At 44.9% G+C, this 70,646-nt stretch overlaps 4 protein-coding genes across 10 annotated transcripts; all 4 read right to left on the reverse strand.

Moving 5' to 3' along the window:
* Positions 1-8,163: 8,163 nt before the first annotated feature.
* On the reverse strand, positions 8,164-14,080 carry LOC139580832 (interleukin-2 receptor subunit beta-like). 3 transcript variants are annotated; one of them, XM_071409909.1, is made up of 10 exons: positions 13,498-14,080; positions 12,393-12,478; positions 12,039-12,159; positions 11,824-11,908; positions 11,432-11,525; positions 11,014-11,150; positions 10,531-10,708; positions 10,172-10,274; positions 9,827-9,899; positions 8,164-9,203 (listed from the first exon to the last, which is right to left on the reverse strand). In XM_071409909.1, exons 2-10 carry the CDS (start codon positions 12,460-12,462, stop codon positions 8,505-8,507), a joined length of 1,560 nt encoding a protein of 519 aa, XP_071266010.1. In that variant the 5' UTR covers positions 12,463-12,478; positions 13,498-14,080; the 3' UTR covers positions 8,164-8,504. The 3 variants fall into 3 exon arrangements, with proteins under 3 accessions (XP_071266010.1, XP_071265998.1, XP_071266003.1); XM_071409897.1 differs by having other exon boundaries at positions 12,393-12,474; positions 13,498-14,078; XM_071409902.1 differs by having other exon boundaries at positions 13,484-14,078.
* A 14,533-nt stretch (positions 14,081-28,613) lies between these two features.
* On the reverse strand, positions 28,614-30,704 carry LOC139568098 (ciliary microtubule inner protein 4). Of its 3 annotated transcripts, none has more exons than XM_071389803.1 (5): positions 30,609-30,704; positions 29,802-29,857; positions 29,522-29,654; positions 29,251-29,361; positions 28,614-28,975 (listed from the first exon to the last, which is right to left on the reverse strand). In XM_071389803.1, exons 2-5 carry the CDS (start codon positions 29,847-29,849, stop codon positions 28,896-28,898), a joined length of 372 nt encoding a protein of 123 aa, XP_071245904.1. In that variant the 5' UTR covers positions 29,850-29,857; positions 30,609-30,704; the 3' UTR covers positions 28,614-28,895. The 3 variants fall into 3 exon arrangements, with proteins under 3 accessions (XP_071245904.1, XP_071245913.1, XP_071245897.1); XM_071389812.1 differs by having other exon boundaries at positions 29,802-29,883; positions 30,609-30,663; XM_071389796.1 differs by lacking the exon at positions 30,609-30,704 and adding an exon at positions 30,382-30,495 and having other exon boundaries at positions 29,802-29,883.
* A 1,536-nt stretch (positions 30,705-32,240) lies between these two features.
* LOC139580851 (SUMO-conjugating enzyme UBC9-like) lies at positions 32,241-37,772 on the reverse strand. 3 transcript variants are annotated; one of them, XM_071409930.1, is made up of 7 exons: positions 37,664-37,772; positions 35,256-35,341; positions 35,072-35,155; positions 34,765-34,837; positions 33,581-33,690; positions 33,268-33,347; positions 32,241-33,068 (listed from the first exon to the last, which is right to left on the reverse strand). In XM_071409930.1, the coding sequence occupies exons 2-7, from the start codon at positions 35,319-35,321 to the stop codon at positions 33,005-33,007; spliced, it is 477 nt and encodes a 158-aa protein (XP_071266031.1). In that variant the 5' UTR covers positions 35,322-35,341; positions 37,664-37,772; the 3' UTR covers positions 32,241-33,004. The 3 variants fall into 3 exon arrangements, with proteins under 3 accessions (XP_071266031.1, XP_071266022.1, XP_071266041.1); XM_071409921.1 differs by lacking the exon at positions 37,664-37,772 and adding an exon at positions 37,216-37,561; XM_071409940.1 differs by lacking the exon at positions 37,664-37,772 and adding an exon at positions 37,216-37,517 and having other exon boundaries at positions 33,499-33,690.
* Positions 37,773-53,477: 15,705 nt separating this feature from the next.
* Positions 53,478-55,328, reverse strand: LOC139580866 (3-mercaptopyruvate sulfurtransferase-like). The gene is made up of 2 exons (XM_071409951.1): positions 54,637-55,328; positions 53,478-54,430 (listed from the first exon to the last, which is right to left on the reverse strand). The coding sequence occupies exons 1-2, from the start codon at positions 55,223-55,225 to the stop codon at positions 54,129-54,131; spliced, it is 891 nt and encodes a 296-aa protein (XP_071266052.1). The 5' UTR covers positions 55,226-55,328; the 3' UTR covers positions 53,478-54,128.
* Positions 55,329-70,646: the final 15,318 nt, after the last annotated feature.

Raw genomic sequence — 70,646 nt, forward strand, 5'->3', positions numbered from 1 at the left:
AACAAGTGCATTGACGACATCGTCCCCACAGTGACCGTACGTACATACCCCAACCAGAAACCACGGATTACAGGTAGCATCCGCACTGAGCTAAAGGCTAGAGCTGCCGCTTTCAAGGAGCGGGACTCAAACCCGGAAGCTTATAGGAAATCCCGTTATGCCTTCCGACGAACCATCAAACAGAGCATCAATACAAGCATCAATACAAGACAGAGATTGAGTCTTACTACACCGGCTCTGACGCTAGTCAGATGTGGCAGGGCCTACAAACCATTACAGACTACAAAGAAAAGCACAGCTGAGAGTTGCCCAGTGACACGAGCCTACCGGACGAGCTAAACTACTTCTATGCTCGCTTTGAGGCAAATAACACTGAAACATGCATGAGAGCACCAGCTGTACCGGAAGACTGTATGATCACGCTCTCCGCAGCCGATGTGAGTAAGACCTTTAGACAGGTCAACATTCACAAGGCCTCAGGGCCAAACAGATTACCAGGACGTGTACTGCAAGTATGAGCTGACCAACTAGCAAATGTCTTCACTAACATTTTCAACTTCTCTCTGTCCGAGTCTGTAATACCAACATGTTTTAAGCAGACCACCATAGTGCTTGTGCCCAAGAACACTAAGTTAACCTGCCTAAATGACTACCGACCCGTAGCACTCACGTCTGTAGCCATGAAGTGCTTTGAAAGGCTGGTCATGGCTCACATCAACACCATCATCCCTAAAAACCCAAGACCCGCTCCAATATGCATACCGCCCCAACAGATCCACAGATGATGCAGTCTCTATTGCACTCCACACTGCTCTTTCCCACCTGGACAAAAGGAACACCTATGTGAGAATGCTATTCATTGATTACAGCTCAGCGTTCAACACCATAGTGCCCTCAAAGCTCGTCAATAAGCTAAGGACCCTTGGATTAAACACCTCCCTCTGCAACTGGATCCTGGACTTCCTGACGGGCCGCCCCCAGGTGGTAAGGGTATGTAACAACACATCCGCCACACTTATCCTCAACACAGGGGCCCCTCAGGGGTGCGTGCTCAGCCCCCTCCTGTACTCCCTGTTCACTCATGACTGCATGGCCAGGCACGACTCCAACACCATCATTAAATTTGCTGGTGACACAACAATGGTAGGCCTGATCACCGACAACAATGAGACAGCCTATAGGGAGGAGGTCAGAGACCTGGCCGTGTGGTGCCAGGACAACAACCTCTCCCTCAACGTGATCAAGACAAAGGAGATGATTGTGGACTACAGGAAAAAGAGGACCGAGCACGCCCCCATTCTCATCGATGGGGCTGCGTTGGAGCAGGTTGAGGGCTTCCAGTTCCTTGGTGTCCCCATCAACAACAAACTAACATGGTCCAAGCACACCATGACAGTCGTGAAGTGGGCACGACAAAACCTACTCCCCCTCAGGAGACTGAATAGATTTGGCATGGGTCCTCAGATCCTCAAAAGGTTCTACAGCTGCACCATCGAGAGCATCCTGACTGGTTGCATCACTGCCTGGTATTGCAACTGCTCGGCCTCCGACCGCAAGGCACTACAGAGGGTAGTGCGAGCGGCCCAGTACATCACTGGGGCCAAGCTTCCTGCCATCCAGGATCTCTATACCAGGCGGTGTCAGAGGAAGGCCCTAAAAATTGTCAAAGACACCAGCCATCTTGGTCATAGACTGTTCTCTCTGCTACCACACGGCAAGCGGTCCCAGAGCACCAAGTCTAGGTCCAAGAGGCTTCTAAACAGCTTCTACTCCCAAGCCATAAGACTCCTGAACATCTGGTCAAATGTCTACAAAGACTATTCACATTGCCCCCCCTCCCCTCTCCACACCACTGCCACTCTCTGTTGTCATCTATGTATAGTCACTTTAATTAACTCTACCTACATGTACATACTACCTACACTAACCGGTGCACCCGCACATTGACTCTGTACCTTTAATTACTTGTTACTTTTATCTCTTATGCTTATCCATATTTTTTGAAACTGCACTGTCAGCTCGTAAGTATTTCACTGTAAGGTCTACACCTGTTGTATTCGGCGCATGTAACTAATACAATTTGATTTGATTTGGCAATGACTTATAACAAGTAAAACAACTTTTTCAAAAGACCCAAAGTCAGCGGTGGGAACGTGGTGTCACAGTTAAATGTCAGACCACATACTAATACACAAACTCACACACACCTGACAGGACATGTTTACACACACAAATGCACAAACGGACCTAATTTCACACCCCAGCTTTCATAAGCCACAACTACCCTTAGATCTGTTACACAAATACACTCTGAAATCAGAACACCTCCCCCACACAACTCACAGGCCCACGCATGCACACACAAACATACACACACCTACAGTTGAAGTCGGAAGTTTACATACACTTAGGTTGGAGTCGTTTAACCTGTTTGGGCTGCAGGGGCAGTATTGAGTAGCCTGGATAAAAGGTGCCCATTTCAAACGGCCTCGTACTCAATTCTTGCTCGTACAATATGCATATTATTATTACTATCGGATAGAAAACACTCTCTAGTTTCTAAAACCGTTTGAATTATATCTGTGAGTAAAACAGAACTCATTTGGCAGCAAACTTCCTGACCAGGAAGTGGAAAGTCTGAAAACGATGCTCTGTTCTAGGGCCTGCCTATAAATGGGCATGATACGTATTAGTATACATGCACGTCATACACCTTCCACTAGATGTCAAGAGGCAGTGAGAGAAGAAATGGAGTGTTTATCTTGGTCTGAGGTGGAATAAATGCTCTTGGCATGACGTGTCACCCATTTCCTGTTTTCTGGAACGCGCGAGAAGGGACCTGGTATTGCCTTCTGGAAAGCTGTCGTTATAGACGGCTACTATCTCCGGCTTTGATTTTATTTGATAAATGTGACAATATCATCGTAAAGTATGTTTTTTCAATATAGTTTTATTAGATTATTGAAATTTATTCGGGACGTTAGGCATGTTGCGTTGTGTGCCTTTGTTCAGGAAGGAGAGCTTCGCGCCACTTGGCTAGTGTGCTTGCTAATTCAAGAGGGAAAAAGGACGTTCTAAAACCAAACAACGATTGTTCTGGACAAAGGACCCCTTGTATAACATTCTGATGGAAGCTCATCAAAAGTAGGACCCATTTTATGATGCTATTTCATATATCTGTCGAACATGTTGTACTAGTAGTTTGCCCCCAGATTTTGGGCACTCTCTCGCTATAACTAAGCTGGATGTCGTAATGAAGTTATTTTTAGAATTCTAACACTGCGATTGCATTAAGAACTAGTGTATCTATCATTTCCTATACAACATGTATTTTTTAGTAACGTTTATGTATAGTTATTTGGTCAGAATATGTGAGTGGCAGAAAAATATCCGGACGTTGTGGGAAAAAGATGCTACGTTAGCACAATGTATAACCACTGATTTCAGCTCTAAATATGCACATTTTCGAACAAAACATAAGTGTATGTATAACCTGATGTTATAGGACTGTCATCTGATGAAGCTTATCAAGGTTAGTCAAAAAATATATATATTTTGCTGGTTTGTTACGATCGCTAACTTTCGCTGCTGGTAAATGGCTTGTGTTTCTGGCTATTGTGGTAAGCTAATATAATGCTATATTGTGTTTTCGCTGTAAAACACTTAAAAAATCTGAAATATTGGCTGGAATCACAAGATGCCTGTCTTTCATTTGCTGTACACCATGTATTTTTTCAGAAATGTTTTATGATGAGTATTTAGGTATTTGACGTTGGTGTCTGTAATTACTCTGGCTGCTTCGGTGCTATTTCTGACGGTAGCTGTGATGGTAGCTGCAATGTAAAACTGATTTATAGCTCAAATATGCAAATTTTTCGAACAAAACATAGATTTATTGAATAACATGTTATAAGACTGTCATCTGATGAAGTTGTTTCTTGGTTAGTTTGGTTGGTTCTTGGTTAGTTAGGTTGCTTTTGTGCATGCTACCTGTGCTGTGAAAAATGTCTGTCCTTTTTTGTATTTGGTGGTGAGCTAACATAAATATACATGGTGTTTTCGCTGTAAAACATTTTAAAAATCGGACATGTTGGCTGGATTCACAAGATGTTTATCTTTCAAATGCTGTATTGGACTTGTTAATGTGTGAAAGTAAAATATTTCTCAAAAATATATTTTGAATTTCGCGCCCTGCACTTGAGCTGGCTGTTGTCATAAGTGTACCGACGTCGGGCTTGCAGCCCACAGAAGTTAAACTCGTTTTTCAACCACTCCACCAATTTCTTGTTAACAAACTATAGTTTTGGCAAGTCGGTTTAGGACATCTACATTGTGCATGACACAACTCATTTTTCAAACAATTGTTTACACACAGATTATTTCACTTATAGTTCACTGTATCACAATTCAAGTGGGTCAGAAGTTTACATCCACTAAGTTGACAGTGCCTTTAAACAGCTTGGACAGTTCCAGAAAATGATGTCATGGCTTTAGAAGCTTCTGATAGGCTAATTGACATAATTTGAGTCAATTGGAGGTGTACCTGTGGATGTATTTCAAGGCCTACCTTTAAACTCAGCGCCTCTTTGCTTGACATCATGGGAAAATCTAAAGAAATCAGCCAAGACCTCAGAAAAATTATTGTAGACCTCCACGAGTCTGGTTCATCCTTGGGAGCAATTTCCAAACGCCTTAAGGTACCACGTTCATCTGTACAAACAATAGTATGCAAGTATAAACACCATGGGACCACGCAGCTGTCATACTACTCAGGAAGGAGATGTGTTCTGTCTCCTAGAGATGAACGTACTTTGGTGCAAAAAGTGCAAATCAATCCCAGAACAACAGCAAAGGACCTTGTGAAGATGCTGGAGGAAACAGGTACAAAATGATCTATATCCACAGTAAAACAGTATATCAACATAACCTGAAAGGCCGCTCAGCAAAGAAGAAGCCACTGCTCCAAAACCGCCATAAAAAAGACAGACTACAGTTTGCAACTGCACATGGGGACAAAGATCATACTTTCTGGAGAAATGTCCTCTAGTCTGATGAAACAAAAATAGAAACGTTTGGCCATAATGACCATTGTTATGTTTGGAGGAAATGTTTGCAGCATCATGTTGTGGGGGTGCTTTGCTGCAGGAGGGATAGGTGCACTTCACAAAATAGATGGTCTTGAGGAAGGAAAATTCTGTGGATATATTGAAGCAAGACATCAGTCAGGAAGTTTAAGCTTGGTTGCAAATTGGTCTTCCAAATGAACAATGACCCCAAGCATATTTCCAAAGTTGTGGCAAAATGGCTTAAGGACAACAAAGTCAAGATATTGGAGTGGCCATCACAAAGCCCTGATCTCAATCCTATAGAAAATTTGTGGGCAGAACTGAAAAACCTTGTGCGAGCAAGGAGGCCTACAAACCTGACTCAGTTACACCAGCTCTGTCAGGAGGAATAGGCCGAAATTCACCCAACTTACTGTGGGAAGCTTGTGGAAGGCTAACCGAAACGTTTGACCCAAGTTAAACAATTTAAAGGCAATGCTACCAAATACTAATTGAGTGTATGTAAACTTCTGACCCAGTGGGAATGTGATGAAAGAAATTAAAGCTGAAATAAATAATTTCACATTCTTAAAATAAAGTGGTGATCCTAACTGACCTAAGACAGTGCATTTTTGCTAGGATTAAATGTCAGGAATTGTGAAAAACTGAGTTTAAATGTATTTTGCTAAGGTGTATGTAAACTTCTGACTTTAACTGTACATACACACCAGTGGAGGCTCCTCCGAAGAGGAAGGGGAGGACCATCCTCAGTGAATTTCATTTTTTTAAATGGTAAAACAGTTCAAAAGCTTTTTTTTGGTTGATAAAACTATACTAAATATATTCACGTCACCAAATAATTTATTAAAACACACTGTTGCAATGAAGGTCTACAATAGCCTCAACAGCACTCTGTAGGGTAGCACCATGGTGTAGACGGAGGACTGCTAGTTTCCGTCCTCATCTGGGTAACGATAGCTAACACAGTTCCGTACAGGTTTTGCGTACCGCAGCATTCAAACGAGGCTGCGATGAAAACTAATGGGACTGTAGCGACTGTGTTGGCATCAAAATCTGGGGTGTAAACTACTTTTCTATTCCAGCTTTAATTGACATGGTAATAGAGCAAATGTATTTGAGAAAAGTTGAAAAAACTGACCCTTCTAACGCCGCACAATACATTGTGACGTATCGTACGGCAAGCATTATGCAACACATTGTGTGCCGTACAGCGTCTTTCCACCAGGGGTAGAGGTTCTCTCGCAGATTAAAAACAAGAAAGTGAAAGGGACAGGGAAAGGGGGATACCTAGTCAATTGTACAACTGAATGCATATATTTTTCGCATCATCTCTGCTAGCCATCATGACTCTCAAAAGCCGCGAGACAGCCGCTGTTTACTTGTGAAGATAACTTTAGCGCCGCCCTAAAAACCCTATTAAAAAAATAATGACACATTATATAAACTCTTTATATTGTTCTATAGAAATTTCAGAGGTGATAAATTGGAGTGCAGTTTCCCCACACAACATTTCTCCCCCCTTTCACTACTACTCAGTAGCTTTCGCTTTCCCCACCACAATTTTTCAAAAGACCGGGTGGAGCTCCATTGCCTTCTTCAATCATGCAGAGACGGGCAGCATGAAGGTCGCGTCATTGGTTTTGCTGGAAAGCGGAGAAATTGTGCTTTACAATGGTATTCATATTACATTTGACATGGAAGTATACATTTTTTGGGGCGCTAAAATATGGTCACGTGTACGGAACACTGTCAAGTGCGGAAGTTTGTTAGTTATCATTACATTGACTTCAATACAAAACCTAGGAGGCTCATGGTCCTCAACCCCTTCCATAGCCTTCACAGTAATTATGACAACTTCCAGAGGATGTCCTCCAACCTATCAGAGCTCTTGCAGCATGAACTGAGATGTTGTCCACCCAATCAAAGAATCAGAGGAAGAATTGAGTACTGAAAGCATAAGCTACAGGTAGCTAGCACTGCAGTGCATAAAGTGTGGTGAGTAGTTGACTCAAAGAGAGAGAAAGACAATAGTTGAACAGTTTTGAACAAATTAATTTCTTCCAAAATGAAGGAGAAGCAAGAGAAAGAGAGAGATTGTCATTGTTTTTCCAGTTTCACTTACTTAGCTAGCAAATGCAGCTAGCTAGTTTACACCCTGCTCAAACAGAGGGATTCTAGCTATGACTATTCAACACAACATTGGAACACTTCCAATTCAAGGTAAGCTTTTGGTTTTACAAATTTATTGCCACCGGGGCAAGTTCTAAACTGCTTACTGACTGAACACTAACGTTACTGCATGACTGTAGCGGGTTTACTAACGCGTTTGAAGGTTCTATTAGCTATGTTGACTATAACGTTACTTTAGCTAATATGGTGACAATGATGTAGGCTGTGTGTAGCGGGTATGATATCGTTTGTCTTGGAAAGTTTTTTTCACATGGTCACATGCAGCTGATGTGTTGTACATTGAAGTCTAAAAGTGAAGGGAAAAGGTGAGAGGAGGAGAGTGCATAGATGCAAGAAGGAATACAACGTGGCTGCTATGAAAGTGAACTGTGTTTACACGTGATCAAGGGTGTATTCATTCCACCGATTCTGTTAAAATGTTTCTTAAACGGAACAGAGATAAAAAATACCCAAATTTGTACATTCGAAACTCTCAATGACTACACCCTAGATCAGCTAGATGCAGGCAAGAGTGTGCAAGATGGGATTGAATGTGTCACTGTCTGTCATCTTTAATTTTTCTCTCGACCTGTGTGCACCTACGTTGTAAACTTTCATTCATAGGCTAGGCTGTAACAACCTCATGATGGGTATAGAGAAATGTTGAGTATCATATAGTAGCATAAACCTATCGATGTTACATTGAACTGGGTGAAATGAATATGAATGACAGTCATCCAATATGCTGTAATAGAAATATGGCCATGCTCATAAAAAAATGTAAATGGTCCTCCCTCATCTTAAACAGAACCGACCGCACACGCACGCACGCACGCAAACACACACACATACATACACGGACACACACAGCAGGACCACTTGCCCACTCCTCGCCACTATCTAAGGCCACAAACACAGGAAGTTTAAGGCTGACCCACTTCTCTTCTGTCAGACGTTTTATTCAGGTCTTCATACAAACAAGCTGTCAGTGAACACATTTAAAGACAAAAACAACTAGCAGCACTAACTATCCGAGATAAAGTAACAATGCATTGGCAAACCAGCTGCCTCAATAGTAGTACAAGTAATATACAACATTTATATAAAATATGAATAAGCTACATATTTAGAAACTCTACAATACTTTCCATGTAAAAAATCATTGGTTGGCACTTTGTACCTGCATTATCTGAGCCTTGTGTCATAGCTTGCACGAAGAATAAATTCAACAGCTTAACTAAAATGCAAATTGAGTGAAAAATGGATTGTTCAAATAGACTTGTTGCTGTAGGTATTCTGCAGCTCTTTAATGGTCAAATAGCCATTACAACTGGGTTCCACTGTCATTGAGGAGGATCTGCCTAGAGCAGCCTCTACTGGCCAGGCATTGTAACTGCCGCTAGACGCCATGGCTGAGTTTGACTCAGGATTATGTTGGGGGAGACTCAGGGGATGGTGAGGGCCTGGAGGGATCCGAGCAGGCAGGGAGACTGGTAAGACAAGAGGGGCAACTGGAACCACATTCCTCTCCTTCTTATCCTTCTTTCCTTCCTCTTCCACCTGGTCCTCCCCCTCTACGCTCTCCATGCCGAAACCAGAGTCTGGGCTCAGGGGCTGGCTCTGCAGCCGACCGAGACGCTCCAGGCGCTCGTAGGAGGAGGATGTGGTGGAGAGAGTGCTGTGGTCCCCCTGGTAGGTGAAGTAGACGGGGCAAGACTCGATGAAGAGGCTGCTGGGGTATTTGGGGTAGAAGTAGCCGATGTTGGAGAAGCAGGAGGACTGGCCGCTGCTGTTCCAGCCATCAGAGGGAGTGTTGGGGTCAGAGTGTAGGAGAAAGGCCGCGGTGGTGGAGCTGGTGGAGTCGGTGACGTCCCAGACTTCTGTTCCAGACACCTCCACGGGAGAGATGTCCTCGCAGGGCTGGGCGGTGATGAAGGACTCTGGAGCAAACAAGGGGCTCAGCCATTTCTGCATGGGGAGGGCCAGAGACACACGTCAGTATACGCAGCTCTGTACAGTGTCACAGTTATTGGTGAAATTGAAAGATATGCTTATACTTAGGCAAAATGACAAAGGATAAATATGTTACTGCATCTACACTGGCACGTATCAAGTTTTGAAAGTTGCTGCAAGATCAGTGTGTGCTTGTTCGTAAGTCTAAAAGGAGTGTATGTGTGAGTTTATTGGTGTGTTAATGTGTGCATGTGGTAGAGAGAGCGCGTCTATGTCTGCATCTAACTGTTAATGCAAGGAATTCAAACCAACAGAGAAACAACACCAAGGGGCCTTTGCTCATGACTAATGTTTCGCTTGGGTTTTTTACTGTGGCTGGACACTATCCTTTCACTGGCAACTAAAAGAGACTGTTCCCAACTGTAAGCATCAAATGTAAGTAAGTAGTAAGTCAAGTTAAATAAGGACATAAATGCGGATATATCCACTCAACCAGGTTCCAGAATATTATATTAGGCCGTCCACTAGGTTTTCATATCAAGAAAACATTCACGCTAGTGAATAAAGCCACATACACAGAATTTTATTGGTTCAAGAGGTTTCAAGTTTAGCAGGAAGTTGGAGTATTTTCCAGGTACCTGAATGTTTCCACCGTGGACAGAGTTAAGTGGCTGGAAGTACTTGGCGGGGTCAGGCACATACTGGTGTTTCCTATAGTGCACCAAAACAACATGGATTTTAATAAGCCATCTTGGGTCTGTCCCAGAATTAACTTGACACTACATACCCAAACAGACCTAAGGCCCTGAATGCAAAATCTGCTTCATATTGGATTATGTAACCAATGATAAAATCAAGCCCCCGTCATCAACACGGCACAAGACCAAATTAATTCACTGAGCCAAAGGTTGTAGGTCTCACTCCTGATCTGACCCAACAATACATACATGTACGCATATAATCCACCTTTACGCATTACTCACCTATTGTTTGTATGAGTTTTGTAGAAGACCAGCAACATGACAACGATGAGAGTGAAAAACGCACCACTCAACACCAGCCACAAAGTCAGGTCCGGGGACTTCACTGAAACACCAGAGAACGGGAGCACGGTTGGAATATAGGTCTCAGAAATTAATCTGGATGCATTTAATGCAATTAACATAGGTCGTTGACACAATTTTTGAGACCAGCAAATTTGTTTTTTTCCTGTATGGGCCGCATGAACTTCACTATGCACCGACTGTCAGTTTCTCTGGATAGGATAGAGAGTCTTCTGCATGACTGAACATATAGTAGATGTAAGGTTTTAGTTTGTGGCATGGCATGGCATCAAACGTACCAAAGGTTGGTGAGACCTCGTCCTCTGATGTCCAGGAAGCAGTGGGGCTCCACTCACTCCAGTGGCTAGAGGCGGGATGGGTCGGCTTGACTCTCAGCCTGATGTGATGAATCCCACTCTCCTTCACATCCAGCTCTATCCACGGTTCCTGCTTTAGTCTGGTCAAACTCTGGGCCTCCTGACAGAGACAGGTAAACAAAAATAATCATAATCACTACAAAGCTACAAGACTCTCAAACTATTTAGGCTGAAATCCTGATGTGAGATGGGTGTGTGTAACTCAAATGTACACACATCATGCTTTGATGTCTATGGAAGCGAAGAATCCGCCAAAAATCACAGCTAAATACTCAGGCACCGGTATTATGCATGACTACCCACTAATTAGATTCACTATAACTCATTCAGCAGGAATACTGCGTGTTCAGCCAATACCACACACTTTCACATCCACCCACACAATGGTTTGTCTGTCTCACTCACCCCCCATAGCTGATCTTCCCTCTTCATCTTCACCTGGAACTCATAATTAGAGATCTTCCTAGACAGCGGACTACCAGTACTCCAGGTGGCATTAGTCCCATTGATGATGACCGGACTACCAGGAGGATGCATCTTAACTGTAAGGAAACAGAGGGAGATGTCACAGTCATCTATTACCATGAAGTGGAGGCGGTTTGGTGAATTACAGTCAGGTGATGGGTAATCTTGTCTGAGACCTGTCATTTAGCAGATGCTTTCCAAAGCAACGTTTACATAGATAGTGGATTCAGTATTGAATATGTACCCATGCAAGAATCAAACTCTCAAATGAACCAGTGAAGAAGAACGACTATTTAGTGAGAGGCTACTCTCGCAGGTACAATAGACAAAAGAGAACACTGAAAAGGTGGACACTCACTGTGGTTGATAGGTTTGTATCTTATGAGGTTTACCACCTCAGACCCGTCACACTCCACCTTAATGCTGGGGAGGTGCTCGGATGAACTGAAATACTGTAGAGAAACACAGTCAGAAAGCAGATTACATGTTTATTAAAGTAACAACTCCTTGCATCTGTTCTACATTCGTGTAAAAATTCTCATTTTCACAAGCAGTTTTCTTAAAAATATACTTCACATTATATATTTAGTTTACTTTGAATAATAAAACAGGAATCGATAGATTTATAGAAAACAATGAAATTGATATGTACAATAACATATATGTACAATAACATATATGTACAATAACATATATATGGAGAATTACATACTGTATATAGTTCTGATTCTGATATCAGGAAAAACTTACCTGGCCCTCAAAGACAATACTGCAGCCTCTGAAAGAATGACCTTGCACCGGCCTATCCAAGCGTTTGAGATTGCAACTACTATTGCTATACAAAACAAAATAAATGAAAAGTAAAACTCTCAATATTACACAGGGATGCATTTATACCTCAAAACACAATGCCGTCATTTTCTGTAATGCAGTAATAATAAAGACAGACAAAAAATATTCCTTACAAAAGATTGCTCTTAAAGTTTTCTTTTGTACCGAGGAGCTGGCAGGCCACGTCTGGATCTACTGCCGAGCTGTTCCACACACAGGTGATGTTGTTGATGTAGTCATTCACACAAAACAGTCCTTGGAGGGAAAGACAGCAAAGGCAAACCAAAAATATTATTACTGTATAGTAACACATCATTTTAAAATCCACAAACTCACCAACTTCACAAATCTGACTTATATTTTGCGCGGGGGGGGGGGGGTCAATTCAATCAATAAATTGTGTTTCTCCACAAGGTGCAAGTACTGTTTTTTTCCCACAGATCTTATCTGAATGAGTAGGCTGAGAGTAACATGAAGTCACTAGTTACCTTGGAGATTGTGAGTGAAGCCTGGTGGGACAGAGAGCAGGAACAGCAGGTGAAGCATGGACCACATCATTACCACCACTGTCTAACTGGAAAACAAAAGATGGCATAGATTAAGAAACTGTCACTTACAGAGTCTTGGCAATTACCACCACTGCTTAAATGTAAAACAAAGATGATGAAAACTAAAGATGAAGAGGCTGTTATAACGGAGCATTGGAACACCAGAAACATTTAGACAGTACAAAACCTGAGTAACAGTTGCATAGAACAGCAGAAAATACATGACACCGATAAGGGACGTCCTGACTTGATTGTATTCAACATTAAAATCTTTCCGTCACAGGCCCAATACCATTATTACCCACTGTCATCCCCTTTGACAGCAGTACATGAAGAGTTTAAGTAGGCACTTAAAGGCAGCAGCGGAAACTCCTCTTGAATTGATATCTGTACAGAATATACATTCATCCAGAGACTGCTGACTACTGCATGACCTAATGTTGAACTCTCAATGAGAAAACTTTTTGTACCCTTGTCTCCCCTGAATAGGCTGATGTTCAAGTTTGTTTGCACCAATAGACTGCTAAAAAACTAGACAGTCTAAACACTAACACTTGAGGGCTTGTTAGACAGACTCACCAGGTTGGCCTAGATGTAAAAAAACATGTATAAAACAGCAGAATATATATATATATATATACATACACTATTGATGTATTGTCACACGCCAGATAGGTGCAGTGAAATGTGTTGTTTTACAGGGTCAGCCATAGTAATACCAAGCAAATTAGGGTTAAGTGCCTTGCTTAATGACACATCAACAGATTTTTCACCTTGTTGGCTTGGGTAATCAAATTAGCAACCTTCTTGGTGGCTCAACACTCTAACCGCTAGGCTACCTGCCACCCTAAGGATTAGTTTTAAATTACTACATTACGATGATGCGGCTGACACCTAGATGATAACAAGAATGATACAGGGATACTCAATGATACGTTTTTTATTTTTTTTTATTTTAATCAAATTGAAATCTAAGTTGAATCTTACAAAGAGTAAGTGCTCATGCACATGCAAACAAATTGGTACTCTACCTCGTCAGACTTACCCTCTTAGTCAGGGTCGAAGTGTCAGCACAGTCCTCATTCTGTTCTCCTAATTTCTTTGCTCTGTTTTTACTATTTGACTTTTGCAGATGCTCTCTCCTCTCTGTCTCCTTAGTCTCAGGTAGGTCTCTGTCTGTCTGTCTCTCTCTCCCTTTGTGACTGTCTCTCTCTGTGCCTCTAGCTCTCTCTCACTCTGTCTCTATCGTTCTCTCCTGCTCCCTACCGCTATCACTATTGCTCTCTCTCTTTTTCTCTCTCTCTTTCTCTCTCCCTCTCGATTGAAGTGCCCAATGACATTTCATGGTGACACACGTAACCACAACCTCTCGCTAAGGCTGACATTTGCCTGTGTCTTGCAGGAAGCCACACAAAACCCTGAAGATAAAAAAAAACAACTTATAATTACCATTCTCTACAACAGTGTTTATCAACCCTGGTCCTGGGGACCCAAAGGGGTGCCCATTTTTGTTTTTGCCCTAGCCCCCACACACCTGATTCAAATGAAAGGCTTGATGATGAGTTCATTAGTTCAATTAAGTGCATTAGTGCTTGGTCCAAAACAAAAATGTGGTAGCCCTTCCTAGGACCAGGATTGAGAAACACTTCTCTACAACACATACTCTACAAGCAAAGCCATTAGGCCCCTCAGCCCCTTTATGTGTTAAGGTAAAAATACTGAATACACCGCATCCTGTTTCAGTCGAGCACCAGTAAAGTAGGCTAGAACAGAGACGTACGTTCACACTGAAATGTCAGGTGGTTTCACACATTGCAGCACCAGATTGGCAGAGTAACGCCTCGATCACACCGACAGCGGCATTGCATTTTGGTACAACAGAAGCACATGAATTTACAATGGACCGCTACATTTGCCTTGTAACATTGCGTTGGAGAGGCAGTTGCAGTGCGTTCTGTGTGGTGCATACGTTGGATTGGATTTATCGAACGTATGCGTCAAACTGTATGCGTAGATGGCTTGACAGAAATGGTAGCAGAAGGTTAATATTGAACTTTTGTTGCACACATATCCAGATGATGCTGTGTCCCAATTTGCGCACTGTCGATGTGATCAAGGCGTAAGGTGAATACCCTACAATTAGACACGTGTTAAAATATACAAAGGTTTTCCAATATACTGTAGATCCCTCATGAAAGCAAGTCAGGGCACAAAAAGGTTTCAAGCTAGTAGTAAATGGATAGTGGAGTCAAAAGATCCTTGTGAAAGTCAATAAAATGCAGAAGTAGAAATGGCAATAGAAAGATGAACTGAGTTAGTATGACAATGCAAAGGTCATCGGACATCTCATTTTGTAGCCATAGACAGACAGGCTTTTTCCTCATAGATGGGAGTATTTTTTGTCTGTGGTGTCATGCAGCATGATACCCATTTCCTCCATTGTTGGATTTCTATCACATACTTACATATTATGTGACATACAAAACAACATAAGCAATAGGTAGATAGCTATTTTATGTCACACGGCTACATGAAATGCTTTGTATCAATCAATGTAGTGGAATGAATTTGTACTGAAAATGACAATCCTCCTTTAATCATAGAAACCGATGGAAACCTCTACTTGTTACAACATTACAAAATGCATGCTGTAGTAGATGCTTAGCACACTGAGATGAGCAGGTCCTGTGAAGTGTATCTGCACATCAGCATTCAACAAACAAAGTGAAGTTCAGGCTTATGTCGCAACAACTGCCTGTTTGTTCACAGAACGCGAGTGAATGCGTTGGTTTGGCCATGATGGCACTTTGACACCCCCAGATATATGGGTTCTGGCTGAGTACTTTTCACTCTGCAACATAGGTAAAGGGAGGCTTGCAGAAGAGAGGCGGGGGTGGTGTAGGTGACACACACTACGCTTGTTGAAAGGTCAGAGTCCGCTTTGTGGCAGGAAGTTGGCGCTAGGCCTCAATGTTATGTGTAATTTGTGTACAGAGGCAATAAGAAAAACAATCTCCATCTGTAGACCACAGGGGGGGTGGGGGGGACGGGGACTGTGGTGTACGATGGGAGGAGGTGAGAACAACGTTTTGTAAAGAGAATGTGTACTAATCATATCACAACACCTCTGTAGTTTGCTAACTATAGGCCTTTTTGAGGTCTTGCTCGAAAAGTTGGGTGTTAAGGTGCAACATGTTCTTTTTCAGACTGTTGTCCGCCCGATAAAATGAAGCACCACATGCAAACTATTATTACCTCATGAACACGATGGTGTTCTCCGTTTTGCTCTAGGGTGCCCACAAGACTCGTCAGAAGATAGCCCGATACCAGTTTAAAAATATGATGGAAGAATATATGGAAGTAGTTTAGCGCCCCCCAAAAAAGGTTAAATTGTCACGCCCTGACCGTAGAGAGCTTTTTATGTCTCTATTTTGGTTTGGTCAGGGTGTGATTTAGGTGGGCATTCTATGTTCATTTTCTATGTTTTGTATTTCTTTGTGTTTGGCCGGGTGTGGTTCTGTTAGGTGAGAATTATCGGTTAATTGAATGTTTAGAATATTCCGCCCTGAAACATATAATTGTATGGAAGTGATTAGAATGTATAACATCATAATCAATAAATGTGTAGTCTAGTCAGAATTAGGGTAAAGACAATATGTCTTTATGGTATTATAAACACAGACTGTCTGAGCTTGGTGCCGACCTGACTAGAGATTTGGGAGAAGAACAGGGAGTGTGTCTCAAGGACAAGGTCACTAATCTCTGGCGGCTGGGTAGCAGGACATGTGTGTGCGTCTGTTTGTCTGTTTGTATGCATGTGTGTGTGTGTGTGTGCGTATGGTTGTGTGAATGTGTGGGCGTGAGAAGTCAGTATAAAATGAATTGTTTTGTATTCCTGACTTTAGAACGTTCTCTGAATAAACTGTACTAACCTTTTGTATAAGCCGAGTCTTTGACTAATTATTATTATACCCATGGTCTTACAAACCTCGGAAATTGGTCAGAGCTATTGATTGATTGTTATTATCATTCAGATTGGAAATTCTCTTATCAGGTTCTCAATCAGAGGCAGTTGTCTATCGTTGTCTCTGATTGAGAATCATACTTAGGTCAAATCAAATCAAATCAAATTTTATTTCTCACATACACATGGTTATCAGATGTTAATGCGAGTGTAGCGAAATGCTTGTGCTTCTAGTTCCGACAATGCAGTAATAACCAACAAGTAATCTAACCTAACAATTCCACAACTACTACCTTATACACACAAGTGTAAAGGGATAAAGAATATGTACATAAAGATATATGAATGAGTGATGGTACAGAACGGCATAGGCAAGATGCAGTAGATGGTATAGAGTACAGTATATACATATGAGATGAGCAATGTAGGGTATATAAACATAAAGTGGCATAGTTTAAAGTGGCTAGTGATACATGTATTACATAAAGATGGCAAGATGCAGTAGATGATATAGAGTACAGTATATACATATACATATGAGATGAGTAATGTAGGGTATGTAAACATTATATTAAGTGGCATTGTTTAAAGTGGCTAGTGATACATTTTTACATAATTTCCATCAATTCCCATTATTAAAGTGGCTGGAGTTGAGTCAGTATGTTGGCAGCGGCCACTAAATGTTAGTGGTGGCTGTTTAACAGTCTGATGGCCTTGAGAAAGAAGCTGTTTTTCAGTCTCTCGGTCCCTGCTTTGATGCACCTGTACTGGCCTCGCCTTCTAGATGATAGCGGGGTGAACAGGCAGTGGCTCGGGTGGTTGTTGTCCTTGATGATCTTTATGGCCTTCCTGTGACATCGGGTGGTGTAGGTGTCCTGGAGGACAGGTAGTTTGCCCCCGGTGATGCGTTGTGCAGACCTCACTACCCTCTGGAGAGCCTTACGGTTGTGGGCGGAGCAGTTGCCGTACCAGGCGGTGATACAACCCGACAGGATGCTCTCGATTGTGCATCTGTAGAAGTTTGTGAGTGCTTTTGGTGACAAGCCGAATTTCTTCAGCCTCCTGAGGTTGAAGAGGCGCTGCTGCACCTTCTTCACAACGCTGTCTGTGTGGGTGGACCAATTAAGTTTGTCCGTGATGTGTACACCGAGGAACTTAAAACGTTCCACCTTCTCCACTACTGTCCCGTCGATGTGGATAGGGGGGTGCTCCCTCTGTTGTTTCCTGAAGTCCACAATCATCTCCTTTGTTTTGTTGACGTTGAGTGTGAGGTTATTTTCCTGACACCACACTCCGAGGGCCCTCACTTCCTCCCTGTAGGCCGTCTCGTCGTTGTTGGTAATCAAGCCTACCACTGTAGTGTCGTCCGCAAACTTGATGATTGAGTTGGAGGCGTGCATGGCCACGCAGTCGTGGGTGAACAGGGAGTACAGGAGAGGGCTCAGAACGCCCTTGTGGGGCCCCAGTGTTGAGGATCAGCGGGGTGGAGATGTTGTTACCTACCCTCACCACCTGGGGGCGGCCCGTCAGGAAGTCCAGGACCCAGTTGCACAGGGCGGGGTCGAGACCCAGGGTCTCGAGCTTGATGACGAGTTTGGAGGGTACTATGGTGTTAAATGCTGAGCTGTAGTCGATGAACAGCATTCTCACATAGGTATTCCTCTTGTCCAGATGGGTTAGGGCAGTGTGCAGTGTGGTTGCGATTGCGTCGTCTGTGTACCTATTGGGTCGGTAAGCAAATTGGGGTGGGTCTATGGTGTCAGGTAGGGTGGAGGTGATATGGTCCTTAATTTAACTAGTCTCTCAAAGCACTTCATGATGACGGAAGTGAGTGCTACGGGGTGGTAGTCGTTTAGCTCAGTTACCTTAGCTTTCTTGGGAACAGGAACAATGGTGGCCCTCTTGAAGCATGTGGGAACAGCAGACTGGGATAAGGATTGATTGAATATGTCCTTAAACACACCAGCCAGCTGGTCTGCGCATGCTCTGAGGACGCGGCTGGGAATGCCGTCTGGGCCTGCAGCCTTGCGAGGGTTAACACGTTTAAATGTTTTACTCACCTCGGCTGCAGTGAAGGAGAGCCCGCAGGTTTTGGTAGCGGGCCGTGTCAGTGGCACTGTATTGTCCTCAAAGCGAGCAAAAAAGTTATTTAGTCTGTCTGGGAGCAATACATCCTGGTCCGTGACGGGGCTGGTTTTCTTTTTGTAATCCGTGATTGACTGTAGATCCTGCCACATACCTCTTGTGTCTGAGCTGTTGAATTGCGACTCTACTTTGTCTCTATACTGGCACTTAGCTTGTTTGATTGCCTTGCGGAGGGAATAGCTACACTGTTTGTATTCGGTCATGTTTCCGGTCACCTTGCCCTGGTTAAAAGCAGTGGTTCGCGCTTTCAGTTGCTGCCATCAATCCAATGCTGCCATCAATCCACGGTTTCTGGTTTGGGAATGTTTTAATCGTTGCTGTGGGTACGACATCGTCAATGCACTTTCTAATGAACTTGCTCACCGAATCAGCGAATTCGTCAATGTTGTTGTTGGACGCAATGCGGAACATATCCCAATCCACGTGATCGAAGCAGTCTTGAAGAGTGGAATCAGATTGATCGGACCAGCGTTGAACAGACCTGAACGCGGGAGCTTGCTGTTTTAGTTTCTGTTTGTAGGCTGGAAGCAACAAAATGGAGTCGTGGTCAGCTTTTCCGAAAGGAGGGCGGGGGAGGGCCTTATATGCGTCGCGGAAGTTAGTATAACAATGATCCAAGGTTTTACCAGCCCTGGTAGCATAATCGATATGCTGATAGAATTTAGGGAGTTTTGTTTTCAGATTAGCCTTGTTAAAATCCCCAGCTACGATGAATGCAGCCTCAGGGTGTGTGGTTTCCAGTTTACAAAGAGTCAGATAAAGTTTGTTCAGGGCCATCGATGTGTCTGCTTGGGGGGGAATATATACGGCTGTGATTATAATCGAAGAGAATTCCCTTGGTAGATAATGTGGTCGACATTTGATTGTGAGGAATTCTAAATCAGGTGAACAGAATGACTTGAGTTCCTGTATGTTGTTATGATCACACCACGTCTCGTTAATCATAAGGCATACACCCCTGCCCCTCTTCTTACCAGAAAGATGTTTGTTTCTGTCGGCGCGATGCGTAAAGAAACCAGCTGGCTGCACCGACTCCGTTAGCGTCTCTCGAGTGAGCCATGTTTCCGTGAAGCAAAGAACGTTACAGTCTCTGATGTCTCTCTGGAATGTTACCCTTGCTCGGATTTCATCAACCTTCTTGTCAAGAGACTGGACATTGGCGAGTAGTATGCTAGGGAGTGGAGTGCGATGTGCCCGTCTCCGAAGCCTGACCAGAAGACCGTTTGCCCCTTTTACGGCGTCGTTGTTTAGGGTCGCCGGCTGGGATCAGATCCATTGTACTGGGTGGAAGGCAAAACACAGGATCCGCTTCGGGAGAGTCATATTCCTGGTTGTAATGATGGTGCGTTGACGTTGCTCTTATATTCAGTAGTTCCTCCCGACGGTATGTAATGAAACCTAAGATTACCTGGGGTACCATTGTAAGAAATAACACATAAAAAAAACAAAATACTGCATAGTTTCCTAGGAACGCGAAGCGAGGCGGCCATCTCTGTTGGCCCCGGAAGATTTTCCCCACCGATGCTTTGTGGGTAGTTATTTTCTGTTTTGTGTTTCTGCACCTGACAGGACTTTCGGTTTTCGTTCATTCTCTTTGTTATTTTTGTTATTAGTGTTCAGTTGTAATAAAAGCATGAACACTTACCGCGCTGCGCTTTGGTCCGATCCTTCTCATTCCGACGACAAACGTTACATAAATATGGGCAAAAAATATATGTAATAATTTCCTGTGTCACGTTCCTGACCTTATTTCCTTTGTTTTGTCTTTATTTAGTTGGTCAGGACGTGAGCTGGGTGGGTATAGTCTATGTTCTATGTTTCTAGGTTAGTTTTGTCTTATTGGCCTGATATGGTTCTCAATCAGAGGCAGGTGTTTTACGTTGTCTCTGATTGGGAACCATATTTAGGTTGCCTGTTTTCACTATTGGTTTGTGGGTGATTGTTCCTGTTCGTGCGTTCTATGTTCACTAGTTCAGGACTGTAGCTTCGTTGGTTTTCGTCTGTTTATTGTTTTTGTTCGTATTGAAAAAGTATTCCAATAAATATGGATACGTACCACGCTGCGCTTTGGTCCTCCTCTCTTTCCACCGACGAAAGACGTGACAGAATCACCCACCACAAAAGGACCAAGCAGCGTGGTAACGGGCAGCAACAGCAGCAGCAGCGGCCGAAATCTCCTGGACATGGGACGAGATTTTAAACGGAGGAGGACCCTGGGCACAGGCTGGGGAATATCGCCGCCCCAAAGCTGAGCTGGAGGGAGCGAAAGCTGAGCGGCAGCGATATGAGGAGGCAGCACGGCAGCGCGACAGGTACGAGAGGCAGCCCCAGAATGTTTTTTTTTGGGGGGGGGGCCACACGGGGAGTGTGGCTAAGCCAGGTAGCAGACCTGAGCTCACTCCTCGTGCTTATTATAAGTCAGGCACTTATTACTGGTCAGGCACCGTGTTATGCGGTTAAGCGCACGGTGTCGCCAGTGCGTGCCCATAGCCCGGTGCGCTATAGGGCAGCCCCCCGAAAGTGTCATGTGAGTGTGGGCATCCAGCCAGGGCGTAGTGTGCCTGCTCAGTGTGTCTGGTCTCCAGTACGCCGTTTCGGTCCAGGGTATCCTGCGCCAGCTCTGCGTGCTGGGTCTCCGGGGCGCTGGGAGGGTGCAGTGCGTCCTATGCCTGCGCTCCGCTCGTGCCGGCCAAATGTGGGAGTGGAGTCTAAGGGAGAGGTGCGTGTAGTAGGCACTAGATCTCCAGTGCTCACCCACAGCCCGGTTCAACCTGTGCCTGCACTCTGGAGGGTCCGGGCTAGAGTAGTATTCCAGCCTGTGGGAGTGGTGCCAAGGCTGCGCACCACAGCTTCAGTGCTCCCCCACAACCCGGTCCTTCAGGTGCCCCCTCCTAACACCAAGCCTCCTGTAGGTCTCCCCAGCCTGGTGGGTCCTGTGGCAGCCCCACGCACCAGGCTGTCTCTCCGTCTCCTCCCTACAGGTGTGCCCGTCTGCCCAGCGCCACCTGCGCTGCCCGTCTGCCCAGCGCCGTCTGAGCTGCCCGTCTGCCCAGCGCCGTCTGAGCTGCCCGTCTGCCCAGCGCCATCTGAGCTGCCCGTCTGCCCAGCACCATCTGAGCTGCCCGTCTTTCCAGCGCCGTCTGAGCTGTCCGTCGGCCCAGCGCCGCCTGCGCTGCCCGTCTGCCCAGCGCCGTCAGAGCCGCCCGTCTGTCCTGAGCCATCAGAGCCGCCCGTCTGTCCTGAGCCGTCAGAGCCGCCCGTCTGTCCTGAGCCGTCAGAGCCGCCCGTCTGTCCTGAGCCGTCAGAGCCGCCCGTCTGTCCTGAGCCGTCAGAGGCGCCCGTCTATCCTGAGCCGCTAGAGCCGTCCGTCAGTCAGGAGCCGCTAGAGCCGTCCGTCAGTCAGGAGCCGCCAGAGCCGTCCGTCAGTCAGGAGCCGCCAGAGCCGCCCGCCAGTCAGGAGCCGCCAGAGCCGCCCACCAGTCAGGAGCCGCCAGAGCCGTCAGTCAGCCAGGACCTGCCAGAGCCGTCAGTAAGCCAGGACCTGCCAGAGCCGTCAGTAAGCCAGGACCTGCCAGAGTTGTCAGTCAGCCAGGACCTGCCAGAGCCGTCAGTCAGCCAGGACCTGCCAGAGCCGTCAGTCAGCCAGGACCTGCCAGAGCCGTCAGTCAGCCAGGACCTGCCAGAGCCGCCAGCCAGCCAGGAGCTGAGCTGCCAGCCAGCCAGGAGCTGCCAGAGCCGCCAGCCAGCCATGACCTGCCAGAGCCGGCAGTCAGTCCGGAGCTGCCCCTCAGTCCGGAGCTGCCCCTCAGTCCGGAGCTGCCCCTCAGTCCGGAGCTGCCCCTCCGTTCAGAGGCGCCCATCAGTCCAGTGGGGTTAATTTGGAGGGTCGCCGTTAAGAGGAGGCCACGGAAGCGGGGATTGACTATGGTGGAGTGGGGGCCACGTCCAGCGCCGCCACCGTGGATGCCCACCCAGACCCTCCCCTATAGGTTCAGGTTTTGCGGCCGGAGTCCGCACCTTGGGGGGGGGGGGGGGGGTACTGTCACGTTCCTGACCTTATTTCCTTTGTTATGTCTTTATTTAGTTGGTCAGGACGTGGGCTGGGTGGGTATAGTCTATGTTCTATGTTTCTAGGTTAGTTTTGTCTTATTGGCCTGATATGGTTCTCAATCAGAGGCAGGTGTTTTACGTTGTCTCTGATTGGGAACCATATTTAGGTTGCCTGTTTTCACTATTGGTTTGTGGGTGATTGTTCCTGTTCGTGCGTTCATGTGTTCTATGTTCACTAGTTCAGGACTGTAGCTTCGTTGGTTTTCGTCTGTTTATTGTTTTTGTTCGTATTGAAAAAGTATTCCAATAAATATGGAAACGTACCACGCTGCGCTTTGGTCCTCCTCTCTTTCCACCGACGAAAGACGTTACATCCTGATCTTACTTATATCTCTCAGATATAGGACAAACACTTTACTTACTTTTGATGTATTTTTCAACTATGTATTTGTCCATGTATGAATCTGTTAATCAATGCATTTCTATGGGCTAATAGCAGTAAGGCCAAATTCAATGTTTCATCAAATAATAAGAAATTCAATAATAAGATACGCAAAGGGCCATAAAATTCTAAATCAAATAGCTAAATGATCATTGGTATGACCATCTTAAAACAATTCCATATGTTAGCTTAGTAGAAAGTGTTTTGTATTTACTATAAATAGGGCCCAGATTCTATCATTCTAATCAGATTGAAATCATATCCTAAACTCCACAATGAGTCTCATTTGGTGTTCAAACATTTCATTTTAGAAATATTATATAATTGGTTTTCTATTTTTAGAATAGAGTGAAAAGTTACGGCTAGGCTAAGGCTTTTAATTCAAGGCCACATAATGAAAGTGCTTGTGACACCCACACCTATTGAAAATAAGATACACTATATATTCAAAAGTAGGTGGACACCCCTTCAAATTAGTGGATTCGGCTATTTCAGCCACACCCGTTTCTGACAGGTGTATAAAATCAAGCACACAGCCATGCAATCTCCATCTTCAAAGGGGGAGACACTCTAGACTCAAACTGTTGCAGATATATATCTATCCTACCATTTCGAATCCCACCGTACCTTCTCCGCTATGCAATCTGGTTTCTGAGCTGGTCATGAGTGCACCTCAGCCAAGCTCAAGGTCCTAAACGATATCATAACCGCCATCGATAAAAGACAATACTGTGCAGCCGTCTTCATCGACCTGGTCAAGGCTTTCGACTCTGTCAATCACCACATTCTTATCGGCAGACTCAACAGCCTTGGTTTCTCAAATGACTGCCTCGCCTGGTTCACCAACTACTTCTCAGATAGTGTTCAGTCTGTCAAATCGGAGGGCCTGTTGTCCGGATCTCTGGCAGTCTCTATGGGGGTGTCACAGGGTTCAATTCTCGGGCCGACTATTTTCTCTGTATATATCAATGATGTCGCTCTTGCTGCTGGTGATTCTCTGATCCACCTCTACGCAGACGACACCATTCTGTATACTTCTGGCCCTTCTTTGGACACTGTGTTAACAAACCTCCAGACGAGCTTCAATGCCATACAACACTCCTTCCGTGGCCTCCAACTACTCTTAAAGGCAAGCAAAACTAAATGCATGCTCTTCAACCGATCGCTGCCCGCACCCGCCCGCCTGACTAGCATCAGTACTCTGGACGGTTCTGACTTAGAATATGTGGACAACTACAAATACCTAGGTGTCTGGTTAGACTGTAAATTCTCCTTCCAGACTCACATTAAGCCTCTCTAATCCAAAATTAAATCTAGAATCGGCTTCCTATTTCATAACAAAGCATCCTTCACTCATGCTGCCAAACATACCCTCGTAAAACTGACTATCCTACCGATCCTTGGCTTCGGCGATGTCATTTACAAAATAGCCTCCAAGACTCTACTCAGCAAACTGGATGTAGTCTATCACTGTGCCATCCGTTTTGTCACCAAAGCCCCATATACTACCCACCACTGCGACCTGTATGCTCTTGTTGGCTGGCCCTCGCTTCATATTCGTCGCAAAACCCACTGGCTCCAGGTCATCTATAAGTCTTTGCTAGGTAAAGCCTCGCCTTATCTCGGCTCACTGGTCACCATAGCAGCACCCTCCCGTAGCACGTGCTCCAGCAGGTATATTTCACTGGTCATTCCCAAAGCCAACTCCTCCTTTGGCCACCTTTCCTTGCAGTTCTCTGCTGCCAATGACTGGAACGATTTTCAAAAATCACTGAAGCTGGAGTATATCTCCCTCACTAACTTTAAGCATCAGCTGTCAGGGCAGCTTACTGATCATTGCACCTGTACACAGCCCATCTGTAAATAGCCCACCCAACTACCTCATCCCCATATTGTTATGTTTTTATTTTTTGCTGCTTTGCACCCCAGTATCTCTACTTGCACATTGATCTTCTGCACATCTATCACTCCAGTGTTAATGCTAAATTGTATTTATTTTGCCACTATGGTCTATTGATTGCCTTACCTCCATAATCTTACTACATTTGCACACACTGTATATAGATTTTTTCTATTGTGTTATTGACTGTACGTTTCTATCCCATGTGTAACTCTGTGTTGTTTGTGTCGCACTGCTTTGCTTTCTCTTGGCCAGGTCGCAGCTGCACCATAGTACCCTCAAAGCTCATCACTAAGCTAAGGATCCTGGAACTAAACACCTCCCTCTGCAACTGGATCCTGGACTTCCTGACGGGCCGCCCCCAGGTGGTGAGGGTAGGTAGAAACACATCTGCCACGCTGATCCTCACGACCGGAGCTCCCCAGGGGTGCGTGCTCAGTCCCCTCCTGTACTCCCTGTTCACCAACGACTGCTTGGCCAGGTACGACTCCAACACTATCATTACGTTTGCAGACGACACAACAGTGGTAGGCCTGACCACCGACAATGACGAGACAGCCTATAGGGAGGAGGTCAGAGACCTGGCCTAGTGGTGCCAGAATAACAACCTTTCCCTCAACGTAACCAAGACTAAAGATATGATTGTGGATTACAGGAAAAGGAGGACTGAGCACGCCCCTATTCTCATCGACAGGGCTGTAGTGGAGAAGGTTGAGAGCTTCAAGTTCCTTGGTGTCCACAAAACCAACAAACTAGAATGGTCCAAACACACCAAGACAGTCGTGAAGAGGACATGACAAAGCCTATTCCCCCTCAGGAAACTAAAAAGATTTGGCATGGGTCCTGAGATCTTCAAAGGGTTCTACAGCTGCAACATCGAGAGCATTCTGACTGGTTGCATCACTGCCTGGTACGGCAATTGCTCGGCCTCCGACGGCAAGGCACTACAGAGGGTAGTGCGTACGGCCCAGTACATCACTGGGGCTAAGCTGCCTGCCATCCAGTACCTCTACACCAGGCGGTGTCAGAGGAAGGCCCTAAAAATTGTCAAAGACCCCAGCCACATCAGTCAGACTGTTCTCTCTACTACCGCATGGCAAGCGGTACCTGAGTGCCAAGTCTAGGACAAAAAGGCTTCTCAACAGTTTTTACCCCCAAGCCATAAGACGCCTGAACAGGTAATCAAATGGCTACCCAGATTATCTGCAATGTGTTCCCCCCCAACCCCTCTTTTACGCTGCTGCTACTCTCTGTTTATCATATATGCATAGTCACTTTAGCTATACATTCATGTACATACTACCTAAATTGGCCCGACCAACCAGTGCTCCCGCATATTGGCTGACCGGGCTATCTGCATTGTGTCCCACCACCCACCACCCCCTCTTCTACGCTACTGCTACTCTCTGTTCATCAAATATGCATAGTCACTTTAACCATATCTACATGTACATACTACCTCAATCAGCCTGACTAACCGGTATCTGTATGTAGCCTCGCTACTATTGTCTGCCCTGCTAATGCTGTTCCGGTCAACTGTAAGTGCTGTTATTGTGAAGTGGAAATGTCTAGGAGCAACAACGGCTCAGCCACTAAGTGGTAGGCCACACAAGCTCATAGAATGGGACCACCGAGTGCTGAAGTGCATAGCACGTAAATATAGCTTGTCCTCGGTTGCCACACTCACTACCGAGTTCCAAACTGCCTCTGGAAGCAACGTCAGAACAATAACTGTTCTTCGGGAGCTTCATGAAATGGGTTTACATAGCCAAGTGCCGCACAGAAGCCTAAGATCACCATGCTCAATTCCAAGCGTCGGCTGGAGTGGTGTAAAGCTTGCAGCTATTGGACTCTGGAGCAGTGGAAACACGATCTCTGGAGTAATGAATCACACTTCACCATCTGGCAATCCTTTGGTGTCACGGCCGTCAACAGAAGTAGACCAAAGCGCAGTGTGGTGAGCGTACATATTCCTATATTATCATGACGCCGACAAAAACAATAAACAATCCAAAATAACCGTGAAGCTAAAGGGCTATGTGCCACAAACAAAGTCAACCTCCCACAAAGACAGGTGGGAAAAAGGGCTACCTAAGTATGGTTCTCAATCAGATGGTATGGTTCTCAATCAGCTGTCCCTGATTGAGAACCCTACCCGGCCAAAACATAGAAATACAAATAATAGAACATAGAATACCCACCCCAAATCACCAAATCACACCCTGACCAAACGAAATAGAGACATAAAAAGGATCTCTAAGGTCAGTGCGTGACATTTGGACAAATCTAGGTTTGGCGGTGCTAGGAGAACGCTACCTGCCCCAATGCATAGTGCCAACTGTACAGTTTAGTGGATGAGGAATAATGATCTGGGGCTGTTTTTCATAGTTTGGGCTAAGCCCCTTACTTCCAGTGAAAGGAAATCTTAATGCTACAGCATACAATGACATTCTAGAGAATTCTGTGATTCCAACTTTGTGGCAACAGTTGGGGGAAGGCCCTTTCCTGTTTCAGCATGACAATGCCCCCATGCACAAAGCGAGGACCATACAGAAATGGTTTGTCGAGATTGGTGTGAAAGAACTTGACAGGCCTGCACATAGCCCTGATCTCAACTCCATCGAACACCTTTGGGAGGAATTGGAACGCCGACTGCGAGCCAGGCCTATTTACCCAACATCAGTGCCCTACCTCACCAATGCTCTTGAGGCTGAATGGAAGCAAGTCCCTGCAGCAATGTTCCAACATCTAGTGAAAAGCCTTCCCAGAAGAATGGAGGCTATTATAGCAGCAAAGGGGGGACTAATTTTATATTAATGGCCATGAATTTGGAATTTCCCTAATTTGACACCAGTCAAGACATTTGTAAGAGTAACATGACGCACAAAACCCCCCACTAAATATCAGCAGGAGAAAGGGGAACATGATCTTTTGAGATGAATTATTAACAACATCTCAGTATTCCTTCCACTGGGCTCGGTATGACAGTTTATGTCTTGTTGTTGAGTGAGTAAAGTGAATCAGTATAACTTCAAAAAACACCTTTTATAATCTAAAGCCCCAGTATGAATAGTCTCTATAGCCTCTAGACCGAACACGACAACAAAGATAGAGATGAGGTTGTGACAAAAAGACAGTTTCTTTTGGTCTTCCGTTGGAAACCACGTCAGTGATGCTGCCACTTTGCATTAGTCTGCTAGTTCTTCATGGTAAAAAGACATCCGAGACAAAAAAAAAAATCTTATTCTTGTCATTTCAGCAACTTCATTGATAATATGGTCAGGGGGATTATAGCTACTTACATGTACATTTGAGACTTGTGCACAGATGAAGTAAAAATGTTCTTCAATATTACTTCAAAAAGTACTTGAAGAATACTTCAAAGCCGCTACTACAACTTTCCAACCTAAAAATAACATTGGTTGATGTGGTAACCACCTAATTGTGGTTTATGTAATCTTCTTCTGTTGGTAAAACTGAATTTACATTTTACCGTTTTATCTGAAAATCGATAGAAGCTGGATTAGATTACTGGTTTAACATATAATCACGTTCAGTGGGTTTCAGTGCTATGAGTAGATTTTTTGATGACAGCTATGAATACATCCCCTCAGAAGTAAATGAGCCCTACGATACACAGAACATCAGATAACTAAGGTGAAGGATGCTGTTCTGCTTTTATTGCGGCAAAAGAGAGATCATGAACTTGTGTCTACATACAAATTGTTGTTTTTGCGTGGGTTATTTTTGTACGTTTTGAGAGTTGGCAATGGCTGTGTGTGTGTGTGCATGTGCATGTGTGTGCATGCATACGTGACGAAGTGTACCAGAAATAATTTGTAAGGGCTTGCATGTAGATATATGTGTAAAAAGAGGTGTAAATTATGTGGAAGGTGCATGGGCGCTGCGGTGAGGGTGTGAAATGGCCACTGCACCATGGCTTCATTTAGACCCTTTGTTCTCCATTGCCTTTAGCGCCTTGTTCAACTTCTGGTTCACAATGTTTCTTTCTGTCCATTTCACTATGAAAGAACAAATAAAAGGAGGGAGAATGAAAAGGGAGTTTGGGTATAAGTGGATGTAGCAAGGATAGACCATGTCGTCATATCATTGGTAGTAGTAATCAAATAAGTGGTGTTTATTATTAGCTTATTATCTAGCTATTATCTAGCTAATTATCAAAGCATTTTATGAATAATGTAGCACTATTTGTATTCATAGTACTACTAGGATCGGTAGTAGTAGTGGTAGTAATAGTTGATATAGCATTAAGTGGCATTAGCAGCAGGTCACCCACCCATGTCATCAGTCTTGCGGCCGTACCAACGCTGGGGGTCTGTAGGAGGGGCGGGCAAGGGGTGAACGATGTAGGAGTCTTTTACCAAGGACTTCCACACCAGAGGAGCTCCTGGGAAGAATAGAATAGAAACATGGACAGGAAAAGAAAAGAACATGAGCATTAGACAGAGGAACAGTAATCCTCGACTGTATATGTCACTGTGCTGATAATTCACTTTGGTATCATACTGAATCAGGGATGCCCAACAGTGACCTGGTGCAACACTGACCTGGAAAGATGTTGGTGCGCAGACAGTGTCCCAGGCTGTGGTAGGAGCAGTGGGGAGGGATGAAGGCTGACTCTGTGTCAGTATAGTGAGGCAGAAAGAGAGGAGGAACCTCCGGGCATGCTAAAATTCTCACCTTCAACACACAAACACACACACACATGCAGACACACACAGTTGCAAAAACATAGTTGAGAGCTCTGTAGTGTGCATAGGTTGTAGTGGAATACCAAGTTTTGGGAATTTAAACTTAATTATTCCATCCCTCTCCTATGCTACTGACCTGCGGCATGTCTCCAACTGTTGTCTCCGGCTGGCCGGTGGAGGTCATTGGCTTGACTAACAAACAAGAGGCGAAGAGGATTCTAGGTAATGTAAGCAGAGAACAGAACTAAAGAATGCACTGCCTGACCACAAGTGTTCTTGTTGTTGGTACAGTCCTGTAGGTTTCCCATGTCAACATTCACTGTCCAGTGATCCATCAAAAGATGCAGCATTATAAGATCCTTTATAATAAATCTGATGCACAAACATTTGGGCAACCATGAGCCATAAATCAACATCTGCTAATCCATAGAGATTAAAAATAAACTTTTCTCGATTTATAGTAACTGTTTGACAGAGTATTGGCTTTCAAAATAACTATTTGGCAGTGAAAAGGTTCATTTAAACCCAACAGAGAATTATATTGTGCTGCCCTCCCGCGGATAAGATTAACGTTACTTCTGCACAGTTGACAGGTGCGTCTACTTTCAAAATCGATAATTTACACAATATAGTAACGCTGAAGGACTAGGCCTATGTATTATGTTACAGTGTGTCCGCATTAGCGTTCAAATGAAATATTATTAATAAAATCTTACCCTCATTAGGACATAGCCTAAACCAAAGCTCAAACTGAACCAAACCGGAAAAATGTGACATCCTTATTTTCCTGACATGAATACATTGTAGCTAGGACAGGTGGGCTACGAGAACAATCGTTGGCGCGTTTAATTATCACGTGTCAGGTGCATGGCATAGAATTCCCGAAAGTGAGAAATTACATATTACATTATTTTATTAGAAAAGTTAGCCTAAATATACTTACATCTGTGCTACGATTCAGAGCCTCAGTCACTGTGTATTTTTGCGATCCTACGGATAACCTTACCTGAATAAATTAGATTTTTCTGAACCCCACTCATCGTCCAATCAGCGTGAAGAGTAACACGTTATCTGGATAATGATGTCACAATTATCCTTAAAGGTAAGGGGCTCCGATACAGTAGAGCGCATTACCTGAAATTTGAACTTAATATTCAGAGCTAAAGGTCATTCAGTTATTCAATATATAACAAAATCAAAGTGTATTTGTCACGTGCGACGAATACAACAGGTGTAGTGTAGACCTTACAGTGAAATGCTTACTTACCAATGGTGCGAAAAAAAGGTGTGTGTGTGTGTGTGTGTGTGTGTGTGTGTGTGTGTGTGCGTGTGTGTGTGTGTGTGTGTAGGTAAGTAAAGAAATAAAACAACAGTAAAAAGACATTTGAAAAAAGAGTAGCAAGGCTATATACAGACAACTGTTAGTCAGGCTTATTGAGGTAGTATGTACATGTAGGTATCGTTAAAGTGACTATGCATATATGATGAACAGAGAGTAGCAGAAGCGTAAAAAGAGGGGTTGGCGGGTGGTGGAACACAATGCAGATAGCACGGTTAGCCAATGTGCAGGAGCACTGGTTGGTCGGACCAATTTAGGTAGTATGTACATGAATGTATAGTTAAAGTGACTATGCATATAAGATAAACAGAGAGTAGCAGCAGCGTAAAAGAGGGGTTGGGGGGGCACACAATGCAAATAGGAGTCTTATGGCTTGGGGGTAAAAACTGTTGAGAAGCCTTTTTGTCCTAGACTTGGCACTCCGGTACCGCTTGCCATGCAGTAGTAGAGAGAACAGTCTATGACTGGGGTGGCTGGGGTCTTTGACAATTTTTAGGGCCTTCCTCTGACACCGCCTGGTGTAGAGGTCCTGGATGGCAGGCAGCTTTGCCCCAGTGATGTACTGGGCCGTACGCACTACCCTCTGAAGTGCCTTGCGGTCGGAGGCTGAACAATTGCCGTACCAGGCAGTGATGCAACCGGTCAGGATGTCAGGATGCTCAAATCTTTTTAGTTTCCTGAGGGGGGAATAGGCTTTGTCGTGCCCTCTTTACGACTGTCTTGGTGTGTTTGGACCAATCTAGTTTGTTGTTGATGTGGACACCAAGGAATTTGAAGCTCTCAACCTTCTCCAATACAGCCCCGTCGATGAGAGTGGGGACGTGCTCGGTGCTCCTTTTCCTGTAGTCCACAATCATCTCCTTAGTCTTGGTTACGTTGAGGGAAAGGTTGTTATTCTGGCACCACTCGGCCAGGTCTCTGACCTTCTCCCTATAGGCTGTCTCGTCGTTGTCGGTGATCAGACCTACCACTGTTGTGTTGTCAGCAAACTTAATGATGGTGTTGGAGTCGTACCTGGCCATGCAGTCTTGGGTGAACAGGGAGTAGAGGAGGGGACTAAGCACGCACCCCTGGGGAGCTCCAGTTTTGAGGATCAGCACCACAGGAAAATAAAGTTTATACCTTAATCCCTCATTACAGTTCAAATAAAGCCTACCTACTAAATACTAATATCCTGTACATTTACCACACACAGACAATAACAAATTCAACTATCAAAGAAAAAAGGACAAACAGTTTTGTATTTTCCATTCAATTAACTTTATTTCACAATTCTTACATTTAAAATGTGTTCAATACTTTTAATACCACACACAAATATCAACTTGCTAAAACAATAGAAAAGTACATAAGATCCATATGGACCTACATATTTATATTATGTACATACACTCAAGTCTTTGGAGGTAAACCTCTTCAGCTCTCTATGCAGCACTCTCAGCTCTGACATCCATCTTATTAAAGGGGCATCCCAATAAAAATCTACAATTAAATTCAATGTGACCAGACATTTCGAAAAATAAGGCTCACTTACGTTTGGGTGATTTTCTGTCTGCTTTTTGGGGGGTCATTTATTTAAGTACAGATTCAGTTTCAAAATGATGTATCAGACACTACAATTTGAAAATATTTGTTATTAAATAAGTGATATTTGATAAGACTAAATATCAGGCAAAGTAGCTTCCTGATTTACAGATCACAAATGCAAATGGCATCTTATTAAATAAGATAATAATAATAATAATAATAATAATAATAATGAAAGTGTTTTAGGCATGTGATTTAAGCATGCTTTAGAAGTGAACTAGGCAAAAAGAAATTTGGACAAAAATATTATTTTTTTGTTTTGTTTTAAAATGGCTCTCATGTAGGCTACATTTTTCTCATGTAAAGAACATATCAAATTGTAGATTGATCATTGGATTGGTCCTCTAAGTGCTGCTTGCTGTTCAGTACCCAGGTGTTGTATCAGGCTTCTCAGGCAGATGTTCAGCGGAGCTTTATGTGGGGGCAAACTTCTTGGCCTGCGCCCTCACCCTCTTCTCATAGTCCATTCTGTTCTGACTAAAAAAGAGGCAACAAAGGGGGATTAGTCCATTATAAAATTGAGTATCACTCAACAAGGCTATACTTTTCAGTTTAACGAAGTGGGATTGTGTATGTTTGCAAGTGTCTTATAAAGCACACTAAGCGCCCCTTTGCCTGTATCAATTATACAGTACAGTGTTCAAAAAGAGAAAAAAGTATCTCAACCGAAACTCACCAGTAAATTGTGTAGGCTTCTGCTTGTGCTGGGTCTTGGATGTTGGGTTCATTGAGTAGCTCTTGGATACCCAACAGGATCTGTGAATACAAAACAGATGAAGTCAGCTTTTAGAATGGATTGAAATACAAAACAATGTAGATGAGAAGACAATCACTCGACCAGGGAATACCATGCATTGATCCACATAAAATATTCAGCAATTTGATGCCTGTTGAGCCAATGTCGTACATTCCTCCAAACCGGTGAAATCACTGATGCCTCTCCCATTCTTTATGTATTTGTGTGCGTGCGTGCGTGTGTGCGTGTGTGCCTGTTTGATGGTGATGGCTGGCCTCCAGTCCTTCTCCTCCTCCAGGATGGAAAGACACACCGTGCCAGATGGGTAGACATTGGGGTGGAAAATGGGCGGCTCAAACTTGCCTGAGAGGATATAGAATACATGATTTCTAATTTAAAGTATTTCTGTTGACTTCCTTATCATCGATATCAAAAATGACTAGGAACAAAATACTGCACATCAGGGGTGTTAAAATGTTGAAATGAAATTGGGATTGTTAAAGTTAAGAAAAAAAATCCTTAACCGTTTTGTTGTTCACAAAAATGTTATCAAAATGCAGTTATCACAAAACTGCCACTAATAGGTCCCGATCATCCAAGGGGATTAAAGAAATATTAAAGAAATACCTAATGCAACAATGCTGTAACAATTTTTAAGCTACTTTATTAACCGGAGCTGTTATCAATGACTGTATATACAGTATGAGAGTAGCAGCTCAAGCAGGCAGCGGCGAGGGGACATGCGGTGTGAGTCTGAGTGAGGAGGGGAACAGGGAGGGGAGAGATAGTTCACCAGCGCGAGTCGACTTGGTTGATAACTTATTGCTAGTTATTTATCACCTCATCTGATTACATAGTACCTGTCTTGACTGCATCAAAATTAGAGAAACAAGTTAAGCCAGCTAGCTAACGATAGCTTGGCTAATTGAGACTACATAACTGTGCTTTCTCCCCTTCCAACTATTCAGATGATTAAGTACCAGCCTACCCTGTTGGCTCTTGGTGTTGTAGCCGGTCCTTCTCATTTAACTTTTAGTTCTGTAATTTTAATTCCATCTTCCACTAATTAGCCTAGATATCTCCTAATAACTTGCCACACGGAGGCTCTAGATCTATTGGTCAACAACAACAAGCTACCCGCGTCGCTCTCCTGAAAGCAAGCGTTTCATGATACAACCCCCCCCCTGCAGGAAGCGCGATGTAGACCATTGAATTCACATCGAATTTTATGCATTTTTCTTATTCTTATAACAGAAGCCCCCCCCCCCCCTAAAAGGGCTGTTTAAATGTAATGATTTTTTTTCCATTTGTCACTTCCCTGCTGCACATAGATATTATGTAATAATCTTATCTATCAACCAACAAATGGAAATCGATCAGACAGTGACATCAACACTTTCCTATTGAGGTAACCATGTCATGTGCAGGATTACTCACATTTTGGCGGCGAGGAAGGATAGTCATCTTTGAACAGCATTCGAAGTTTGTATTGGCCTCCCTCCCACAGTGTCTAGAGAATTGAAGAATATAGTCATTACATCCATTAATTGTTCCAGCTCACGAGGGAGTACCTACACACTATAAAAACACCTTTAACTGAGAACACATCAGTTTGCATTTGTGTTGGCCATTTTTTGATGTACTATAAGAAACACTAGGATATCTGTTTACTCATTCTGACAGACTGCTAGTGGTTGTTGGGTCTTGTTAGAATAAAAACTACAGAATGTGAAAGTTGACATACCCCCTTCTTCCCTGGAATGGCGCATTCCCAGTTCATAAGGTTCATAGTGCCATCAGGATTTTTGGTAGGCACAGCAACAAAACCCTGAGAGAGAGAGGGAGGAAATACGTTTTGAGGAACAAGCTTGCCTTCTGCAAATCATCATAACAAGTTTATTTTCATTGTTTGTATGGTAGCTCCTCACAAATGGGTGGTCTTTCCTCCATGCTTTGCGCTCCTGTGACAGTCTACTAAGAGCGATACCAGACATTTCTACTCATTAACACAGTCCTGTGGGGAGACATAAAAACACTAAATTAACATGGCTAGATAGCTACACATCCTTCTTCTCTAGTGGTTTTTCTAACTAACATTTTTATTAGAAATGTCCAAGATATACTATAGTTGGGTTAAGGTTGGGGAGTAACTGATAACATGTAATCAGATACATGTAAAACTATTACAAAAAACCTCACTGTAATCAGTTACATTACAAGCAAAAAATAAAGTAATCCGATTACAGATACATTTGACAAACTAGATGGATTGTTAGTGAAAAAATATATTATAACTCCTTGGTTTTCGCAATGACATTCAATTCAGTTTTAGTTTGTTCCACCTGAACGTGTCTGACCACAAGTCAGAGACCACTATGACACACCAAATGTGTATGATGACACTCCAAATGTGTTTGATAGATTATTTTTGTCTTCTTCTAATGTCTCTCAAGGTGAACGTAATCCAAAAGAAACTGAAAGTAATCAGATTACATTACTGAGTCTGCGTAATCCAAAAGTTACTTTACTGATCACAATTTTGGACAGGAAACTAGTAACACACATATTACATTTAGAAAGTGACCGGCAGGTAGCCTAGTGGTTAAGAGCCTTGGGAAAGTAACCAAAAGGTTCCTGGTTCAAATCCCTGAGCAGAAAAAAGCTGAAAACAATCTGTCAATGTGCCCTTGGGCAAGACACAACACAAATTGCTTGTGTAGATTGCTCTGGATAAGAGCATCTGAAAATGACTAAAATGTAAGTGTAAAATGTTGACTTGCCATATTACTCATGAAAACTCATGATTACTCATGATTCTTATGACATGAAGTTAACTTGAAAGCTAATTAAAAACCTCTTCACTAGCTATACAAATTTTCCCTTATTAATTTAAGATAGCAATGAAGTGGATGCTGCATTGGCCATATACCACAAACCCCTGAGGTGCCTTATTGCTATTATAAACTGGTTACCAACGTAATTAGACAAATAGTAATTTGTCATACCTATGGTACAGTCTGATATATCACGTCTTTCAGCCAATCAACATTCAGGGCTCGAGCCACCCACTTTATAACTAAATGTATACAACGGCATTATTGAATACTCGTTTCTGATTGGCTTGAAGGGTTTTCTAGAGCGTGTAATATTTCCCTAAATTGCATGGTAGAATTAAACGGCTATTTCAATCTTACATGTTCTATGTTTGAGCTGCTTTTGAAAGCAAACGTCGAATTGAAAACATTATTGGCATTGTTGAATTCGATTTCCATATTAGCAAGCTAGGACTGATGGTTAGGTTAGCTAAACTTGCAAATCTGTTTGTTTAGTTACCAAGGCAACTACTGTAGATATGAAGTACACTTGTTAACTACTTCAGTGGTGTTGAACACATTTCTACCTGCGAATGAACACATTTCTAGCAGCTAATGTGTTCATTTATAGCCATGGTATAAAAGGGATAATCAACTAGGAGCTCTATGCGTTCACTGGAAATTGCATCTTATTAATGCCTCGCTGTTGTTATTTTACTGCTGCAGTTTAACTATGTTACTTTTATTTTCTATGTTTTACTTAACTTCTTAAAGTATTGTTGGTTAATGGCTTGTAAGTAAGCATTTCACTGTAAGGTGAAATACCTGTTGTATTCGGCACATGTGACAAATACAATTTGATTTGTTCATTATTTTCCATAGGACGCATAGCCCCTAGTTGATTATCCCTTACATATGGCTCTGGTTATTGATATTGCCAGTAGCTAGCTACCCTGTTAGCAGTCTAATTAGCCACAAATCATCAAACTAGCCAACCAACTTGCATCCACCCACCTGTTAGCCTAGTTTGCTAATATAATGAAGTTCGTTTACAGGTAAATGGTTAGTTGCTTACCTTACAATTCAATTCAATTGATACTGTCTAGATGGCGTTCGCTTGTTGGTGCTTGCTAACGTTAGCTAGCTAAAATTAGCTAGGGGGTGGCTAAAAACAATGAGCTGCGTCGCCTATTTTTTTTTTACTATCAAAACTAGTTAAAGCTGCTTACTAATGACGATACTTTCGTGCTAATAATTTGACCAAGTTATTTCCCCTGACATAAATCGATAGATTGAGAGATTTCATTACCAGTTACCGCATATGTGAATACCTGAACGATAGCATTCAGCTAGTTAGCTCGCTAAAGAAAGAGGACCTCAATTTGTTTATCTCGACATAACCCACAGGCACTTCGCAGGGCGCCTTTGATGGACTTTCTTTTCGGCCATCTTTGGTGTGGCGTCGTGTTGGCTTCATCTGGTGTTGTACCATTTTTTTATCAGTTAAAGCAGTGGTCACCAACCTTTTGAAAGCCGCGATCTACAGCTCAGATAATAAAAAAAAACATTATTGTTTATTGCCAATGTTGTTCTTATCAAAAAATTTAAGTGAGCATAACAATTGGCTTTTTTTTCCTTCTGGACTGATGGTCTGCATCTTATGGTCAGTCTGAGGAGAAGGAGGAAGCAACGGTGAGGCTGCCTCACACCCGATTCACCATCCCTCCGCCTTCCCTTCGCTGATCATGCAATATGGCGCCGACAGAGATGGTCGCCTCGCTTCGAGTCCTTAGGAAACTAAGCAGTATTTTGTTTTTTATGTATTATTTCTTACATGGTTATTCCAGAAAATCTTATGGCCAGGAAGAACATAAACATATGTAAGGGATAATCAACTAGGGGCTATGCGTCCTATGGAAAATAATGAACAAATCAAATTGTATTTGTCACATGTGCCGAATACAACAGGTATTTCACCTTACAGTGAAATGCTTACTTACAAGCCATTAACCAACAATACTTTAAGAAGTTAAGTAAAACATAGAAAATAAAAGTAACATAGTTAAACTGCAGCAGTAAAATAACAACAGCGAGGCATTAATAAGATGCAATTTCCAGTGAACGCATAGAGCTCCTAGTTGATTATCCCTTTTATACCATGGGCAGTCCATGATAATCTTCTTTGTTTGTTGACGTTGAGTGAGAGGTTGTTTTCCTGACACCACACTCCGAGTGCCCTCACCTCCTCCCTGTAGGCTGTCTCGTCGCTGTTGGTAATCAAGCCCACTACTGTTGTGTCATCAGCAAACTTGATGATTGTGTTGGAGGCGTGCATGGCCACGCAGTCATGGGTGAACAGGGAGTACAGGAGGGGGCTGAGCCCTTGTGGGGCCCCAGTGTTGAGGATTAGCAAAGTGGAGATGTATTTTCCTACCTTCACCACCTGGGGACGGCCTGTCAGAAAGTCCAGGACCCAATTGCACAGGGCGGGGTTGAGACCCAGGGCCTCAATCTTAATGATGAGCTTGAAGGGTACTATGGTGTTGAATGTTGAGCTGTAGTCAATGAACACCATTCTTACATAGGTATTCCTCTTGTCAAGATGGGATAGTGCAGTGTGATGGCGATTGCGTCGTCTGTGGACTGTTGGGGCGGTATGAAAACTGAACTGGGTCTAGGGTGGCAGGTAAGGTGGAGGTGATATGATCCTTGACTAGTCTCTCAAAGCACTTCATGATGACAGAAGTGAGTGCTACGGGGCGATAGTCATTTAGATCAGTTATATTTGCCTTTTTGGATACAGGAACAATGGTGGCCATCTTGAAGCATGTGGGGATTGTAGACTGGGATAGGGAGCGATTGAATATGTCTGCAAACACACCAGCCAGCTGGTCTGCGCATGCTCTGAGGAAACGGCTAGGGATGCCGTCTGGGCCAAACAGCCTTGTGAGGGTTAACACGTTTAAATATCTTACTCACGTTGGCCACGGAGAAGGAGCGGTGGGGCCCGCAGTCCTTGGTAGTGGGCCACGTCTGTGGCAATGTATTATCCTCAAAGCGGGCAAAGAAGGTGTTTAGTTTGTCTGGATGCAAGACGCCGATGTCCGTGACGTGGCTGGTTTTCTTTTTGTAGTCTGTAATTGCCTGTAGACCCTGCCACATACGCCTCGTGTCTGAGCCGTTGAATTGCGATTCCACTTTGTCCCTATACCGACATTTCTCTTGTTTGATTGCCTTGTGGAGGGAATAACTATACTGTTTATATTTGGCCATATTCCCAGTCATCTTTCCATGGTTAAATGCGTTGGTTCGTGCTTTCAGTTTTGTGCGAATGCCGCCATCTATCCACGGATTCTGATTAGAGTAGGTTTTAATAGTCACAGTGGGTACAACATCTCCAATGCACTTCCTTATAAACTCACTCACCAAGTCAGCGTATAAATCGATGTGATTCTCTGAGGCTGCCCGGAACATTTCCCAGTCTGCGTGATCAAAACAATCTTTAAGCGTGGATTCTGATTGGTCAGACCAGCGTTGAATGGTTCTAGTCACGGGTACATCCTGTTTGAGTTTCTGCAGGGTCTACAGGCAATTACGGACTACAAAAAGAAAACCAGCCACATCACGGACATCGGCGTCTTGCATCCAGACAAACTAAACACCTTCTTTGCCCGCTTTGAGGATAATACATTGCCACAGACGTGGCCCACTACCAAGGACTGCGGGCCCCACCGCTCCTTCTCCGTGGCCAACGTGAGTAAGATATTTAAACGTGTTAACCCTCACAAGGCTGTTTGGCCCAGACGGCATCCCTAGCCGTTTCCTCAGAGCATGCGCAGACCAGCTGGCTGGTGTGTTTGCAGACATATTCAATCGCTCCCTATCCCAGTCTACAATCCCCACATGCTTCAAGATGGCCACCATTGTTCCTGTATCCAAAAAGGCAAATATAACTGATCTAAATGACTATCGCCCCGTAGCACTCACTTCTGTCATCATGAAGTGCTTTGAGAGACTAGTCAAGGATCATATCACCTCCACCTTACCTGCCACCCTAGACCCAGTTCAGTTTTCATACCGCCCCAACAGTCCACAGACGACGCAATCGCCATCACACTGCACTATCCCATCTTGACAAGAGGAATACCTATGTAAGAATGGTGTTCATTGACTACAGCTCAACATTCAACACCATAGTACCCTTCAAGCTCATCATTAAGATTGAGGCCCTGGGTCTCAACCCCGCCCTGTGCAATTGGGTCCTGGACTTTCTGACAGGCCGTCCCCAGGTGGTGAAGGTAGGAAAATACATCTCCACTTTGCTAATCCTCAACACTGGGGCCCCACAAGGGTGCGTGCTCAGCCCCCTCCTGTACTCCCTGTTCACCCATGACTGCGTGGTCATGCACGCCTCCAACACAATCATCAAGTTTGCTGATGACACAACAGTAGTGGGCTTGATTACCAACAGCGACGAGACAGCCTACAGGGAGGAGGTGAGGGCACTCGGAGTGTGGTGTCAGGAAAACAACCTCTCACTCAACGTCAACAAACAAAGAAGATTATCATGGACTGCAGGAAACAGCAGAAGGAGCACCCCCCTATCAACATCGACGGGACAGTAGTGGAGAAGGTGGAACATGTTAAGTTCCTCGGCATACACATCACAGATAAAGTGAAATGGTCCACCCACACAGACAGTGTGGTTAAGAAGGCGCAACAGCGCCTCTTCAACCTCGGGAGGCTGAAGAAATTTGACCTGTCACCTAAAACCCTGAAACTTTTACAGATGCACAATTGAGAGCATCCTGTTGGCCTGTATGACCACCTGGTACGGCAACTGCACCGCCCTCAACCGCAAGGCTCTCCAGAGGGTGGTGCGGTCTGCACAACCCATCACCGGGGGCAAACTACCTGCCCTCCAGGACACCTACAGCACCCGATGTCACAGGAAGGCCAAAAAGATCATCAGGGACAACAACCACCCGAGCCCCTGCCTGTTCACCCCGCTACCATCCAGAAGGTGAGGTCAGTACAGGTCCATCAAAGCTGGGACAGAGAGACTGAAAAACAGCTTATTTACATTTTTACATTTTAGTCATTTAGCAGACGCTCTTATCCAGAGCGACTTACAGTAGAGTGCATACATTTTATTACATTTTTACATACTGAGACAAGGATATCCCTACCGGCCAAACCCTCCCTACCGGCCAAACCCTCCCTAACCCGGAAGACGCTATGCCAATTGTGCGTCGCCCCACGGATCTCCCGGTTGCGGCCGGCTGCGACAGAGCCTGGGCGCGAACCCAGCCCAGCCTGGGCGCGAACCCAGAGACTCTGGTGGCGCAGCTAGCACTGCGATGCAGTGCCCTAGACCACTGCGCCACCCGGGAGACCAGCTTATATCTCAAGGCCATCAGACTGTTAAACAGCACTGTTGGAACTAGAAGCACAAGCATTTCGCTACACTCACAATAACATCTGCTAACCATGTGTATGTGACCAATAAAATTTGATTTGATGAGAAACCTTGCCATGAGCGGATGGCTGCCAAGTAGACCATTCTGCTCTTCATCGTGGTATGCTGAAATGGCTGCTGCGTGTGGATGCAGCCCTGCCAGCATTGACCAAAGACCTCAAGAACTGGATCACAGTTTTTACGCTGCAAGGTTTTGGAGCAACCCCCTGCTCCCCACACCACTGGCAGAACATGCACCACCTTGTGCCATAGGTTGACGTGATAGACGGGGCCCTGCCACTCTGTAAGATGTTAACAACAGAGGGCTCAAGATCTAAACCAGACCATTTTCGCTGTTTAGCGGCCAGACCCACAGCTGCAGGCGGGAGGGATTCGGATGCCACAATGTGCCCTCCACCTGTGACAGTAGGTCCGGCCTCCGAGGTAGTTCCCATGGTCTCTAACTTCCGGCGCCGAAAAGAGATGGCTGCCTCGCTTCGTGTTCCTTGGAAAATATGCAGTATTTTGTTTTTTTACGTGTTATTTCTTACATCGGTACCCCGGGTAATCTTAGGTTTCATTACATACAGTCGGGAGGAACTACTGAATATACGATTAACGTCAACTCATCATCGTTCCTACCAGGAATATGACTTTCCCGAAACGGATCCAGTGTTTTGCCTTCCACACAATACAATGGATCTGATCCCAGCCGGCGACCCTGTGCGACGCCGAAAAAGGGGAAAACGTGGCGGTCTCGTGGTCAGGCTTCGGAGACGGGCACATCGCGCTCCACTCCCTAGCATACTACTCGCCAATGTCCAGTCTCTTGACAATAAGGTTGATGAAATCCGAGCACGGGTAGCATTCCAGAGAGACATCAGGGATTGCAACGTGCTCTGCTTCACGGAAACATGGCTAACTCAAGGGACGCTAACGGAGTCGGTGCAGCCAGCTGGTTTCTTCATGCATCGCGCCGACAGAAACAAACATCTTTCCGGTAAGAAGAGGGGCGGGGGGGTATGCCTTATGATTAACGAGAAGTGGTGTGATCATCATAACAACACACAAGAACTCAAGTCGTTCTGTTCACCTGATCTAGAACTCCTCACAATCAAATGTCGACCGCATTATCTACCAAGGGAATTCTCGTCAATCATAATCACAGCCGTATACATTCCCCCCCAAGCAGACACATCGATGGCCCTGAACGAACTTTATCTGACTCTTTGTAAACTGGAAACCACACACCCTGAGGCTGCATTCATCGTAGCTGGGGATTTTAACAAGGCTAATCTAAAAACAAAACTCCCTAAATTCTATCAGCATATCGATTGTGCTACCAGGGCTGGAAAAACACTAGACCATTGTTATACTAATTTCCGCGACGCTTATAAGGCCCTCCCCCGCCCCCCTTTCGGAAAAGCTGACCACGACTCCATTTTGTTGATTCCAGCCTACAAACAAAAACTCAAACAACAAGCTCCCGCGCTCAGGTCTGTTCAACGCTGGTCCGACCAATCTGAATCCACGCTTCAAGACTGCTTCGATCACGCGGATTGGAATATGTTCCGCATCGCGTCCAACAACAATATTGACGAATATGCTGATTCGGTGAGCGAGTTCATTAGGAAGTGCATTGACGATGTCGTACCCACAGCAACGATAAAAACATTCCCAAACCAGAAACCGTGGATTGACGGCAGCATTCGCGTGAAACTGAAAGCGCGAACCACTGCTTTTAACCAGGGCAAGGTGACCGGAAGCATGACCGAATACAAACAGTGTAGCTATTCTCTCCGCAAGGCAATCAAACAGGCTAAGTCTCAGTACAGAGACAAAATCGAGTCGAAATTCAACAGCTCAGACACAAGAGGTATGTGGCAGGGTCTACAGTCAATCACGGATTACAAAAAGAAAACCAGCCCCGTCGAGGACCAGGATGTCTTGCTCCCAGACAGGCTAAACAACTTTTTTGCCCGCTTTGAGGACAATACAGTGCCACTGACACGGCCCCCTACCAAAACCTGCGGGCTCTCCTTCACTGCAGCCGAGGTGAGTAAAACATTTAAACGTGTTAACCCTCGCAAGGCTGCAGGCCCAGACGGCATTCCCAGCCGCGTCCTCAGAGCATGCGCAGACCAGCTGGCTGGTGTGTTTACGGACATATTCAATCAATCCTTATCCCAGTCTGCTGTTCCCACATGCTTCAAGAGGGCCACCATTGTTCCTGTTCCCAAGAAAGCTAAGGTAACTGAGCTAAACGACTACCGCCCCGTAGCACTCACTTCCGTCATCATGAAGTGCTTTGAGAGACTAGTCAAGGACCATATCACCTCCACCCTACCGGACACCCTAGACCCACTCCAATTTGCTTACCGACCCAATAGGTCCACAGACGACGCAATCGCAACCACACTGCACACTGCCCTAACCCATCTGGACAAGAGGAATACCCATGTGAGAATGCTGTTCATCGATTACAGCTCAGCATTTAACACCATAGTACCCTCCAAACTCGTCATCAAGCTCGAGACCCTGGGTCTCGACCCCGCCCTGTGCAACTGGGTCCTGGACTTCCTGACGGGCCGCCCCCAGGTGGTGAGGGTAGGTAACAACATCTCCACCCCGCTGATCCTCAACACTGGGGCCCCACAAGGGTGCGTTCTGAGCCCTCTCCTGTACTCCCTGTTCACCCACGACTGCGTGGCCATGCACGCCTCCAACTCAATCATCAAGTTTGCGGATGACACTACAGTGGTAGGCTTGATCACCAACAACGACGAGACGGCCTACAGGGAGGAGGTGAGGGCCCTCGGAGTGTGGTGTCAGGAAAATAACCTCATACTCAACGTCAACAAAACAAAGGAGATGATTGTGGACTTCAGGAAACAGCAGAGGGAGCACCCCCCTATCCACATCGACGGGTCAGTAGTGGAGAAGGTGGAAAGTTTTAAGTTCCTCGGTGTACACATCACGGACAAACTGAATTGGTCCACCCACACAGACAGCGTTGTGAAGAAGGCGCAGCAGCGCCTCTTCAACCTCAGGAGGCTGAAGAAATTCGGCTTGTCACCAAAAGCACTCACAAACTTCTACAGATGCACAATCGAGAGCATCCTGTCGGGCTGTATCACCGCCTGGTACGGCAACTGCTCCGCCCACAACCGTAAGGCTCTCCAGAGGGTAGTGAGGTCTGCAGAACGCATCACCAGGGGCAAACTACCTGCCCTCCAGGACACCTACACCACCCGATGTCACAGGAAGGCCATAAAGATCATCAAGGACAACAACCACCCAAGCCACTGCCTGTTCACCCCGCTATCATCCAGAAGGCGAGGTCAGTACAGGTGCATCAAAGCAGGGACCGAGAGACTGAAAAACAGCTTCTATCTCAAGGCCATCAGACTGTTAAACAGCCACCACTAACATTTAGCGGCCGCTGCCAACATACTGACTCAACTCCAGCCACTTTAAAAATGGGAATTGATGGAAATTATGTAAAAATGTACCACTAGCCACTTTAAGCAATGCCACTTAATACAATGTTTACATACCCTACATTACCCATCTCATATGTATATATACTGTACTCTATATCATCTACTGCATCTTGCCATCTTTATGCAATACATGTACCACTAGCCACTTTAAACTATGCCACTTTATGTTTACATACCCTACAGTACTCATCTCATACGTATATACCGTACTCTATACCATCTACTGCATCTGCCATGCCGTTCTGTACCACCACTCATTCATATATCTTTATGTACATATTCTTTATCCCTTTACACTTGTGTGTGTGTGTAAGGTAGTAGTGTGGAATTGTTAGGTTAGATTACTGTTGGTTATTACTGCATTGTCGGAACTAGAAGCACAAGCATTTCGCTACACTCGCATTAACATCTGCTAACCATGTGTATGTGACTAATAAAATTTGATTTGATTTTGATTTGATTTGACATGATGTCCCCACTAAGAGTGACAGTATGGTGCTTAACCAGTGGCAGCTCGGCCATCTCAGAGCAAGTAGAATGACCTGGTGGTCCGCTTCCCTGATTCTGTCCAGAGTCGCTGGAATCAGCAGGATCAGGGGGGAAGGCGTATAGCCTCTTCCTCAGCCACTCATGGGCCAGGGCATCTAGGCCAAGTTGCTCGGGGGGGTTGGATATTGAGAACCAGAGGGGGTACTGTGTGTTCCTCTCTTAGGCAAACAGATCCACCTCCACTTCTCTAAAGAATCCTCACATGCGACTCATATTCAGGGATGTAGTCGCTTCTCCCCTTCCGGATGGCCTTCTCTGGACAGCATGTCCGCCACAGTGTTCAGGATCCCTGGGAGGTGTACAGCTTTTAGTGACGCCAGATTATTCTGTGACCACAGCAGAATTGTATGTGCCATCTCGAGGAGGCGGAAGGAACCCAGACCCCCTTAGTGGTTTATGTATGCTACCACTGTGGTGCTGTCTGTCTGTACCAGCACATGTTTGCCCCGCCTTTGTGGGAGAAATTTGAGTAGTGCTAGCCGGACTGCTCAACTCCAGCATGTTGATGTGGAGTTTAGACCAGCTTGGGCTCCATGTCTCGCTGCCTGCCCTACCCCTCAATACTGCTCCCCAGCCTGTCAAGGAGGCTTCTGTTTGAACTAGTTCCCTCCAATGGACTTTGCTCAGGCGTATTCCGCCTGAAAGGAATTTCAGGGATCGCCATCTTGCCAGTGCTCTTGTGCATTCCTTGGACACAGTCAGGCAACAATACCTGTGTTCATTGGGATGTAAACACTGAGCATTGAACCACCTCTGCAGGGGTCTCAAGTTTAGAAGGCCCAATGGGGTCAAAATAGAGGCTGAAGAGAGGAGACCCTTCAGTCTCTGACACTGAAGAACAGTCACCTTCTGGTCTTGGACCAAATGATTGAGGTGAACTACAATTTTCTGGACTCGCTCTTCGGTGAGGTGAGCCCTCATTGGAGACGAGTCGTCCGCATGCCCACGAACATTACACTTTGTGTGGGGACCAGGTTGCTTTTTTGCATGTTCAACCTGAGGCCAATCTTTGAGATGTTCTTCAGGAGAAATGTTGTGTCTGCTGCTGCCTGTTCTCGGGACTGAGTGCAGATTAGCCAATCATCTACGCAATTTAATACTATCATCCCTTGGGATGTTAGGGGTGCTAGAGCGCCATCCATGCATTTTGTATATGTTCTTGGTGCCAGGGAGAGGCCAAAAGGTAACACTTGGTATGCTATCCCGTTGAATGCAAAGTGTAGGAACTTCCTGTGAGCCGGGTGGATCGGTACATGGAAGTAGGCATCTTTTAGCGCAACAGTTGTGAAACACTGGCCACAGATAGCATCTTGAAGGGGAGGGTTTTCAAGCACCGGTTGAAAGGCCTCAAGTCCAGGATGGAGCGAAAGCTGCCATCCATCTTGAGGACTATAGGAAATATACTCCATAGAACCCACTGTGCTATTCTGATGATACAAGTTGACTGATTGAATTATTCTCAAGCAGGGAGGCAATCTCCAGTTGGAGAGCTTCTCTTTTCATGGGGTAGGCTGTTGTAGTTGAATAAACCCCTCTGATCTGTGGTTGCCGGCATCGGAACTGGAGTTTGTACCCCTGTAGTATTGTATCCGGCACCCAGGGGTACTCCACAAGCTCCTACCACATTACCCGATGGATGTGGAAGATGTGGCCGACGCCGGGGCCACACCCATCAGGATGACTGAGGGGGCCGTCCTTCTTCGGAGCAGAGGGACGGTGCTTGTTATGCCGCTGCCTATGCTGGTGATGGCACCACTCTGATCCAGAGCCTGTTGACGTGGCTGATCAGGGCATGGCTGGTTTGGGGGAGGGCTCAAGCAGCCTTTCAAGGAAGGGGAGAACTGAGGTCTAGACTGCAATGGTCTCTGGGTAGGGTAACGTGGGGCAGTGTGACTCATGAAAGACTGTAGCTTCGCCGTTTGGCCCAAAATGGCGTCCACACCAGGACCAAAAACTTGGCCTGGGGAGATGGGGAGCTCCATAAAGGGAGGCCTACATATTTGTCTGTGAGAGCCAAAGTGGTTTGCGTGACGAGATAACCATAGACAGGGCTTTGCCATTAGCACGTGACATCTCAGCGTTTAAGAGGGAGAGGAGTGTGGACACCTGAGTCATTTCAGTCGTCAGCTCAGGGTCACCGTCAGTGGACAGACAAGCTATCAGAACGTGCAGGTATGCCTGCAGCAGAGTGGTCGCATTCATGAGGTGAGGCACCATGGCCAAGGTCAGGAAGGTGTCCTTTAAGTGGTTGTCAGCAGCCCGATGAGGTCCCAGAGGACAGCGGGGAGACCTACCAATGATTTTTTTTGTCTGGGAGGACCATGGCTGCAACAATGGGGTCCATGATGGGGTACTGGTCCAGTCCCAACTCCTCGGGAAAAGCCATGAAGGTCCAAGGCTTGCACTGGCTTGAGACATGGAACCTTGAGTTCACCTTAGCCCAAGATTGATGCAGTTCATAGGAGAACTTGGGGCACTGAGGAATGTACACTCTGCCCGGGCTGCTGATTAGGTAGGTCTGGTTTGAAATCCAGAGCTTTCAGAACCCTAGAGAGGAGCTCCTGCATATCAGCTGATGAACAGGGCGCTTCACTCTCAGCCCTCTCTGATCCGTGGTTCGTTGACCCAGAATCGGCCTCAGAGGTCTCTTCATCTAGGTCATTACCAGCAAGGATGGAGATAGCATCAGGATCCTGTCTTAAGTCTTTAACAGAGCCTGTCGGGGCTGAGAGAGTGGAGCTGAGAGAACAGAGAGGCTGCCTGGGCCTCCAACTCATCCAGAGTAGGTCCGCTGTCCTTCTTGGACTGCTTGGTAGGCGGGCCCACCGCTGAGGAGGGTTGTTTATGCTTGAAGCCGCTCCCGGAGCCTCTAGCATTTATCTGATTCATTATAGCTAATCGTGCTTCACAAAGGCATGAGCCGAGAGTAGCACAATACATGCAGCTGAAGGGGGAATCCACAGCCTGAATGGCATGCTCTAAACCTAGGCACATCATAGAGGTAGAATGGGCATCATCCGAAGCCAAGCCAGCATTGCATGTATCGCAGTAGTATGGCATGGATAATCTTCTCCCTGTCTAGACAGAAGCAGAAATACAGATATGTTTTATAGACCAGATAATCTGTATAACACAAACTTAGGTATGATATGCAAACAACAAATGCTGAAACGAAGGGTACCAAAGAAATGTCTGCAGCATTGAAGGTCACAGTGGCTGTCATCATTCTTAAATGGAAGACTCTTCCTAGAGCTGGCCGCCCGGCCAAACTGAGCAATCGGGGGAGAAGGGCCTTGGTCAGGGAGGTGACCAAGAACCCGATGGTCACTCTGACAGAGCTCCAGAGTTCTGCTGTGAAGATGGGAGAACCTTCCAGAGAACCTGCAGCACTCTACCAAACAGGCATTTATGATAGAGTGGCCATACGGAAGCCACTCCTCAGTAAAAGGAACATGATAGCCCGCTTGGAGTTTGCCAAAGGCACCTAAAGGACTCTCAGACCATTAGAAACAAGATTCTCTGGTCTGATGAAACCAAGACTGAACTCTTTGGCCTGAATGCCAAGCGTCACATTTGGAGGATACCTGGCACCATCTCTACAGTGAAGCATGGTGGTGGTGGCAGCATCATGCTGTGGGGATGTTTTTCAGTGGCAGGGACTGGGAGACTAGTCAAGATCGAGGGAAAGATGAATGGAGAAAAGTACAGAGAGATCCTTGATGAAAACCTTCTCCAGAGCGCTCAGCACCTCAGACTGGGGTGAAGATTCACCTTCCAACAGGACAACGACCCAAAATAATGACACTAAGCACACAGCCAAGACTACGCTTCAGGACAAGTCTCTGGATGTCCTTGAGTGGCCCAGCCACAGCCCGGACATGAACCCGATCTAACATCTCTGGAGAGACTTGAAAATACCTGTGCAGCGACGCTCCCCATCCAACCTGACAGACCTTCTGGATCTGCAGAGAAGAATGGGAGAAACTCCCCAAATATAGGTGTGCCAAGCTTGTTTCATACCCAAGAAGACTCAAGACTGTAATCGCTGCCAAAGGTGCTTCAACAAAGTACTGAGTAAAGGTTCTGAATACTTATGTAAATGTCATATTTCCTTATTTTTGTATAATTGTTTTTGCCAAAAAAAACTAAAAACCTGTTTTAGCTTTGTCATTATGGGGTATTGTGTGTAGATAGATGACGGGGGAAAAAATTTGAATCAATTTTAGAATAAGGCTGTAATGTTACAGAATGTGGAAGAAGTGAAGGGGTCTGAATACTTCCCGAATGCACTGTTTATACAAAAGTATGTGGACACCACTTCAAATTAGTGGATTTGGCTATTTCAGCCACACCCGTGCTGCCAGGTGTATAAAATTGACCACACCGCCATGCAATCTCCATAGACAAACATTGGCAGTAGAATGGCCTTACTGAAGAGCTCAGTGACTGTCAAGAGCTCAGAGCTCAACGTGGCACCGTCATAGGATGCCACATTTCCAAAAAGTACGTTCGTAAAATTTCTTCCCTGCTAGAGCTGCTGTTATTGTAAAGTGGAAATGTTTAGGAGCAACAACGACTCAGCCACAAGCTTACAGTATGCTGAAGCGCATAGCGTGTAAAAATCGTCTTTCCTCAGTTGCAAACTGCCTATGGAAGCAACGCCAGCACAAGAACTGTTCGTCGAGAGCTTCATGAAATGGGTTTCCATGGCCCGAGCAGCCACACACAAGACTAAGATCACCATGCACCATGCCAAGTGTCGACAGGAGTGGTGTCAAGCTCGCCGCCATTGGACTCTGGAGCAGTGGAAATGTGTCCTCTGGAGTAAAGAATGATGCTTCACCATCTGGCAGTCCGACGGACGAATCTGGGTTTGGCGGAACACATGAGAACGCTACCTGCCCGAATGCATAGTAACAACTGACAAGTTTGGTGGAGGAGTAATAATGGTATGGGGCTGTTTTTCATGGTATGGGAGCCTAAGTACCAGTGAAGGGAAATCATAATGCTACAGCATACAATGACATTCTAGATGATTCTGTGCTTCCAACTTTGTGGCAACAGTTTGGGGATGGCCCTTTCCTGTTTCACCATGACAGTACCCCCGTGTACAAAGCGAGGTCCGTACAGAAATGGTTTGTCGAGATCAATGTGGAAGAACTTGACTGGCCTGCACAGAGCCCTGACCTCAACCCTATCTAACACCTTTGGGATGAACTGAAACACAGACCTTGAGCCAGGCCTAATCGCCTAACATTAGTACCCGACCTCACTAATGCTCTTGTGGAACCGGGGCCTCCCACTCCTCTTTCTATTCTGGTTAGAGCCAGTTTGCTCTGTTCTGTGAAGGGAGTAGTACACAGCTTTGTACGAGACCTTCAGTTTCTTGCCAATTTCTCGCATGGAATAGCCTTCATTTCTCAGAACAAGAATAGATTGACAAGGTTCAGAAGATAGATCTTTGTTTCTTGCCATTTTGAGCCTGTAATCGAACCCACAAATGCTGATACTCCAGATACTCAACTAGTCTAAAGAAGGCCAGTTTTATTGCTTCTTTAATTAGAACAACAGTTTTCAGCTGTGCTAACATAATTGCAAAAGGGTTTTCTAATGATCAATTAGCCTTTTAAAATGATAAACTTGGATTAGCTAACACAATGTGCCATTGGAACACAGGAGTGATGGTTTCTTATAATGGGCCTCTGTACACCTATGTAAACTCAGCAAAAATAGAAATGTCCCTTTTCAGGACCCTGTCTTTCAAAGATAATTCGTAATAATCCAAATAACTTCACAGATCTTCATTGTAAAGGGTTTAAACACTGTTTCCCATGCTTGTTCAATGAACCATAAACAATTAATGAACATGCACCTGTGGAACGGTCGTTAAGACACTAACAGCTTACAGATGGTAGGCAATTAAGGCCACAGTTATGAAAACTTATGACACTAAAGAGGCCTTTCTACTGACTCTGAAAAACACCAAAAGAAAGATGCCCAGGGTCCCTGCTCATCTGCGTGAACATGCCTTAGGCATGCTGCAAGGAGGCATGAGGACTGCAGATGTGGCCAGGGCAATAAATTGCAATGTCCGTACTGTGAGACGCCTAAGACAGCGCTACAGGGAGACAGGACGGACAGCTGATCGTCCTCGCCGTGGCAGACCACGTGTAACAACACCTGCCCAGGATCGGTGCATCCGAAAGTCACACCTGCGGGACAGGTACAGGATGACAACAACAACTGCCCGAGTTACACCAGGAACGCACAATCCCTCCATCAGTGCTCAGACTGTCCGCAATAGGCTGAGAGAGGCTGGACTCAGGGCTTGTAGGCCTGTTGAAAGGCATGTCCTCACCAGACATCACTGACAACAATGTCGCCTATGGGCAGAAACTCACCATCGCTGGACCAGACAGGACTGGCAAAAAGTGCTCTTCACTGACGAGTCATGGTTTTGTCTCACCAGTGGTGATGGTCGGATTCGCGTTTATCGTCGAAGGAATGAGCGTTACACCGAGGCCTGTACTCTGGAGCGGGATCGATTTGGAGGTGGAGGGTCCTTCATGGTCTGGGGTGGTGTGTCACAGCATCATCAGACTGAGCTTGTTGTCATTGCATGCAATCTCAACGCTCCTCCCTCATGTGGTACCCTTCCTGCAGGCTCATCCTGACATGACCCTCCAGCATGACAATGCCACCAGCCATACTGCTCGTTCTGTGCATGATTTCCTGCAAGACAGGAATGTCAGTGTTCTGCCATGGCCAGCGAAGAGCCCGGATCTCAAACCCATTGAGCACGTCTGGGACCTGTTGGATCGGAGGGTGATGGCTAGAGCCATTCCCCCCAGAAATGTCCGGGAAATTGCAGGTGCTTTGGTGGAAGAGTGGGGTAACATCTCACAGCAAGAACTTGTAAATCTGGTGCAGTCCATGAGGAGGAGATGCACTGCAGTACTTAATGCAGCTGGTGGCCACACCAGATACTGACTGTTACTTTGGATTTTGACCCCCTCTTTGTTCAGGGACACATTATTCCATTTGTGTTAGTCACATGTCTGTGGAACTTGTTCAGTTTTATGTCTCAGTTGTTGAATCTTATGTTCATACAAATATTTACACATGTTAAGTTTGCAGTTGACAGTGAGATGACGTTCCTTTTTTTGCTGAGTTTAGATATTCCATAAAAAAATCTGCCGTTTCCAACTACAATAATAATTTACAACATTAATTATGTCTACACTGTACTTCTGATCAATTTGATGTTATTTCAAGGGACAAAGAAATGTGCTTTTTAAAAAACAAGGACATTTCTAAGTGACCCCAAACTTTTGAACGGTAGTGTATGTACCCTATATTTAATATATGATTCACTTAAGTTTAAACAGTGCAGCAACTGTGTTTTGAATTGATTTGGCAGTTGTCTGTTTTTTCTTCTGATGTGAGGGTTTAGTGATGTCACATTCACATAAGGACACAAAGTGTTCAAAGATCCAGCCCAAACTGTGAGGACAATAAGAATTAGAAGTCACAACACACCCCTGACAATTACACACGAATTCTCACATCAAATGCCTAACCAAAATAAGTTAATAGAAAAATGTGTAACCTGAAACGCTGTTACCATAAAGAATATAGGCCTACACATACTAGATTGATGACCATCTATGTAAAAAGTAGACACGTTGGACATTGAAGTCTTCACATGAACTTCTTGTCTAACCAAAGTTTTTTTTTTTATTGACCCTGAATAAGAAAAAGTTGTACAAAGGACTACTGTATATGGTAAAAATTGTTACACTTTGAAAAAAATTCAAAACAGAGAACTTTGTACAGTAGATGGCATATTTTTATTGTGCAAATTAAACAAAGTAACATCCTGCAATCAAACTGACAGAAACTTCTGTTAATACTAAAACTGAACTGCACTTAGAAAAACCCTTGACATTTCGTGGGCCTACATCTCATAACAAGGTCACACCAAGGCAACTACAACTACATGAAAATGACATTTTACTTACATTTTCATGGTGCATTAAGAGCAAGTTTCATTATTTTAAAAGTCCCTTAGAAAACGTCTGCAGTGGAAACATCTACAAGACAATGTTGCCAGGCTGCAATCCCCTAAGTAGGAGCATACAACTCAACCATAGTCCAATTCTAACCCGAATACCTCAAACATTCCATCCTTCTAATCTTTATTAATAGATTAATATAGCATAGTTTGTAACACCTTTATTGGACATATTGAATATAAACATAGGCATACTGTATTCATGGACTCTTGAACGGTGACCTCTTTCACAATGACGCATTCATCCAACTCAGCAAAAATCTTCAGTCAAAATCAGTAAAACCCTCCATATTTTGTGCAATCTGTAGCTTCCTTTGTGATTCATAGTGTCCCCTCCCTGCTATTGATCAGCAACTCATTCAACAGTATTTTCCTTAGTGCTCATCTCTACCCGTCTCTCCACATCACACTTGCTTCCCCTTGCCCTCAGAGATGACATGCTCCGGGGCAGCCCTTTTGAACCATTCAGACCATGACCCGTCATACACAGACACTGACCCTGAATGCCCCAGCAGGTGAGCAGCCAGAACCACGTGGCATGCAGTGACCCCTGACCCACAGGTTACCCAGAAAGGTTTCTCCAAGTCCACCCCTGCCTCTCTGAACATTTTTGCCAGCACTTCAAGCTCCAACTCCTTGCCTGAGGCATCCATGAACTTGGCAAAAGGCATGTTGATAGTACCAGGAATGTGGCCAGGCTCAATGTCTGTGTGTGAGAGAAAGAAAAACAATTATAAGGAGAGCAATAAAGAGGGGAAGAGATAAAGAGGGAAGGTGAGATTTTATAAAAAATGAATTGGGGCAAAATATGTCCTGACATTTAAAAAATCATATTAGCAAAAATGTATAATAACGTCAAATGTAATCAATTCCAGGAGGCCAAAATACATCTTTGCATATGTTCCCACTGACCATCTCTTGGTTCTGGTTCGGTTCCCCGGAACCTGCCTGCGGATCTTGCGTCAATCACTTGCACCTGTTTGGTCTCGATGTTTTTCAGCACATCTTCATACGACTTGACCCAAGAATGATTGGCGGTCGCCTTGAAATCCGCACGTCCTGGCTTGGTGTATTCTGCAGTGACCGGATGGCCCTCGGCCAGCCAATTCTTCATACCCCCGTCCAGGACCGATACAGAATTGTGCCCAAATAATCGGAACATCCACCACACTCTGGGTGCGCTGTATGACCCAAAATCGCTGGTATCGTACACTACTACATGTGTATCGTTTCCTATACCTAAACCCCCCACATACTCTGCAAAGTAGCTTGCAGTTGGGAGCATATGATCCATAGAGGAAGTTTTGTCGGAGCATTTGTCAATATCAAAGAACGAAGTTCCAGGTATGTGCTGTTGGTTAAATTCCGCATTTGCATCGCGTTTTAATTTCGCTAGATACCAGGACGTATCCAGAATTCGAAGATTCGGTCCAATAAGGTTGCTTTTTATCGCATCTGCAAGCCATTTGGCTGAAACAAGCGCCCGGGTTTGTGCCGCCATGATTGTCCTTATCTTGCACTCTGAATCAGGGTTGCCAGGTCATTTTCAAAAACTGGATCTTGACGACTCAAAACCCGCCCATAAGGCCTGAAAAGTAGTCCCAGGAAGAGGGGAGTTGCCACATTTAGCCAATAAACCCATTTTCCCGACAACGTCGAGCGACGAAGGAATTTCGACTTAACTTCTAACAACTTTAGAAGCAAAATTCGGTTTTTCATCAAAATAATAATTATTGCAAGCTAATGTGACTAATAAAGGAATTGGAATATGTCGCAAGAGAAAATATAATTCGCTCTTTTTACACTTTTCTCACAATTGTGCCGTTATTACAGTACCAGTAAAAAGTTTTCCTATCAATGATACCTTTGTATATTTTCATATACAGTACCAGTGAAAAGTTTGGACACACCTACTCATTCAAGGGTTTTTCTAGATTTTACTATTTTCTACATTGTATAATAATAGTGAAGACTTCAAAACTATGAAATAACACATATGGAATCATGGAATAACCAGAAAAGTGTGAAACAAATCCAAATATATTTTATATTGAGATTCTTCAAAGTAGCCACCCTTTGCCTCGATGACAGCTTTGCACACGTCTTCACTATTATTCTACAATGTAGAAAATAGTAAAAAAATAAAACCCTGGAATGAGTAGGTGTGTCCAAAGTTTTGACTGCTGTATGTGCCAGATGTAAAATGAACAATTTAGCAGCTTGCTTGATTCAAATTGACAGTAATTTACTCAACATGAATAGTGAGGTGATTTCAAGGTGAGAAATGCTTCTGTTGCCCAATTATAGGCTACTGAGGATGGGATCCTAATTTCAATAACTGAATCAAATATTAATAATATGGATATGACTGAATAGGCCTATGCTTGTCAACAACAGCCAGTTTAAAAAATAAATAAATCTGTAGCCTAATCTAGCTGACTGTTACCTTCAATCTAATGCATTCTAACAGCTGATTGGCAATTGCGATAGAACTGTGACCATGATCACAATTGATAACTTCCAATTTCATAAACTAAACATGGACATTAATGATTACATTTTTTATTTTTGTATTTCACCTTTATTTAACCAGGTAGGCCAGTTGAGAACAAGTTCTCATTTACAACTGCGACCTGGCCAAGATAAAGCAAAGCAGTGCGACAAAAACAACAACACAGAGTTACACATAAACAAACGTACAATCAATAACACAATAGAAAAATCTATCTACAGTGTGTGCAAATATAGAAGAGTAGGAATGTAAGGCAATAAATAGGCCATAGAGGCGAAATAATTACAATTTAGCATTAACACTGGTGTGATAGATGTGCAGATGATGATGTACAAGTAGAGATACTGGGGTGCAAAAGAGCAAGATGATAAATAACAATATGGGGATGAGGTAGTTGGGTGTGCTATTTACAGATTGGCTGTGTACAGGTACAGTGATCAGTAAGCTGCTCTGATAGCTAATGCTTAAAGTTTGTGAGGGAGATATAAGACACCAGCTTCAGTGAATAAAAAAATAAATAATTCAATTCGTTCCAGTCATTGGCAGCAGAGAACTGGAAGGAAAGGCGGTCAAAGTAAGTGTTGGCTTTGGGGATGACCAGTGAAATATACCTGCTGGAGCATGTGCTATGGGTGGGTGTTGCTATGGTGACCAGTGAGCTGAGATAAGGCAGGGCTTTACCTAGCAAAGACTTATAGATGACCTTGAGCCAGTGGGTTTGGCGACAAATAAGTAGTGAGGGCCAGCCAAAGAGAGCATACAGGTCGCAGTGGTCGCAGCACTGTGATAGACTACATCCAGTTTGTTGAGTAGAGTGTTGGAGGCTATTTTGTAAATGACATCGCCGAAGTCAAGGATCGGTAGGATAGTCAGTTTTACGAGGGTATGTTTGGCAGCATGAGTGAAGGAGGATTTGTTGCGAAATAGGAAGCTGATTCTAGATTTAATTTTGGATTGGAGATGCTTAATGTGAGTCTGGAAAGAGAGTTTACAGTCTAACCAGACACCTAGGTATTTGTAGTTGTCCACATATACTAAGTCAGAACCGTCCAGAGTAGTGATGCTAGTCAGACGGGCGGGTGCGGGCAGCAATCGGTTGAAGAGCATGCATTTAGTTTTGCTAGCATTTAAGAGCAGTTGGAGGCCACGGAAGGAGTGTTGTATGCCATTGAAGCTCGTCTGGAGGTTTGTTAACAGTGTCCAAAGAAGGGCCAGAAGTATACCGAATGGTGTCGTTTGTGTAGAGGTGGATCAGAGAATCACCAGCATCAAGAGCGACATCATTGATATATATATACAGAGAAAAGAGTCGGCCCGAGAATTGAACCCTGTGGCACCCCCATAGAGACTGCCAGTGGTCCGGACAACAGGCCCTCCAATTTGACACACTGAACTCTGTCTGAGAAGTAGTTGGTGAACCAGGTGAGGCAGTCATTTGAGAAACCAAGGCTATTGAGTCTGCCGATAAGAATGCGGTGATTGACAGAGTCGAAAGCCTTGGCCAGGTCGATGAAGACGGCTTCACAGTACTGTCCTTTATCGATGGTGGTTATGACTTTGTTTAGGACCTTGAGCGTGGCTGAGGTGCACCCATGACTAGCTCGGAAATCAGACTGCATAGTGGAGAAGGTACGGTGGGATTCGAAATGGGGTGCACCCATGACTAGCTCGGTCTGTTTGTTAACTTGTCTTTCAAAGATTTTAGAAGGCAAGGCAGGATCGATATAGGTCTATGACAGTTTGGGTCTAGAGTGTCTCCCCCTTTTGAAGAGGGGAAAGACCGCGGCAGCTTTCCAATCTTTGGGGATCTCAGATGATATGAGAGGTTGAACAGGCTAGTAATAGGGGTTGCAACAATTTTGGTGGATAATTTTAGGAAGAGAGGTTCCAGATTGTCTAGCCCAGCTGAGTGGTAGGGATCCAGATATTCCAGCCCTTTCATAACATCAGCTGTCTGGATTTGGGTGAAGGAGAAGTGGGAGGGGGGCTTGGGAAAGTTTCTGCAGGGTGTGCTGAGCTGTTGGCCGGGGTAGGGGTAGCCAGGTGGAAAGCAAGGCCAGCCGTAGAGAAATGCTTATTGATATTATCGATTATCGTAGATTTATCGGTGGTGACAGTGTTTCCTAGCCTCAGTGCAGTGGGCAGCTGGGAGAAGGTTATCTTATTCTACATGGACTTTAGTGTCCCAAAATTAGTGCTACAGGATGCACATTTCTGTTTGAAAAAGCTAGCCTTAGCTTTCCTAACTGACTGAGTATATGGTTCCTGACTTCCCTGAAAAGTTGCATATCGCGGGGGCTATTCGATGCTAATGCAGAAATCCACAGGATATTTTTGTGCTGGTCAAGGGCAGTCAAGTCTTGGGTGAACCAAGGGCTATATCTCTTCTTAGTTCTACATTTTTTGAATGGGGCATGCTTATTTAAGATGGCGAGGGAAGCACTTTTAAAGAGCAACCAGGCATCCTCTACTGACAAGATGAGGTCAATATCCTTCCAGGATACCCAGACCAGGTCGATTAGAAAGGCCTGCTAGATTAAGTGTTTTAGAGAGCGTTTGACAATGATGAGGGGTGGTCGTTTGACCGCGGACCAATCCCGCATGCAGGCAATGAGGCAGTGATCGCTGAGATCCTGGTTGAAGACAGCAGAGGTGTATTTAGAGGGCAAATTGGTCAGGATGATATCTAAGAGGGTGCCCATGGTTACAGATTTAGGGTTGTACCTGGTAGGTTCCTTAATAATTTGTGTGAGATTGAGCGCATCTAGCTTAGATTGTAGGACGTCCGGGGTGTTAAGCATATCCCAATTTAGGTCACCTAACAGTAAGAACTCTGAAGATAGTTGGGGGGCAATCAATTCACATATGGTGTCCAGGGCACAGCTGGGGGCTGAAGGCGTTCTATAACAAGCGGCAATTGTGACAGACTTGTTTCTGGAAAGGTGTTTTTTTTAAAGTAGAAGCTCGAATTGTTTGGGCACAGACCTGGATAGTATGACAGAACTCTGCAGGATATCTTTGCAGTAGATTGCAACTCCGCCCCCTTTGGCAGTTCTATCTTGGCGGAAGATGTTATAGTTAGGGAAAGACATTTCAGGATTTTTGGTGGCCTTCCTAAGCCATGATTCAGAAACGGCTAGGACATCAGGGTTGGTGGAGTGTCCTAAAGCAGTGAATAAAACAAACTTAGGGAGGAGGCTTCTAATGTTAACATGCATGAAACCAAGGCTTTTACGGTTACAGAAGTCAACAAATGAGAGTGCCTGGGGAATGGGAGTGGTGCTGGGGGCTGCAGGGCCTGGGTTAACCTCTACATCACCAGAGGAACAGAGGAGGAGTAGGATAAGGGTACGGCTAAAGGCTATAAGAACTGGTCGTCTAGTGCATTCGGAACAGAGAGTAAAAGGAGCAGATTTCTGGCCACGGAAGAATAGATTCAAGGCATAGTGTACAGACAAAGGTAAGGTAGGATGTGAGTACAGTGGAGTAGGCATTGAGTGATGATGAAATAGGTTTTGTCTCTAGAGGCACCAGTTAAGCCAGGTGAGGTCACCGCATGTGTGGGGGGTGGAACAAAAGGGCTATCTAAGGCATATTGGGCAGGGCTAGGGGCTCTACAGTGAAATAAGACAATAATCACTAACCAAAACAGCAATAGACAAGGCATATTAACATTCAGGAGAGGCATGTGTAGCCGAGGGATCATAGGGTCCAATGAGTAGCACAAGATGAGTCAGGGAGCCAATTTCGTAGTCGCTGCTGTGCTAGGCGAGCTGGAGACACTGCGATTCAGACAGCTAGCGGGCCGGGGCTAGCAGATGGGCATCCGGCGACGTCGCAACAGAAGAGCCTGTTGAGACCACCTCGGAAGGTTACGTCGGCAGACCAGTCGTGATGGATCGGCGGGGCTTTGTGTCAGCAGGAAAGGGTCCAGGCCAATTGGCAAAAGAGGTATTGTAGCCCAATAATTGGCTGGTGGACCTCTTTGGCTAGCCGGGAGACGAGCCTAGCCTGAGGCTAGCTCCAGGCTAAGACAGAAATGTTAGCCAGGAGTAGCCACTCGGATAGCAGCTAGCTAGCTGCGATGATCTGGTGTAAAGGTTCAGAGCCTGCGGTAGGAATCCGGAGATGTGGTAGAGAAAAAGCAGTCTGATATGCTCTGGGTTGATATCGCGGTGTGCAGACTGGCAAGAATTAACCGGGTTGAGGCTGGCTGATGTCTGAGTTAATGGTGAGGACCACTAGCAGTGGCTAACTGACTACTAGCTAGTAGCTAGTTAGCTGGCTAGCTGCTGAAGGGGGTTCCGGTTCTAAAGTATAAAAATAGCAGATCCTTACCTCATTGGGTGAGACTGGTTGCAGGGGAGTATATTCCGTCCGTAGATGGAAAGTGAGATTAAAATATATACAAAATATATACGAAGAAAACGATATATACACGGGACAGGACGGGACAAAACAAAACACACGTCCGACTGCTACGCCATCTTGGAACAAGATCTAATAACACAAGTCTACAACAACAATAAACTGAAGTTATAGGCTATTGATTAAAGTTTGCCATCTCAAGGTAGGCTACACAAGTGGCAAAAATTTATTTGCAGTGATTCTAGTGATATTGTAATTATATTTATATATTTATATTAAACATATTTATTGTATAAAATGGTAGGCTACAGTAGCCTACATAGGCATGTAAATGAATTCGCTAATTGATGACCAATTGATGCAAGTGTGTCATTGTTAGTTTCGCTGTGGACTTTTCCCCGTTCCATAACTTCCATTTCAAATGTCCACTTAGCTCTCGAGACCCAAGAGCTGAGCATGCATGAAATCCTTCACTTGATATGGTTTTCCATAAGCAAAGTCGACATAAGAATGCAGTTTAAACCACCTCCGAGCGAATTTATCTAATGTGCTCTAGAGCACCTAAAGTAGTTTTCCTGTGTTTTAGCACATTAATATGTTTTATGGAAAAGAGGTTGGAAATAGGGTGTCTCCATAATAATAATCTAAATAGCCTACATACAACTGGTTAAAAGTTGTCACGACGTGCACTCTTGCTGCTCTTTCCCCACCACTCTTTCTGTCACTCAGAAGTAGGCTGCCTCACTGCCTGATAGTCAGCAGCAGCAGGTCACAGTAAAATATATATTTTTAATAAGTTGCCAAAACCCAGCAACTAGTGACCAATACATTTTCACCAGCGACATCCTTTTCAAAGTTGCCTAATTTGACAGGAAAACTAGCAACATGGCAACCCTTCTCTGAACTATTATGCAATTTGATGCATGAGCTGATGCCAGTATGAGCCTTCATTGGCTTTCAGTGGCCCCTCATTCTGTAGGTCATTTGTAGAACTGTAAACGTGTACCATTTTGATTTCAAGTCTGTTGTTCCACTTTTTCCACACAATTGCAAATTGCAAATTTCTTGGAAAAATAACATTATGCAATATTGCATGTTTAGTGTTATTTCTGACCCATTTTATGCAGGCAACTTCACTTTCACCCCTGCATGTCCAACAAATCACCTGTAGAGGGAGTCCCTATGTATAATATCACTTTTATTTTATTGTTTATACATACAATTTGTTATTTATTAGGATCCCCATTAGCCACTGCAAAAGCATCAGCTACTCTTCCTGGGGTCCACATGAAACATGGTATACTACCAAGTACAGAACATTATTAGTCAAGGACTGAAATACATAGCCTACATATCAGTATATACACACAATATGTTGGTCTAATTCATAGTACAGTGCAAATTACAATACAAGATATATGAAAAGGCTGTGTCTCTTCACAGTCCCCTTTGTGCAGTAAGGTGTTCTTTTATCAGCTTTTTACAACTGGTTTTATTGTTAGCTTGAGTTACCTAGGGTGACAGAGAGTTCCATGTAGTCATGTCTCTATTTAATACTGTGTTTCTCAGCCTCTGTTCTGGACCTGGGGACTTTGAGTAGACCTCTGGTTGCATGTCTTGTGTTGTACCGATGACTGACCGAACTGTGTGCCAACTGCTTGAACAGACAGTTCGGGACCTTCAACACATCAATACCTCGCACAAAGACTAAAAGTGATGCAATCAATATCTCCTCAACTTTGAGCCAGGAGAGACTGAAATGCATGTTACTGACACTTTCCCTCCGTGTACATCAAAGTGTGATACGTGCTGCATTGTTCAGGACCAACTGCAATTTGCCGACAGTGCATTCTTAAAGTATTCAGACCCGTTGGCTTTTTCCACATTTTGTTACGTCACAGTCTTATTCTAAAAAAAAATTTAGCGTTTTTTCCCCCATCAATCTACACACAATACCCCATAATGACAAAGCAAAACACATATTTTATTTTAGCACATTTATAAAAATGGAAAAATCACATTCAGACCCTTTACTCAGAACTTTGTTGAAGCACCTTTGGCAGCGATTACAGCCTTGAGTCTTTTTGGGTATGACACTACAAGCTTGGCACACCTGTATTTTGGGAGTTTCTCCCATTCTTCTCTGCAGAACCTCTCAAGCTTTGTCAGGTTGGATGGGGAGCGTCGCAGCACAGCTATTATCAGGTCTTTCAAGAGATGTTTGATCGGGTTCAAGTCCGGGCTCTGGCTGGGCCTCTCAAGGACATTGAGACTTTTCCCGAAGCCACTCTTGCATTGTCTTGGCTGTGTGCTTAGGGTTGTTTTCCTGTTGGAAGGTGAACCATCGCCCCAGTCTGAGGTCCTGAGCACTCTGGAGAAGATTTTCATCAAGGACCTCTCTGTACTTTGTTCCGTTCATCTTTCCCTCGATCCTGACTAGTCTCCCATTCCCTGCCGCTGAAAAACATCCCCACAGCATGATGCTGCCACCACCATGCTTCACCGTATGGATGATACCAGGTTTCCTCAAGATGTGACGCTTGGCATTCAGGCCAAAGAGTTAAATCTTGGTTTCATCAGACCAGAGCATCTTGCTTCTCATGGTCTGAGTCCTTTTAGGTGCCTTGTTTGCAAACTCCAAGCGGGCTATCATGTTCCTTTTACTGAGGAGTGCCTTCTGTTTGGCCACTCTACCATAAAGGTTCTCCCATCTTCACAGAGGAACTCTATTCGTCATCTCTCCGACGAAGGCCCTTCTCCCCCGATTGCTCAGTTTGGCTGGGCGGCCAGCTCTAGGAAGAGTCTTGGTTTGGTCCAAACTTCTTCCATTTAAGAATGATGGTGACCACTGTGACCTTCAATGCTGCAGACATTTCTTTGGTACCCTGGTACCCTCAACAAAAAAGTTATTGAAGTGGTTGGCAATATCAAAGGGTTTTGTTATGAACAAACCATCTGCCTCAATGAAGGATGGAGCCAAGTTTGCTTTTTGTCTATAATTTAATTTGAAGTACTCCAGAGCGTTTTACTATGATTCTTTTATATCATTAATCTTTCTTCCATAGTCTAGTTTATTTTTGTTTAGTTATGTGATGTCTCAATTTACTGTATGTTTGCCAGTCTGCTGCCTTGTCAGACTTATTTGCTATTCCCTTTGCCTCATCCCTCTCACCCATACAGTTTTTCAATTTGTAATCTATCCATGGGGATTTGGCAGTTCTAACAGTCCGTTTCTTGATGGGTGCATGCCTATCAGTAACTGGAAGAAGCAGTTTCATAAATGCTTCAAGTGCAGCGTCTGGATGTTCCTCATTACACACATCAGACCAATAAATATTATTCACATCTTTGACATAGGAATCATTGCAAAATCTCTCTAGTGTAAATCTATCAGTGGGGAGTACAGTAACAAGTAATCAAACTCCAAAAGGGTGTTTGTAAAAATCAGTTTGCTCTTATTGATACCATATTACAACTCTGGTTCAACTGTACAGTATGTAATTAGACCTGGAATGTGTTGAGCAATGGATATGTGCCATGGAGAATGATCATGCCATCATCCGATGTACACATGTGAGATATGGATAACACTGTACCCAGTTCTCTCTGTGTGTTTCCGTGTGCCCATCTGAATCGTGCCTGGGTCAAACTCTGCAGAGAGGCGATGTTGTGCTGCCTACCCTGTGGGAGATGGCCTCAGCGGTGGGAGCGTGTGCTTTGTCATGGGGCTCTGATTACATGCTCAATGCTTGGCTTGTGAGTAGCTCATTATCTGGGCAATTGAAATAAATGACAAACCTGATCCCTGGCCTGCCTCTATTTGTTCAATTCTAGGCTATTTGATCAACTTCTGCTAATTTGACAACTTGAGGAATTTAGTGATTTGCTGAAATCCGAGGCCTTTACCTCGACCGACCCTTTGATTATCAATTAACTTAAATGTTATCTCAGTGTTTAGGTTCATAAAGTCCACAAACCTGCACAGTCTTTCAAAAGTGCAAGACTACTCTCTCTGTGTTTCCCAGGTATTTTTTCAGGCAAAAATATTTTACCTCAAGAGAGACTCTTGGTGATGGAAGAGATTTGAGATTATTGTTTTGGGAGTTCCGCTTCTTACAAACCATTCCTACTACTGTTTTTCTATTTAGGCCCTTCTCAAATCATCCTAGAAGAAAGAATAAGGCAACAATATGACACAGCAACAATTTAATTTGAATGGTAATAATACCACAAAGTACAAGAGATTTACATGGTTTAATGGCTGACGAAGACAGCGTTTATTAATGCCTTGGTAATAAAGGAAACAATTAAAATGATCATACATATAAAAAACACAATAGTATTTGAAAATTCTGGTATGGTATGGTATTCAAATGTTTTTATAATCATACGCAAAACATCAATTTTCATAAATAGGCCAGAGAAGTGTTCACCTTGACCAATGTGTTATGTTAGCAATATCTTCTCTCACTTGTTTAGACAGGTGAGATGCCTGTGAACAGTATATATTTTATGTGAAATGGCCTTGTCCAGAGTGACTTTTGGGAGAGGGGTTCCTCCCTCCAACTTCTCCAGTAAGTCCTAGACATGTGAAAGGGTCCCAGCGGAGTCCAGGATGATGTTGGAGGAGGGCTAGGAAAAAACAGACTGGAAAAATAGGAGCTAGGATAAACGCTGGTTGACTTGGCAAAACAAGACGAACTGGCACAGAGAGACAGGAAACACAGGGATAAATACCTCGGGGACTAATGGGGAAAACAGGCGATACCTGGAGGTGGGTGGAGAGAATCACAAAGACCGGTGAAACAGATCAGGGCGTTACAGCACCCCTCCCCCCCAGGATGTCTCTAGCGGGAACCCAGCACCTCTCCTCCGGGCCATAACCCTCCAAGTCAACCAGGTACTGGAAACCCCTGCCCCGTGGTCGAACACCCAGGAAGCGTTTCACTGTGTATGCCGGATGGCCATCGATGACACAGGGGGGGAAGGATGGGCCTGGAGACAGAAGACAAAGGGCTGTGAGACACGGGCTTAATCCTAGACACATGGAAAGTAGGGTGAATATGGAGGGTACGTGGTAACACAAGACGGACAGCAGTGGAACTAAGGACTCTAGAGATGGGAAAAGAACCAATGAAACAGGGGGACTGTTTGTGGGACTCTTCCCCCCCGAAGGGACAGATCCCGAGTGGAAAGCTATACCCTCTGCCCAATGCAGTAGCGGGAAGCTGGAGTCCAGCTGCGGTCCGCTTGTCGACGATACCTGGACTTGGTCTTGAGAAGTGCCGCCCGAGCTCTTCTACAGGTACGTTTACAGCGGCGGACAAACATCTGGGCCGAGGGTACGTTGACCTCCTGCTCTTGTTCTGGGAAGAGTGGAGGCTGATACCCCCATAGAGCACTCAAAAGGGGAGAGTCCCATGGCTGAACAGGTAAGGGTGTTCCGGGCATACTCCACCCAGACCAGTTGTCTGTTCCAGTTAGTGGAGGTAGTGGGGTTGGTTGAGACCAGGCATCTTAGGGGGGTTTCTAGGTACTGGTTAGCTCGCTCCGACTGGCCGTTGGACTGGGGATGGAATCCGGAGGACAGGCTGACCGATGACCCAATAAGGGTGCTGAACGCCTTCCAAAACTAAAACGAGAACTGAGGACCCCGGTCGAAGACCACGTCCACCGGGAGTCCATGGATCCGGAAGACGTGCTGCACCATAAGCTAGGCCGTCTCTTTGGCAGAGGGTAGTTTGGGGGGAGGGATGAAATGGGCGGACTTGGAGAAAGGGTCTACAGTTGTCAGAATGACAGTGTTGCCATCAGACAGAGGGAGCCCAGTGACAAAGTCCAGAGAGATATGGGACCAGGGACGATGAGAGACAAGTAGTGGCTGAAGGAGGCCAGAAGGAGCTTGCCGTGGAGTCTTGTTCTGAACACACACTGTGCACGCGGCGACGAAGGCAGAGACGTCAGGAACCATTGTGGGCCACCAGAAACATTGTCAGAGGAAGGCTAGGGTACGACGGGAACCTGGATGACAGGTCAGCCTGGAGGAATGAGCCCATTCTAGGACCCGGGACCGGACTGAGTTAGAGACAAACAACCAGTTAGCCATGCTCCCTTCAGGTTCAGGCTGGGAACATTGTGCCTTGCGGACCAAGGTTTCAATACCCCAATCCACTGAAGCTGCATGGCCTGAGGTAGGGAGAATGATTTCAGCGACCGAGGGTGTGGCAGAGGAACTGAATAGGTGGGAGAGGGCAGGCTTCACATTTTTATACCCTGGGCGGTAGGAAATGGTGAAATTGAATCTTGTAAACAATAAAGCCCACCAGGCCTGCCTGAATTTAAGGCACTTGGCTGTGTGGAGATATTCCACGTTTTTATGGTTGGTCCAAACCAAGAATGGCTGTTCTGCTCCTTCAAGCCAGTGCCTCCACTCTTCCAGTGCCATCTTGACCACCAGGAGTTCTAGGTTGCCTACGTCATAGTTCCTCTCTGCAGGGTTGAGACGATGGGACAGGAAGGCACAGACTTGGAGCTTTTGGTCCTGGGCAGATCGCTGGGACAGGATGGCACCCACTCCAACATCAGAAGCATCAACCTCTACCACAAATTGACGGGACGGATCCGGATGGGTGCTGTGGTGAACCGATGCTTCAGGTCCACGAAGGCTCTGTGAACGGTACTTTGGGAGAGGTGAGTGCAGAGAAGGGGCCCGCCAGGGTGCTGTAGCACCAAATGGAATGGCGGTAGAAGTTAGCAAACCCCAGGAAACGTTGGAACTGCACCCTGGACGTAGGTTGAGGCCACTGTACCACTGCTTTCACTTTTTCAGGATCCATTTGGACATTTCCGTCAGCGATGACATATCCCAGAAAGGAGATTGTAGAGTGGTGGAACTCACACTTCTCGGCTTTCACGAACAATTGGTTCTCCAGGAGGTGCTGAAGGACTTGTCTGACATGAAGAATGTGTTCTTGGGCAGACTGGGAAAAAAACAGGATCTTGTCAAGGTAGACGAACACAACAGTTTAGCATCAATCAATCAATTTTATTTTATATAGCCCTTCGTACATCAGCTAATATCTCGAAGTGCTGTACAGAAACCCAGCCTAAAACCCCAAACAGCTAGTAATGCAGGTGTAGAAGCACGGTGGCTAGGAAAAACTCCCTAGAAAGGCCAAAACCTAGGAAGAAACCTAGAGAGGAACCAGGCTATGAGGGGTGGCCAGTCCTCTTCTGGCTGTGCCGGGTGGAGATTATAACAAAACTATGCCAAGATGTTCAAAAATGTTCATAAGTGACAAGCATGGTCAAATAATAATCATGAATAATTTTCAGTTGGCTTTTCATAGCTGATCATTAAGAGTTGAAAAACAACAGGTCTGGGACAGGTGGCGGTTCCATAACCGCAGGCAGAACAGCTGAAACTGGAATAGCAGCAAGGCCAGGCGGACTGGGGACAGCAAGGAGTCACCACGGGCGGCAGTCCCGACGCATGGTCCTAGGGCCCAGGTCCTCAGAGAGAAAGAAAGAGAGAAGGAGAAAATTAGAGAGAGCCAAGATTTTCAAAATGTTCATAAATGACAAGCATGGTCAAATAATAATCAGGAATAAATCTCAGTTGGCTTTTCATAGCCGATCATTAAGAGTTGAAAACAGCAGGTCTGGGACAGGTAGGGGTTCCATAACCGCAGGCAGAACAGTTGAAACTGGAATAGCAGCAAGGCCAGGCGGACTGGGGACAGCAAGGTGTCATCATGCCCGGTAGTCCTGACGTATGGTCCTAGGGCTCAGGTTCTCAGAGAGAAAGAGAGAACGAGAGAATTAGAGAGAGCATACTTAAATTCACACAGGACACTGGATAAGACAGGAGAAGTACTCCAGGTAACCAACTGACCCTAGCCCCCCGACACATAAACTACTGCAGCATAAATACTGGAGGCTGAGACAGGAGCGGTCAGGAGACACTGTGGCCCCATCCGAAGAAACCCCCGGACAGGGCCAAACAGGAAGGATATAACCCCACCCACTTTGCCAAAGCACAGCCCCCGCACCACTAGAGGGATATCCTCAACCACCAACTTACAATCCTGAGACAAGGCCTAGTATAGCCCACAAAGATCTCCACCACAGCACAAACCAAGGGGGGGCGCCAACCCAGACAGGAAGATCACGTCAGTAACTCAACCCACTCAAGTGACGCACCCCTCCTAGGGACGGCATGAAAGAGCACCAGCAAGCCAGTGACTCAGCCCCTGTAACAGGGGTAGAGGCAGAGAATCCCAGTGGAGAGAGGGGAACCGGCCTGGCAGAGACAGCAAGGGCGGTTCGTTGCTCCAGAGCCTTTCCGTTCACCTTCACACTCCTGGGCCAGACTACACTCAATCATATGACCTACTGAAGAGATAAGTCTTCAGTAAAGACTTAAAGGTTGAGACCGAGTCTGCGTCTCTCACATGGGTAGGCAGACTGTTCCATAAAAATGGAGATCTATAGGAGAAAGCCCTGCCTCCCGCTGTTTGCTTAGAAATTCTAGGGACAATTAGGAGGCCTGCGTCTTGTGACCGTAGCGTACGTATTGGTATGTACGGCAGGACCAACTCGGAAAGATAGGTAGGAGCAAGCCCATGTAACGCTTTATAGGTTAACAGTAAAACCTTGAAATCAGCCCTTGCCTTAACAGGAAGCCAGTGTAGGGAAGCTAGCACTGGAGTAATATGATCAAATTTCTTGGTTCTAGTCAGGATTCTAGCAGCCGTATTTAGCACTAACTGAAGTTTATTTAGTGCTTTATCCGGGTAGCCGGAAAGTAGAGCATTGCAGTAGTCTAACCTAGAAGTAACAAATGCATGGATTAATTTTTCTGCATCATTTTTGGACAGAAAATTTCTGATTTTTGCAATGTTACGTAGATGGAAAAAAGCTGTCCTTGAAATAGTCTTGATATGTTCGTCAAAAGAGAGATCAGGGTCAAGAGTAACGCCGAGGTCCTTCACAGTTTTATTTGAGACGACTTTACAACCATCAAGATGAATTGTCAGATTTAACAGAAGATCTCTTTGTTTCTTGGGACCTAGAACAAGCATCTCTGTTTTGTCCGAGTTTAAAAGTAGAAAGTTTTCAGCCATCCACTTCCTTATGTCTGAAACACAGGCTTCTAGCGAGGGCAATTTTGGGGCTTCACCATGTTTCATTGAAATGTACAGCTGTGTGTCATCCGCATAGCAGTGAAAGTTAACATTATGTTTTCGAATAACATCCCCAAGAGGTAAAATATATAGTGAAAACAATAGTGGTCCTAAAACGGAACCTTGAGGAACACCGAAATGTACAGTTGATTTGTCAGAGGACAGACCATTCACAGAGACAAACTGATATCTTTCCGACAGGTAAGATCTAAACCAGGCCAGAACTTGTCCGTGTAGACCAATTTGGGTTTCCAGTCTCTCCAAAAGAATTTTGTGATCGATGGTGTCAAAGGCAGCACTAAGGTCTAGTAGCACGAGGACAGATGCAGAGCCTCGGTCTGACGCCATTAAAAGGTCATTTACCACCTTCACAAGTGCAGTCTCAGTGCTATGATGGGGTCTAAAACCAGACTGAAGCATTTCGTACACATTGTTTGTCTTCAGAAAGGCAGTGAGTTGCTGCGCAACAGCTTTTTCTAAAATTTTTGAGAGGAATGGAAGATTCGATATAGGCCGATAGTTTTTTATATTTTCCGGGTCAAGGTTTGGCTTTTTCAAGAGAGGCTTTATCACTGCCACTTTTAGTGAGTTTGGTACACATCCAGTGGATAGAGAGCTGTTTATTATGTTCAACATAGGAGGGCCAAGCACAGGAAGCAGCTCCTTCAGCAGTTTAGTAGGAATAGGATCCAGTATGCAGCTTGAAGGTTTAGAGGCCATGATTATTTTCATCATTGTGTCAAGAGATATAGTACTAAAACACTTAAGTGTCTCTCCCGATCCCAGGCCCTCGCAGAGCTGTGCAGATCCAGGACAGCTAAGCCCTGGAGGAATACGCAGATTCAAAGAGGAGTCCG

This window comes from Salvelinus alpinus, chromosome 1 (genome assembly GCF_045679555.1).
Source record: "Salvelinus alpinus chromosome 1, SLU_Salpinus.1, whole genome shotgun sequence".
NCBI lineage: Eukaryota > Metazoa > Chordata > Actinopteri > Salmoniformes > Salmonidae > Salvelinus > Salvelinus alpinus.

What these genes read in the sequence shown, in the direction of transcription:
- LOC139580832 (XM_071409909.1), bottom strand. Translation starts at nt 12,462, where the DNA reads ATGATGTGGTCCATGCTTCACCTGCTGTTCCTGCTCTCTGTCCCACCA. An exon ending in AACTTTAAGAGCAATCTTTT is followed by an intron (nt 11,909 to 12,038) that starts GTAAGGAATATT and finishes TGTTTTGTATAG; the next exon opens with CAATAGTAGTTGCAATCTCA. An exon ending in ATACAAACCTATCAACCACA is followed by an intron (nt 11,151 to 11,431) that starts GTGAGTGTCCAC and finishes GTTTCCTTACAG; the next exon opens with TTAAGATGCATCCTCCTGGT.
- LOC139568098 (XM_071389803.1), bottom strand. Translation starts at nt 29,849, where the DNA reads ATGACCTCCACCGGCCAGCCGGAGACAACAGTTGGAGACATGCCGCAG. An exon ending in CAGTTGGAGACATGCCGCAG is followed by an intron (nt 29,655 to 29,801) that starts GTCAGTAGCATA and finishes TGTGTGTTGAAG; the next exon opens with GTGAGAATTTTAGCATGCCC. An exon ending in CCGCAAGACTGATGACATGG is followed by an intron (nt 28,976 to 29,250) that starts GTGGGTGACCTG and finishes GTTCTTTCATAG; the next exon opens with TGAAATGGACAGAAAGAAAC.
- LOC139580851 (XM_071409930.1), bottom strand. Translation starts at nt 35,321, where the DNA reads ATGTCTGGTATCGCTCTTAGTAGACTGTCACAGGAGCGCAAAGCATGG. An exon ending in GGAGGAAAGACCACCCATTT is followed by an intron (nt 35,156 to 35,255) that starts GTGAGGAGCTAC and finishes TCTCTCTCTCAG; the next exon opens with GGTTTTGTTGCTGTGCCTAC. An exon ending in GAAGCCTACACAATTTACTG is followed by an intron (nt 33,069 to 33,267) that starts GTGAGTTTCGGT and finishes CCTCTTTTTTAG; the next exon opens with TCAGAACAGAATGGACTATG.
- LOC139580866 (XM_071409951.1), bottom strand. Translation starts at nt 55,225, where the DNA reads ATGGCGGCACAAACCCGGGCGCTTGTTTCAGCCAAATGGCTTGCAGAT. An exon ending in CGAACCAGAACCAAGAGATG is followed by an intron (nt 54,431 to 54,636) that starts GTCAGTGGGAAC and finishes TCTCACACACAG; the next exon opens with ACATTGAGCCTGGCCACATT.